Source organism: Lycium barbarum, chromosome 9 (genome assembly GCF_019175385.1).
Source record: "Lycium barbarum isolate Lr01 chromosome 9, ASM1917538v2, whole genome shotgun sequence".
Taxonomy (NCBI): Eukaryota; Viridiplantae; Streptophyta; class Magnoliopsida; order Solanales; family Solanaceae; genus Lycium; species Lycium barbarum.
Genome location: NC_083345.1, coordinates 74698049 through 74770137, shown reverse-complemented (window position 1 = coordinate 74770137; position 72089 = coordinate 74698049). Strand labels below are relative to the sequence as shown.

General features: G+C 39.6%; 3 protein-coding genes and 1 long non-coding RNA gene across 4 annotated transcripts; 2 read left to right on the top strand and 2 right to left on the bottom strand.

Moving 5' to 3' along the window:
- The first annotated feature begins 17441 nt into the window (after positions 1-17441).
- LOC132611972 (uncharacterized) lies at positions 17442-19654 on the top strand. The gene has a single exon (XM_060326325.1). It carries the CDS (start codon positions 18397-18399, stop codon positions 19570-19572), a length of 1176 nt encoding a protein of 391 aa, XP_060182308.1. The 5' UTR covers positions 17442-18396; the 3' UTR covers positions 19573-19654.
- A 453-nt stretch (positions 19655-20107) lies between these two features.
- On the bottom strand, positions 20108-25093 carry LOC132608965 (uncharacterized). Its single transcript, XR_009570629.1, has 2 exons — positions 23091-25093; positions 20108-23002 (listed from the first exon to the last, which is right to left on the bottom strand). It is a non-coding gene; the product is annotated as an uncharacterized LOC132608965 (long non-coding RNA).
- An 11388-nt stretch (positions 25094-36481) lies between these two features.
- Positions 36482-47491, bottom strand: LOC132608962 (DEAD-box ATP-dependent RNA helicase 3, chloroplastic). The gene is made up of 10 exons (XM_060322784.1): positions 47013-47491; positions 46462-46598; positions 45969-46380; positions 45492-45590; positions 45153-45377; positions 44079-44456; positions 43166-43309; positions 42932-43027; positions 42548-42816; positions 36482-37129 (listed from the first exon to the last, which is right to left on the bottom strand). The coding sequence occupies exons 1-10, from the start codon at positions 47397-47399 to the stop codon at positions 37051-37053; spliced, it is 2226 nt and encodes a 741-aa protein (XP_060178767.1). The 5' UTR covers positions 47400-47491; the 3' UTR covers positions 36482-37050.
- A 4274-nt stretch (positions 47492-51765) lies between these two features.
- LOC132611971 (uncharacterized) lies at positions 51766-52938 on the top strand. The gene has a single exon (XM_060326324.1). It carries the CDS (start codon positions 51766-51768, stop codon positions 52936-52938), a length of 1173 nt encoding a protein of 390 aa, XP_060182307.1.
- Positions 52939-72089: the final 19151 nt, after the last annotated feature.

Sequence of the window (72089 nt, the reverse complement as noted above, 5' to 3'; positions counted from 1 at the left end):
TTTAACCGGAACCGGTTTAACCGGAACCGGACCGGTTAAACCGATTAAAAAAAAAAAAAAAAAATAGTAACGAGCCGTTGGGCCTCGCGGACCGTTGGCAACGGTCCATTTGCAAAAATGGCCGTTGCCAAACGGTCATTTTCTTAATTTTTGGCCCCCAATTTTTTTTTTTTTTTAACACTTTAACCCCTCCCCCACCCCTATATAAACCCTTCTTCATTTTCATTTCAATTCACTCTTCTTCATCTTTCTCTCAAATCTCAATCTCTCAATTATAGTTACTTTGCAATAATTAGCCACAAAGTCTTATTATAGTTTCAACTTTCAATTATTAATTTTGCAATTATAATATTGTTGGTGGAGTTGGTGATTTTGCAACAATCCGAAGTAGCTTTGGTGGATTTGCAATTCTAGCCGTCTTCGCTTTGTTGGAAATTAATCCGGCAATTTGGTACCTTCGTTCCAACTCTGTCTTTAATTTTTGCAATTTAATTCTAGCAATTTATTTTTCGAAATTTAATTTACGCAATTTAATTCTAGCAATTTATTTTTTGAAATTTAATTTACGCAATTTAATTCTAGCAATTTAATTTGTTGTAATTTATTTTCTTGTGATTTATTTGATTGTGATTTAAATTATTTCTATTTAATAATGTCAAAGAGATTAAGACGTGGTGCCGGTAGTAGTAGTCGTACTGTTAGGGGTGCGCTTAATGAGGAAACATTTGTGGAAGAAACACCTAATTTAGGTATTGATGTTGGTGGAAATAATCCACTTTTAGGTCATGAGGCAATGCAACAACATTTTACCGACACTTTTAATGAAGACTTAGATGATGATGATGATGATGAAACACAACCCCCCGAAAATCCCATAGGAGATACAGGTCCTGCACAATCACATACACAAGACAAACCGCCTAGAACTCGTAGGCCAACAGCTAAAGTTTGGAAATTTATGACTAAGGATATGGAAAATCAATCAGTTACATGTACCCTATGTGGACAAGTATTTAGTTTTAAGCAAGGAACTGGTAAGGATGGTGGAATGGGTACACTAAATGCTCATATGAGAACCAAACATATGGATGTTTGGGGAGAGCAAACGGGTTCAAATGTGGGGGGGATTCAAATGACGATAGACCCACGAACCGGTAGAAATTTTAAGTATGACAAGAAAAAAGAACGCGTAGAAATAGCTAAAATGGTAGCTTATGATTGTTTACCATTTTCCTTTCCCTCGGGTTTAGGGTTTGTTACTTACATTCAACGTTGTTATAACCCGTTATTTGAGGGTATTCCTAGAAGTACTTGTAGAGCCGATGTTATAGATTTGTTTAAAAAATATAGATTTTATTTGCGCCATGTATTTAATTCTTTAAATTGTAATGTTTGTCTTACCGCTGATTTGGGTCTTAGTATTAACCATTTAGATTTCTTTGCTATTACATGTCATTGGGTTGATGACAACTGGGTTATGCAAAAAAGAATTATAGCTTTTTTATACGACGAAGGAAAAGGTCGTCACGATGGAAAATTTTTAGCCGATTCAATGTCTACTATAATGAGATTTTTTAACATTTATAGAAAAACACTTTGTATTGCTTTAGATAATGCTTCTAATAATACAAAGGCAATTGGTCTTTTAAAAAGAGAAATAAACCCTCCTCTAAGAAATATTTTTCATGTAAGATGTAGTTGTCACATTTTAAATTTAATTGTTAAAGATGGTCTTATGCATTTTGATGATTCTGTTCAAAAAGTTAGAAATGTTGTTCCGTTTCTTTTTTGTAATGCTAATAGGGGAAGAATTAGAGATTTTAAGAATGCTTGTGTGGAAAATAACCTTAGACCTAGGAAAATTCAAGTAGAAATTGAGACTAGGTGGAACTACACTTACATTATGCTACAACAAGCATATGAGTATAGGATTCCCATACAACAAGTTCACAACAAATATAATATTGATAGTGAGGATTGGTTAACTTATAGGCATTGGGAAGATGTTAAAGAATGTATTGAACTCTTAGAAAATTTTTATAATGCAACTCTTGCTTTTTCTAGACAATTCTATCCCACGGTAACCGGAATTTTAGCCTACTTAGCGGAAATAGCTAGAGTTTTACAATAGTATAAATATAAACCCGATTATCAAGTGGCTATTTTTGAAATGATAATCAAATTTAAAAAGTATTTTTTTCCCATTCCAACTTTATTTATATTGGGCTCCCTTTTAAATCCTTGTTTAAAAGTGTCTTATACTAAAAATTTGGTTAGTCAAATTTATACATTTTTAGAAATTGAAGAGGGAGTTCAACCATCTTTAGCTGAAGCCGATCTCGCTATTGATGATGAGTTTAGAAAAGTTTTTACTCATTATTCTAGTTTGGAAGAACGTGCTACACCAATTGCTCCACGCCCTACTACTTCTCATAGTAGCAAAAAGGGCTTATCGGGTTTAAAAGTTTTACATTCACAGCCTACTTCTTCTTCTACTGCAAACTTTGATGAATTTAACTTTTATTTGATGCAGTCAAATGTGGATATCAGCCAACTGGATGAGGTGGACGTCTTAGCATGGTGGAAGAAGTACAAGGCAAGCTATCCGATACTTTCAAGAATGGCTCGAGATATCCTTACGGTTCAAGTATCAACCGTGGCTTCGGAGAGCGCATTTAGCCAAGGAAGACAGCAAATTGGAGACCATAGACATTCATTATCCGGCTTTAGCTTGCAAGTACTAGTGTGCATTCGAGATTGGATTAGATCGGAGCGACGCAACCAAAACTCAGAAGCGGAGCAAGGCGAAGAGGAAGAAATTGAAGATTTGATAGCTAGTGGACCGGACCAAATGGAAGACTTTGAAGATATTTCCATGACCGAATATGATGTGGGGGAAATTAACGAAATGGTTCAAAATTGGTGATTTTATTATTCTACTATTTTTGTATAACTCATGTATTATTTGCAAGTTAAAAAAAAATACAACTTGCAAATAAATGTTATCCAAGAATGAATAAAATATATGGCTCATTGAGCTTTCTTCTATTTACTTGTGTTCATATTTTTACTTTTATTAAGTTAGGAATATACCTAAAATATACTAAGAATATACTTATAAATATATTAAGTTATATAGTATACTTAAACATATATAAGTATATATAGTATATATAGAAAAAATAGTATATATAGTATATAAGTATATATAGTATATATAGAAAAAATAGTATATAAGTATATATAGTATATTCTTAGTATATTTTAAGTATATATAGAAAAAATAGTATATATAGTATATATAGTATATTCTTAGTATATTTTAAGTATATATAGAAAAAATAGTATATATAGTCTATAAGTATATATAGTAAGTATATATAGTATATATAGTATATAGAGTATATAAGTATATATAGTATATATAGTTAGTATATATAGTATATAGAGTATATAGAGTATATAGTACATATATACAAGTATATAATAAGTAAGTATATATAGTATATATACTATATATATTAAGTTATACACATATATAAGTATATATAGTATATAAGTATATATATTATATAAATATATATAGTATATATATTAAGTATATATTGTATATATAGTATATATGTATATATAGTATATATATTAAGTTATACCTATATATATATTAAGCTATCCTATATATAGTATATAGTACATATATATAGTATATATATTAAGTTATACATATATTTAGTATATATATTAAGTTATACATATATATAAGTATATATAGTATATATATTAAGTTATACATATATATAAGTATATAGAGTATATAGTACATATATATAAGTACATATAGTATATAAGTATATATATTATATAAATATATATAGTATATATATTAAGTATATATTGTATATATAGTATATATGTATATATAGTATATATATTAAGTTATACCTATATATATATTAAGCTATCCTATATATAGTATATAGTACATATATATAGTATATATATTAAGTTATACATATATTTAGTATATATATTAAGTTATACATATATATAAGTATATATAGTATATATATTAAGTTATACATATATATAAGTATATAGAGTATATAGTACATATATATAAGTACATATATTTAGTATATATATTAAGTTATACATATATATAAGTATATATAGTATATATATTAAGTTATACATATATATAAGTATATAGAGTATATAGTACATATATATAAGTACATATAGTATATATATTAAGTTACATATATATAAGTATATGTAAGTTATACATATATATGTGTACGAAAAGCACTATTATGTATTGCTGACTTGCTGTTAGGCTGTTAGTCAGTAAATATTTAAACTTTAATTATAAAATTGTATAACATATGTAAATATACCTACAATATACAAATAAATACTATAATATATATATATAATACAAAAAAAAAAAAAAATTAACGAATCCAAACCGGACCGGTTCCGGTTTGGATCTTAAAACCGGTTAACCGGAACCGGTTAGGCGGTTCCGGTTTTGGAACCGGAACCGGCCGGTTTCCTAACCGGTTTCCGGTCCGGTTCCGGTTGGAACCGGTTGACAGGTATAGTTACTAATAACTCCTGTTCCTAAATGAACAAATGGATCAATGTGCCCTAATGCATTAGGAGTTACTGGTTTCAACTTTACAATATTATTTAGTTGAACCATAATAATTATAAAGTTACGATCTTTCTCTTTAAGTAAATTATCAAAGGACTTTTTTCTGAAATAACCTAAAGCAAGTTCAACTCTCTTTCATTCTCTTTTTGAGTTAGAGTAAAACGTTTTGCACCTTAGATGCAATTTAATGGTCAATAAGGTAGGAATGTCCATTGAAGACCATCATTCAATTTTTAAACAAAGACAAAAAAGACTAGGTGCTTTTTCTATCTATTTTAACGTTGGTGAATAGAGTAAGTATATACATATGCTAGTGAGTAGTGACAAGTACTCGATAGCAAGTACCAAACGAATTAGTCAAGGTGTACAAGTCATCATCATTATACAACAACAATAGGCATGTCTCGATCCCAAACAAGTGGGTTCTGCGTTGGGTCCAGCTTTATATTCATGGAGTTGCCTTTGGATTTCGCAAAGCGGAGTGGACAGACAAAAGTCTTTTTCTCACGTCTTTTTCTTTGAGCTTTCCTTTAGTTTCATTTTCTCTCTTATTTGTATTTCCAATTTTTTCCTCATGTGATGTTTTGTGAAAATTATTTTATTGTTTTGTAAGAAAATAACTAGAGATTAAAGTGCAATTTATAAAGAAAATACGAAAAGGTGTACATCATATATAAATGAGAACATACATTGAGGGTGCAAAATGCAAGGATGTTTGACTCTTCAAATTCTAATAACGTCATATAAAATGTGACAGATTGAATAATAGAGTTTTAGTACTGTAACTATTCTGCAGAGGTATCATTGGCCAGTCATCCCTTATCATATTTAGAATTGCAGTGGAAGAAACTATGCTTGTTTAATTTTCTTTTTTGATAACATTTAAGTATATTATGATAAATAATATTTGGTTCCGTTTTGTGGTATTATTTCCTCAGAACTAATGCCATATATTTTTATTTTAAAAATAATTTAACTTATAATTTTTTTTTTCTTACCTTGAATCACATATTTTTGTAATCTCACAAATCCCTAGGCTTTTAAGACCACAGATTCTAGATGTATTTTCATTCATAAATTTGGCAACACCGCATAAATTGATAAGTATGTTATTTCCTCGTTCTCAATTTATGTGACCCTCTTTTTTTTTTAATCAGTCAAAAAAAGAATGACATCTTTTAGTAACGATTCCACTTTAGATTTACCTTTTAAACCTTAATGAAATGATTTCTCACCACACAAATTTTATGTTTTGTTTTAAATCACAGGTTTTAAAAATTCTTTTTATTTTTATTTTTTAAACTTTGTGCCTAGTCGAACACCCTCATATAAAATAGGACGGGACGGAGGAAGTAGAATTTTAGAGCCAAAGAATCAACAAGGAAGCCAACGAAATTGAAGAAAAAAAAAAGAGAGAAAAAGAGAGATAATGCGGATGATTATGACCTATATCTATATATAAAGAGTAAATATTGTTTACCTCGAATTTGGATAATCAATTGACTTTATGAGTGAGGTATAGGATATGTGGTTGTGCCTTAATCTATTTGATAGAGGAAAGAAATATATGAATATGCTATGAAGAAGCAACTGATAATCAGTGGTTTACTATAGATTTTGTATCTAGCAATATATGAATATTGTTTGATCAAGCAGATTTAAAAGATGAACACGATGATCCGGGCCAAAATCAAATGTTAGAGAGAGAAATTTTATATATCTTGCTATTATAAAAATGTTCTTGGTATGAGGAAGCCAACCCTTTAAAAGTGGGGCAATGACCCCTATTTATAGTATTGCCCCATGGGCTTCATACAACAAGTGTTTCTAAAAAATAAAGAAAAACTCTGAAATGGATTGGGTTGGATTAGGTTAATCGTACGGTCTAACACCCGTACGATTGGCAGTTAACCATGGCAGGACGTTATCGACGCGTGAAAATCGCGTAACGGATCTCCCGGACCAATGGCCACGATTAAACGGACTAACGGCCATGATCAACTCGGCTATGGGAAAATCGAACCAAACGATGTTCTTCCCCTTCCTCGGTTCGAGCACTCCCCCGATCCAGAAAGTAAGTCTTCATACCCGTGTTGATTTCTTTCTTCCCTCGGCCACCGGTCTTACCGGCCTAACATATATCCGACTTTTACCGTATACAGATAGTCCCCACACTTTCCGGACCGAAGTTTTATCGGAGTAACGGGAAGTGGATGAATCAAGAAACCGGTGACTCCATTTGTCCGTTGTTATCTTTTTATTTTGGCGGGAACAGTTGCGTCACGTCCCTCTGCCATCGGCTACGTGTCTTATCCCGGATGGTCCGCTCTGACAATCGCCGCAACGCACGTCGCTTCAAGTCATTCCTCATTAATTGTGGGACACGTGGCGCCCCCCGGTTGGCCGGAAACCGTAACCGCCTGGATCCCCACGTCTATAAAACGTCTTCCAACACTTCATTTTTTCATTTTACGATCCCCTCAATCTCTATCTCCAATCCTTCACTTCTTATACCTTCAATTCTCCACTTCATTTCTTACTGCTTCAGTTCGTCATTTCTTCTTCATTTCATTTTTCATTCCATATTTCTCGTTGATTCATTATTGACATTACGCGAACGGAAATAGCTTTGCCAACTCCTTCATTTAACCATTTTTTGTTGAGTGTGCGGTTGCTTCTTCCTCTTGTTCTTGACCATTTTTGAATTCTGACTGTTCCCTTCACCTTTTAACTTCCTTTTCGAATCACCCAATCTCTCTTTTACATACTTTCAAATGTATGCCAACACCGAAACCACTTCCCATGATATTCCCTCAGTTTCTTCTCAAGGAACTAAGCCAACTTCACCACCTAAGGCAAAAATCACCTCCGAGCCCACTGCCTCGGACATTATACCGGCCAAACCTAATTTCAACAAAGATTTTGAGGTTGAAAAACCTTCTCCGGTATCCGACAGAGGGTTTGATGTGCGAAGATATCCCTCATCCATTACCGAGGGAAAACTCAACTTAGTCGGGGCTGATTGCGGGTGGGACACCCGTTCAGTTCAAGTTTTTTCCCCCGGGCCAAGCGAGTTAGTCACTGACCATCGGGAAGGTTTCTTATACGTTTATACTTACCCTTTCACTCTCAAGCTCGACCCCCCGGTCGATCCGGTCATCTTAGACATGTGCCGGACCTATGACGTAACCTTGGCACAGATTGGTACGATTATTTGGAGGGTCGTGGCCTGCCTCCGGCTGTTGGCCAATAATACCGGGAAGGAGTTCACGCTGGCCCACTTGATACGCTTATACTCCCCGAGGTTGTTCCGGGGTGGCGTAATAAAACTCGCAAAGCGTAGCCGGAATCCATTTTTCTCAAAAATGGACGAAGATAGAGACAGGGGCTGGTTGGAGCGATATGTCCGGGTGCAGACCTTGGACATCATCCCGGACAACTACATGCCTTTTCCGGAAAGATGGAATAATAATCGTAAGTCTGAATTTTTTCAATAATTGCTTGTGTGTTTTGTCGAACTTTAGTTCATCCACCTTCTCACTACTATTCTTATTTATGTTAGCCGTGGGCTGGATTTCTCCGGTCGTCCGGGATCTCAACGAATGGGTTACTGCTCTCCTCAGCCAACATGTCCACGACGATCGGACGTGGGGACACCTGTCACGTGGCCGATGGGTTGCCCAGAACCACGGTACTAATCGGCTTATATCCGTATTCATTGCATATTTTACCCTTCTGTAACATCTTCGATTTTCAGGTTTACCTAAGGGCTCGGTGGATCCAAGGCTAGAGTCAGCAGCAGAACCAGCAACGTCGGCACCCAAGTTCGATTCAGCGAGTGCCTCCTGTATCCTTGCTGCCGCCGCCAAGAGAAAAAGGCCCTCGAACAAAAGGCAGAAACCGAAGAAAAGGGCGAAGAGTGTCGTTAGGACTTTAAGGGACGAAGCAGAGCCCGAGCTCCTCGTTCGGAGGATCAGCGAAGCCCCTTTCGTGGCTCCCATTCCAGAGGAGGATATCACCGTGTCACCACTTCCTTCAGCCGGGGAAGGATCTTCGGCTCTGGCATTACGCACAGGTGGGGAAGAAATTCATTACCCAGCTCCTTTAAGGTCGATTGAATTCATTGATATTTCAGGTGATGCTTCTTCCGAAGAAACCCCTATGCAAAGGACAAGAAGATCCGGGGAGGCACCTGTTGCCGGAGCCGGTCAAAGGATTGAGCCGGTCCCCGAGAACGAAGCCCCCACGGATGTTGATCTGCTGCCCCACTATGAGACTGCCGCAACTTCGGAGATACCTGCCTTTGCCGAAGCTGCTGAAGTCCCTCCGAGTTCTCCAACTCCGGCCTCAAGACCGGATGATTTTGATGACATGTTCTCGGACACTCCTCCCGCTACCGGCGAAGCTGCTGGATTCGGACATCTCCCGATCCCTCGGGCCACGAGGGCGGCTAGTCGGACCACCGAGTCTGGGGCCAGGGACAGCTTGGTACGCACCTTTCCGACCCCAGGTGTGGAACCGAGGAGGACAAGATCGGCTATGATCACTGTTCCCGAGGATTACAGCTTTCTTTCTCGCCCGGTGGGTGTGGCAAGCTATCTGAGGCCCCTTATCTCGGACTCGGACAAAAGAAAGATGAACGGGGTCCCTTGGCAGTGCCTCATTAACGAGGGTATGCACAGGCAACCGGGTAAGTTTATCAGCTATCGTTGTATAATTTCACTGAGAATTTTAGCCTCGTTTGTTTAAGTTTTTGACTTCATTTGCAGAGTGTGGTGCTTGTCAATGAAGCCTTTGTCCGTGCTCAGCAAGAGGTGGATGATCTTAAGGGCCAACTGGCTGCCCAAGGCCGAGAGACGGAGAAATTTCAGCACCTTCTGCGGGTGAAGGAGGACGAGCTGAACCGAGCAGTTACTCTTTCCAACCTCCAACCCGAGCTCGATGCAACAAAGGCTGAAAACCGTCGATTAAAGGGTGAGCTGGCCGAGATGGTCGAATATAACCGACGTCTCGAAGCGGACAAGATCGTCCTTAGCCGAGATAACACTCGTCTTTCTTCAAAGCTTGGTGAGCTCGAAACCACCATCTCTCAACTCCGGGAGGAGTTGGGCTCTGTCAAGTCCGAGGCTACGAGCATGGCCGAGAGGCATCGGCTGCTCGAATCTGAAAGTGCCCGGTATAAAGAGTGTATGAGGGTGTTTGAGGAGAAAGTGGAGAAGAGGGCCCAGGTATGTGCTGATCTAAAAACCGAGCTCGAAGAGACGGTTGATGCTAATGACACTCTCAAGGCTGAGCTCGAGTCGGCTACCAAATTGCAAAATGTCCTCGGAGAGGCTCGGGATGTTCTGGCGGCAAAGTTAGCCCAGGCTGAGGCCTATTTGGAAGAAGCTCTAAAGAGCGTGGAGGCCGCCGAGGCTCATGCTACTATTGCTGCTGAGTATGAAAAGTGGAAGTCTCGGAGGATCACTCTTGAGCTAGCCGAGCATGGCTTTGCAGATCTTCCGGCCCTAATATTCAAGGCTAAAAGAGTTGAGGAAGAGGCTAAGGGTGCCCTTCTGGGCTGACTCCGACGACTCCGAGCGGACAGTGTCCGAAACCTCCGGATCCAGCCATACCGGATAGATTAGGGGCTTTACTTAGCCTTTTATTTTTTGCCTTTGTAGGAGTCTCCGATGTAAAATCCTTTGTATAAATAGAACATGTATTTTCCTTGATTCTTTACTTTGTTTGAATGTTTGTTATGACTTCCGCCCGAATTGTCGGTCCGTTTTAAGGAGTCATTATTTCTGACTGTGCCTGAATATCGGCTTTTCTCTTCATCCGGTACATTTTATCCGGGAATTTTATAGAGTTTTTGCCCATGGGACTTATCTTATGCTTTGTGAATTTGGACGTCTCCGAATCACGACGGGCATTTCTAGGGCCGGTATTTTTCGAATATTTTTTAGGGCCGGTATTTTTCGGACAACTGAGTCTCAGCCTTAGCTAAATTTGATGTAAAAGTCCCCGTTTGTGGGGTTAACGATTTTGGATCGGTTCGCTATGACCTTGTTGCCTTTGTCGAATTTCGACCGTAGTGCCCGGTATAGAGTATATGAATGAAGTAGTGCCGAAATATGGCGGTTATCATCGGGGTAAAGTGTTTTAACAGGAAGGCATCTGAGATATCGTTATCCAAACTTTCGATAATTTTTGCATTGCAAGTATTTATATACATGAGAATGAATTTTTTTCCTTCTGCCTTTGCCGTAGCAAATACTAAATGGACACGATTCATTCTGATCGTTTGGTCCTTACATCGAAAGCTAATATTAAAGGTTCGGTTTTATTTTGTTGAGGGAGGCCTCCGGTTTCCGCTAACCGGGGTAAACTTCGAAGTGGGTATGATAGTCCCCTAGCGCTTATCCGAGCTGCAAGATCAGGTGAGTGCTATTAAGTCCCCACTCGTAGGGTGTGACCCCGAGTTTCCGGGCGTTTGTCTTCGTCTTCGTCGAGTAACACGTTGTACTTGTTGCCTCATTAAAAACCTTGTCGGAAAACCCATTTTGGGACAAAACCGTACTAAGGAAAAGAGTGCAACACGTGTTTTCAGGCCTAGATTCTGACTTTATCCGGTATTCGGCTTCCTGCAAAAACTAAAGGTTAAATAGAAAAACACGGGGAGTCCATACCTTAGCAGTAGTATCTTTTCAGATGAGCCACATTCCAGTTATTGCGCAACCGTTGCCCGTCCATGGACTCCAACTGGTACGATCCTTTGCCCGTTATCTCGGTTATCTTGTATGGTCCTTCCCAGTTCGGACCCAGTTTTCCTTCGCTGGGATTCTTGGTGTTTAAGGTGACTTTTCGAAGCACCAAGTCCCCAGCTTGGAAATGCCGAAAATTGGCTCTCCGATTGTAGTACCTTTCCATTCTCTATTTCTGGGCTACAATACGGACCAACGCGTTTTCGCGAAGTTCATCCGTGAGGTCGAGTTTTACGGCCATAGCCTCCTCGTTTGACTCCTCAGTGGTATAGCTGAACCGGAGAGTCGGTTCACCAACTTCTACGGGAATAAGGGCTTCGGCCCCGTAGACCAACGAGAAAGGAGTTTCCCCCGTTCTAGATTTCGATGTGGTTTTGTAAGCCCACAATACCTCCGGTAATATTTCCCTCCAGTGATGCTTTGATGCTTCGAGTCTTTTCCTCAGATTTTAGATTATTGTATTATTCGTGGATTCGGTCTGTCCGTTCGCACACGGGTGGTATAGGATTGATACAATTTTCTTGATCTTCAACCCTTCGAGAAAATCACTGACTTTGCCGCCCACGAACTGAGGTCCATTACCACAAGTTATTTCGGCCGGGATGCCGAAACGACAGATGATGTGATCCCATATAAAGTCAATGGCTTCCTTCTCTCTGATTTTTTCAAAGGTCTGCGCTTCAACCCATTTGGAGAAATAATCAGTCATAAACAAAATAAAAACGGGCTTTACCTGGTGCCCATGGTAATGGACCGACAATTTCCATTCCCCACTTCATGAAAGGCCAAGGTGACACCACCGAATGTAGCAATTCCCCGGGCTGATGAATCATCGGAGCATGTCTCTGACACCCGTCACATTTCCGGACAAAAATTTTCGAATCCTCCTCCATCCGGTTCCAGTAGTAACCGGCTCTTATAATTTTTCGGACCAAGGCTTCTGAACCGAAGTGGTTGCCGCAAGTCCCCTCGTGGACTTCTCTTAAAACATACTCCGTTTCTCCGGGACCCAAACACTTGGCCAGGGGTCCGAAGAAAGATCGTCGATATAATTAGCCATCTACCAAGCAGAAACGCGCAGCTTTTGTCCTTAGCGACCGGGATTCTTTTGGGTCACTCGGGATCTTTCCATCTCTTAAGTAATCGACGTACTTGTTGCGCCAATCCCAAGTTAAACCAGTTGTGTTTATTTCGGCATACCCGTTCTCTATCGCCGTATTCATCAAGCGCACCGTAGTACCGGGGTTAATTTCTCCCCCTTCGAGCGGGGATCCCAAATTGGCCAATGCATCGGCTTCGCTGTTCTGCTCCCTCGGTATATGCTGCATGGTCCATTCTTTAAACCGGTGTAGTATCACTTGGGTCTTCTCCAAATACCTTAGCATTCGTTCATCTTTGACCTCGAAGACACCATTCACATGGTTAACGACTAAAAGTGAGTCGCACTTTGCTTCAATTATTTCGGCCCCCATACTCTGGGCTAATTCCAAACCTGCAATCATAGCCTCATACTCGGCTTCATTGTTAGTCAATTTAACAGTTCTAATGGATTGTCGAACGACATCCCCGGCCAGGGTTCTAAGGACGATTCCTAGCCCGGAACCTTTGAGGTTTGAGGCTCCGTCCGTGTGTAGTGACCAAACACCCGAGGCTTCCCCCGAGGTTAGCAGAAGTTCTTTCTCAACCTTGGGGACTATAACCGGGGTGAAATCCGCCACAAAATCGGCTAAGATCTGGGACTTGATGGTCGTTCTGAGTTTGTATTCGATATCATATCCGCTAATTTCTACGGCCCATTTAGTTAGTCTACCCGATAATTCCGGTTTATGCATAATGTTTTTTAGGGGGTAAGTAGTCACTACACATATTGGATGACATTGAAAGTAGGGCTTGAGTTTTCTAGAAGCACTTACCAATGCCAATGCCAATTTTTCCAAGTGGGATAATGGGTCTCCGCATCCCCTAAAGTTCTACTTACATAATAAATAGGGAATTGCGTACCTGATTCCTCTCGGACCAAAACGCCACTTACCGCTACCTCGGAGACAGCAAGGTAGAGAAAAAGCTGCTCGTCCGCTTTTGGTGTGTGTAACAGCGGTGGGCTGGACAAGTGTCGCTTTAATTCTTGTAATGCTCTTTGACACTCCGGTGTCCAGACGAAATTGTTCTTCTTCCTCAGTAAGGAGAAGAAATGATGACTCTTATTCGAGGACCTCGATATGAAGCGACTCAACGCCGCTATCCTTCCGGTGAGCCTCTGCACTCCTTTGACGTTATTCACTACCTCGATGTCCTCGATGGCCTTAATCTTGTCCGGGTTGATTTCAATCCCCCGGTTTGACACCATGAAACCCAAAAATTTACCGGACCAGATGCCGAAGGCACATTTTTCCGGGTTGAGCTTCATGTTATATTTGCGGAGTACATCGAAGGCTTCCTGCAAATGCTTTAAATGGTCCTCTGTTTCCAGGGACTTAACAACCATGTCGTCAATACAAACTTCTATGGTTTTCCCTATTTGTTCTTCGAACATTCCATTAACTAGGCGTTGGTAAGTTGCACTGGCATTTTTCAGTCCAAAAGGCATGACATTATAACAGCAAGTCCCATATTGGATAATAAAGGATGTTTTCTCTTGATCCTCCGGGTGCATCCGAATTTGGTTATACCCGGAGTAGGCATCGAGAAAACTTAACATCTCATGCCCGGCTGTCGCATCGATCATTCCATCGATGTGAGGTAACGAAAATGAATCCTTCGGGCATGCTTTGTTTAGATCCTTGTAATCAACACACATTCGAAATTTATTGCCTTTTTTCGGCACCACTACTACGTTAGCTAGCCAGTCCGGGTACTTTACCTCCCCGATAGAGCATATGTTCAAAAGCTTTGTTACCTCATCTTTTACGAAAGCGTGTTTTGCTTCTGCCATGGGCCTTCTCTTCTACTTTACCGGGGGAAACCTCCCGTCCAAACTGAGTTTGTGAGTTGTTACTTCCAGTGGTATACCTGTCATATCTATGTGGGACCATGCAAAGCAATCGGCATTAGCTCGAAGAAATTCAATTAACTTGTTCATGAGCTCCGAGGTTAACGCCATGCCCAGGTATACCTTTCTGTCCGGTAAATATTCGAACAAGATGGTCTGCTCCAGCTCCTCTACTGTTGACTTGGTTGCATCCGAGTCATCCGGCATGACGAATGATCTGGGTACACCAAAATCATCTTCTTCATACCCCGAATCTGACCCCGACTGCTTTGATTGCTATTTGGTGCCCTTTTCCCCGGTTGAAGCTTCTTCCTTTTGATCCAATTTTTTGGGCTGAGGTGTCGCTTCCTCGACCGCAAACATCTCCCTTGCAGCGGGTTGTTCACCTCGGATGGTTTTTATACCCTCCGGAGTCGGGAATTTTAGCAGCTGATGCAATGTCGATGGCACGGCCCTCATGCTATGTATCCAGGGTCTACCCAGTAATGCATTATACTTCATATCTCCTTCGATTACATAGAACACCGTTTGCTGGATAGTGCCATCGATGTTTACCGGCAATGAGATCTCCCCCTTTGTGGTTTCGCTGGCCATGTTGAACCCGCTGAGTACCCGGGCTACCGGTACAATCTGATCGAGTAGCCTTAGTTGTTCGACCACTCTCCACCGGATGATGTTGGCCGAGCTACCTAGGTCAATCAAAATACGTTTAATTTGAGTTTTAAAGATAAGAATAGAGATTACCAATGCATCATTGTGCGGTTGAATGATGCCTTCTGCGTCCTCGCTGCTGAAAGAGATGAAACCCTCGGGTATATAATCCCGGCCGCGCTTTTCACGCATAGCAGAGACCTTGGTTCGTTTCATCACCGGCCCTCGTGGGGTATCGGTGCCCCCAATTATCATGTTGATTATATGCTGGGGTTCCACTGGCTCGGCCCTCTTATGGGTCTCCCTTTCCTTGTAGTGACCTTTGGCTCTTTCACTCAGCAATTCTCAGAGATGGCCATTCTTCAGTAACCGGGCTACCTCCTCTCTTAACTGGCGACAATCCTCAGTTCTGTGTCCATGGGTTCCATGATATTCACACATCATGTTCGGGTCCCGCTGGCCCGGATCCGACCTTAGAGGTCTCGGCCATCTTACATCCGGAATACGGCCAATGGCCGATACGAGGTCTGAGGTACTGACGTTGAAGTTGTACTCCGATATCCTCGGCGAATCTTTGTTGCCGGCAGAGCTTCCGGCATCACTCCTGAATGAGAGACCTCGACTATTCAACGGGCGCTCGACCCGTTTATCACCCCGACCGGAGAAATGGCTTGGGCCAACCCTGGATTTCTCCGACCTGAAGCTTGGTTTCTCCGAATGGGAATATGACCGATACCTTTCCCTCGATGGCCTGGCCTCCGGTTCGTAATTTTTCCTTGGTCTCTCAAAACTTTTGTTCATGTTTACTGGCCCCGGGGGAAGCTTGAGTTGGTCATCCTCCACCCGAATCTTTGACTCGTATCGATTATGGACATCTGCCCATGTCACTGCCTCGTATTCCAACAAGCTTTCCTTTAATTTGAACGAAGTCGTCGAGCTCCGAACATTGAGCCCCTTTGTCAAAGCTTGTGCAGCCCATTCCTCCGGAACCGGGGGGAGCTCCATTCGTTCCCTTTGGAACCGGTTGACAAATTCACGCAGTAACTCATCGTCTCTTTAGGCTATATGGAAAATATCCGCCTTCCGAGCCTGCACCTTTTTGGCTCCGGCGTGCGCTTTTACGAACGCATCGGCGAGCATTTCGAAAGAATTGATTGGATGCTCGGGCAGATGGTCGTACCAAGTCAATGCTCCTTTTGACAGAGTTTCCCCGAACTTTTTCAGCAACACGGATTTGATTTCATCTTCCTCCATATCATTGCCTTTTACAGCGCAGGCGTATGAGGGCACGTGTTCGTGAGGGTCCGTTGTGCCGTCATATTTTTGGATATCCGACATTTTGAACCTCTTCGGGATCAATTTCGGAGCCGCACTCGGAGGAAAGGGCCTTTAGATATACCTCTTTGAATTCGGCCCTTTCAAAATACGCGGAGCCCCCGGGATATGATCTACCCGAGAGTTGTATGTTTCCACCCTTTTTTCTGTCGAGTCTACCCGCTTCGCCAACGTTTCGAGCATTCTCAGAACCTCGGTGGATGAACCAGCTCCGGACCCATTGCTTTCAACCATCCGTGCCTCATCTCTTTCGGGTTCAGCAACACCCTTCGCCTTCTCCGGGGTCGTTTTATCTCTTCCGTTTTGCAACTGGGCTATTGTGATTCCCTGTTCGACAATCGCCGCTCTCTGTTCCTGCAACATTTCAAAAATTAAACGTAAGTCAATATTATCATTCAGGGTATCCGGTTCTTTCCGGCCCTGTGTTCGAGACAAAGTAATTGAATTGTGAGTATTTAAAGGGTCAGTGGCCGGCCGGGCGGCATTCTCCTGGTCCACGATGTTTCGATGGTTGAGGCCCTCCCTCGAATTAAAGGGGTTAGGGTCAGCGGGGTTCGGTAATCCTCGTGGCCCGCTGCCTTCATTTTCGGCTACGATCTCGTTGTTGTTGACATGACCAGATTTCCCACTGTTAGCCATTTGGTCCGTTTTTTCAGAGACGAACAGAAGATGTTTTTTATTTTGACGGGTAAGATAGAGACCAAGATCAGAGACCACTATTATCCTAGCCCCACGGTGGGCGCCAAACTGTTTACCCTGAATTTGGATAATCAATTGAATTTATGAGTGAGGTATAGGATATGTGGTTGTGCCTTAATCTATTTGATAGAGGAAAGAAATATATTAATATGCTATGAAGAAGCAACTGATAATCAGTGGTTTACTATAGATTTTGTATCTAGCAATATATGAATATTGTTTGATCAAGCAGATTTAAAAGATGAACCCGATGATCCGGGCCAAAATCAGATGTTAGAGAGAGAAATTTTATATATCTTGCTATTACAAAAATGTTCTTGGTATGAGGAAGTCAACCCTTTAAAAGTGGGGCAATGACCCCTATTTATAGTATTGCCCCATGGGCTTCATACAACAAGTGTTTCTAAAAAATAAAGAAAAACTCTGAAATGGATTAGGTTGGATTAGGTTGATCGTACGGTCTGACACCCGTACGATTGGCAGGACGTTATCGACGCGTGGCAATCGCGTAACGGATCTCCCGGACCAACGGCCACGATCAAACGGACTAACGACCATGATCAACTCGGCTATGGGAAAATCGGACCAAACGATGTTCTTCCCCTTCCTCGGTTCGAGCACTCCCCCGATCCAGAAAGTAAGTCTTCATACCCGTGTTGATTTCTTTCTTCCCTCGGCCACCGGTCTTACCGGCCTAACATATATCCGACTTTTACCGTATACAAATATAAGTTTTGAGTTTTCCTTCACTGAACTATATAAGACGGCATGATTCAGCTCTGAGGCTTTATTCTATTGTGCATCTCTTCCTTCCACCCAATAAAACTCTATAATACTTCTATGAATTTTTTAAAGTTTGGGTTGTCCGATTGAGGATTGTCCATATTAAGGCCCCCATATGGCATTATTTAACCCTTGGCAACCACAATGACTACTCAAGGCACGCCTCGTAGAACTAGGACAAACTTCATAAGAATTTGACTTCAAAAAGAAAAATCATTTTAAATATTCACATTATTAGTCTCTATGTTACCCAATCAAGAAAATATTAAATACTCCTAGGACACTAATCTCGACCATTCTACCACTATGACGACAATTCCACATAGGATGCCCCCTAACCTTCATTTGTCCTCTCCACTAAGATGTCGACTAATCATTATATTTTACAAAACAAATGAATAAATTACATGATTAATTAAATTCACGGAGTCGAAGAGATTGTCACCATATAAACAAAGCCATTGATTTCAACAATTAAAGATATAGTGGCTAGGTACAAAGAAAACATACAGCTTATTCTTGTACATGTAACGTTGATGGAAAGTCATAGGGATTTGCCCACAAAAGCCATCAGTTTTTGTTTACTTCCATCAGAGCTCATCCAATATATAATCCTTCAGCTTGCCTTGCCAGAAATTATCCGATTGAAATCTGTCAATAAGTCCATTTTCTCTATTATTTCTGATCGTGATTTCATTCGCGACTACAATCATCAATCAAGCTCTGCCACGTGGCTATTCCTCTACAAGAAAAGGTGGCGTCGCGAAGCCGTACTTTACGGCTTCGCAGATAGTTCCAACAGGTGGTTCAACATATTGATTGCTGATTTGTTGAAACAAGTGGTTCCACCAGGTGAAGATGTCTACTTTTTGACTGCAGCTGGTAATATATTCCTTTTTGCTTTGAATAACAGACAGGAAGTTATTTCAGTTGATATTATGACTAGGATGGTCAAAAAGATCCCTCCAAGTCCATTAGGTCCACGTGGTACATCTTCGTGGCGAAGATCCGGTATGAAATTACTGTCTAATAATTCCGAGCATTTTCGATTTTTTTTTGCTGAATTACATGAAAGTCATCCAACTTTATTCGAGTATGATTCAAGAGTTGAGAGATGGAAATTTACCCAGGCAATAGAGATTACCCAAGGCCAAGACATGCGAGGTGATTTTATTTTCCTTAGTGCATCTAATGGACGAAATGGAAGTGTTATCATAGGCGTGCGACCTCAATGCAACAGCAGTACTCCAGTTGTTATCCGACCAACATTCATCCCACGAGGGAACGACGAAGACAGATTAGCCGTTGGATTTAGTTGGGGGAATGCCATCGATCTATTACACGTGTACGGTGATGGAAATATGATGACTATTAGATCGGACAAAGTGAATAAAACAATTAGAAAGATTAAGGGAATAGAGTTATGGGGGTTGAGCACAAATGGGAGGTATTGGGAATTCGTATCAATGGTGCCAAATGAGTTAATTGATAAAATAAGCAAGCCATATGGTGCTATGATGGGGTGTATGCAAAAAACTCAATGCATAACAAGGGCAATTTTGATGACCAATCTTGAGGGTACATGGGAAACAATTTGGTTAAGCTATGACAAAAAGGACTACCAGTGGGCGTGGCTTCCATTACCTGATTGCAACATGAAGGGCTCAAACTTGGCTGGAGTCACATTCTCCTCTGGTTTAACCTTGTCCTAGGATTATCATATTCTAACTGCATTTTAAATGTCTGGTTCAACCATACTGGAACAGTGAAACAACACCAACCCCCCCCCCCCCCCCCCCCAAGATTTTTGTCCTCTCTAGTTTTGGTTACGCGATGCACGTGTGCCTTGTATCAATGAACATAAACTTTTTAAACACCATATAAATAATATTAAAAAAATATTCTTGAGTTATAAAATAAAACTTCAAAAAATAAATCATAAGTCCCTAAAAATGATAAATGTGAAACTATTGATCGGGCTTAGCTAACTCACTAAATGAAGAAATCATATTTTATAAAGTTATCCAACTGTTTTAAATATTACTGGAAATGTGAAAAAAGAAACAAACTAAATATTCATTGGCATGTCAACCAAGGTCACCTAAGCTACCCTTGATTTAATCACACGCATAGTGAACTCTACCAAGATGTTGGCACTTACTTAGGTCTCCCACCACCTCCTTATAGTTGTCACACCCCACCTAGGTGAGGTGGATAGGCACCTAGTGGCTTGCATATGCGAGTGACTCATTCTGTACAACTGACAACTACTGCATTCGAAGTATCTACAACCAGAAAATCCCAAGCATATATGTATACATGGCCTATAAGGCCTCAACATGTACGAACTCTCTGCTGACATAATATAACTGACCACAGGTGTGCATACGTCTACAAAAGTCTGTAAGAGTGACTGACATCATAATATGGTCGGGACAGGACCCCGGCCTACCCATGAAGTCTACAAACTTAATCTGATACCCTGACAACTAGACTCGGCTGCACTCCGGATGAAATGGAGTGTTACCGATCCTTCGCTGAATATCGACCCTGTCTACTGCGAGGGCTCGTCAAACTGGTTACCTAAACCTGCAGGCATGAAATGCAGCGCCCCAACAATGGGACGTCGGTACAAAGAATTGTACCAAGTATGTAAGACGGATAATAACTGAATAATTGAACTGATATACATGATATACTGAATATAAACTAAGGAGTCAATGATAATCTGGAAACATATCTACCAGTCTCTGTCTCATACCATGAATGCAATATTGAAATAAACTATTCGGCCTCATGTGGGGTTCAGTGTATAAGTGCATAACCCCGAAGGCAGTGCATAGCCCTAAAGGAAAATGTAAATAGCCCGACGACAAACTGTATCTTTGTATAGCCCTGAATGCAATGCGCATATTTGTATAGCCCTAAAGGAAAATGTAAGCAATGATGCTGTAAATGATATATATACCTAACTCTGGAGCTCATGAATATAAATAATGTATAAGTAAAACTTTACTGAAAGGATATGAATTAACATACTGGAATACTTCATCTTACCGTATCACGAAACATCTGACCTCACCTGGATACACTATCTATACTGTGGAACTGTTATGTTGTAGGATTCTTATCTGTAATACTATTCTGACTATCATATAATGTATCTGATTACTTACCTCTGCTAGATCATATGCCCTAAGGCTAAACTGAAAAATAAGAGTGGCACTTATGTGTTGCAGCGCAGACTGTCCGTAAGGCTCACTTGCAAACATGAATAACTAGTGGCTCGTACCCGTTGCATAATAGACCGTCCGTACGACTCACTTACAATCATGAATAACTAGTGGCTCATACGCATTACATAATAGACCGTCCATACAGCTCACGATACTCGGGCTGGACTGTGCGTGCAACTGAGACCGTCCACATCCACCCTTATTATACACCTATGCTTTCGTAGACCGTCCAGAGGGCTAACCTTTTATTGTATGCCTACGCGTTCATAGACCGTCTGTAGGGCTCGTATCTTATGCATATTCAACTTCATAACAATCATACAAGCATCAATCACTAATAATAAGTAAGCTTTTGTCTGTAAGCTCGTAAATAACTCGCTATGATTAACAACTTATAATCTTAGTAAGCAACTTGCTGCTTTACTTACTCGTAGTATACTCCTCTTATCATTAAGTAGGTTTATAATTACTTCAGGAAACGTATCACTATCTTTACTTGAGCTTTATGATCTGTTTCGAGAAATTATACGATTCTATCTTTTACAAATTACTATGCGATACTTCTAACTCGTTAGACTGATCATATGAAACCATCAATCAATAAGTAATAAGCTACGGGCTCATATTCTATCGACTGACAACCTCGTTATGGGACTTGCTGTGATCTGTAACTGACAACTCGTAACTCATATTCTCATTTGGCTGCATATTCTGCCTCTTAACTCTTTCTTAACTCGCATATTGTTTTACTTAACTTAGGAGTAGTATATCAATTTTATAACCACATAATTATCTTGAAATCATATAGTTGTAACTATTGAACGTCATGATACTTGTTAAATCGTATGCTTCTATTATTCTGCAAACTACTATCTTTAGCTCATTAACTTATTCATGTGACTATCAACTAAGTGTTCACTTCTCAATATATACAAGGCACTAGATTTTCTGAAGGCTCTACTTACTTCTAAGGAATGCTGAGGAAGTTGCAAACATTGCTACTCATTTCATAGTAAATAACTACTCGTAGGGACATAACCTGTACTAAGCTGTCTGAAGGATTTAACTACTCATAAGAGTACTTTGAGGGAATTACATCTAGATACACCTTTTATACTCGCATATAACTATCTGCAAACTCACGACGGATCTCAAGCGTCGGAAGGAAACATATATGATAACTCGTCTCCTTGAACTTCTTATAAGGGCGAAGTGACTTACGAAATCATGTCGAAAGAAAGGAAGGACTTAGTACCTTTAAGTCGATCCTTCGACGAAGATGGTGGGACAGTCTCCTCTTCAACATAATCTACACCAATGAAAACAACACTACTAGCAACAAGAGTAACACATCAACTAGCTATCGAGTGACAAGCTCATTCTAGGGCAAATCGGGCAGCATCTCCCACGTTTCTTTCACCTCCCTCAAGGTCACAACATCAACAATAATATGCCACCATTAATCCATCTATCCATCACCTTAACAACACAAGAATAGCCCAACAATGCAATATAACAACAACAATAGGGCCAACGTCAAGCTAAGGAATAGCTAGCATACGATACATCGAGCAGCAAGCTCAGTCCTTAACTAGCAACACAACACTTCTATACTTCTTCTTCTCTTCAAACTACATATTAACAACATACATATATATATATATATATATATATATATGCATCATAAAAATACCTCAAAATAGTCCATGGTATCACAACTTCTATACGACTTTTGACCGTCGACTCGTAAGTTCTAGCTTCAAACAACTTAGCCAGTATCTAGATATACCCTAACACATGAAAGAGGTGGAAGATATTACCTTAAAACAGTAGGGACAACACCAATTCCAAGCTTTGTTCACCTTGAAACAAACTTCAAATCAACCAAAACAAGAGAACTTGTGATCTACAAGGACCATGGGCTTCCCGGCGTAAGATTCACATAATCTATCCTTGGATTTACTCAAATACTTATGAGAGATGAGAAATCTTACCCCAACCAGCAAGAATGACCTCTGATCTGAGATTACTTCACATCAAGGAAACCTCCAACTCAACAATAAAGAAGAAGAACTTGATCTAACTAGCATCACGAGATTCCCGACATTGGATTTGGGTGTTTTACTTTGGTTTTCACTCTTGAATCATGGAGAACACTTTGAGAGTGTTCGGAGTGTATAGGGTCTAGATAGGTCGAACAATGAGCTCAAATGAACCTTGCACCACTTTAAAATAGGTGGATAAACATCCACCGCCTATGTGGGTCCCAAAGGGGGCTACCTGCGCAGTCTCGCAAAAATGTAAATATCTCTCTATCCTGACGTTGTATCGATGAACGGTGATGCGTTTGAAACTAGACTCGTAGACCTTCAATTTGGTTGGTGGATCATCCCATAACTCCAAGTATATTAAAAGAAAAGCTCAGTGACATTAGACCCAAATTTCAGTAAACTTATGAACGTAACTTGCGATAACTTTTGCCGACTTCTAACGAAACTTCTTTTCTTCGACTCGATTAACCTCTAATCTATATGATACTTACTAAACACGGTTTTAATCACTTATAAACTTAAGAATGGCCTTACTCTCCGAACTTATGACACACTTTAACGTATAAAAGTGTGGGATGTAACATACAGCCTCGCAGCCAAGATCATCAATATATCCTTGATCGCATGAACATATCTATTCCAAGATTGGAAAATCAAATTTCTCAGTCTTGCTGGACATAGAACCCTCATTACATCTGTTCTTGCCTCTATCCTTACTTATGCCATGCATAATAACGTTCCTCCGCCCAAAATTACTACCGACGTTGTAAAATTCAACGCAATTTCCTATTGATCACTACTCCTACCAAAACAAAGATCCATCTTGTTTATTAGGACAAGGCCATATTATCTCACCGGCCCAGAGGTATAGGAATTTAGAAAACAAAGGGAAAATACTTAGGCCTTTTGGCTAGCCTGGCTTGGCGATTTCATTGCTATCCCCACGCCCTTTGGGCTAATGTTCTAGACCCATCCCTTACCCAATACCCTCACAGTGAAACCCACTGCCTCTTATATGTGGAAGAGTCTAGCTTGAGGTGACCATTTAGTTCGCATGGGAACTAAATGGCACATTGCTACTGGCAACCATATTAATGTCTGGCATGACATTCAGCTCCCTAACAACACTTCCATTCCGGAGCCTTATTCATGGTCTCCTTTATTAGTTTGAATCCGATTAATACTCAATCAGCTTCTTCACAATAATATTTGTGATACCTCCCACCTCTCCTTTGACTTCTCTTCCTCCCTTTGAACCTTATTTCCCATACTAGTCTGAGGGAAACGTTGGATCGAATAAAATAATGAAAGACTGTAACGTAAAAAATTTATAACGAACCATTTTGCCAGTTTAATTTGAAGAGAAAGAGGGCAGAAATCCTTACAATCTCAAAATCAAGGAGAGAAGGTGGCGAAGAATCTGGATTTCAATCAAGGATCTTTCTCATGAGACACATGTAAATGATAAAAAATAAAAATAAAAATAAAAAAGTGTACCAAACAACTCCTTAAGCTTGTTGATGTAGATGCTTCCCTTACCTCTACGGAGTCTAATTGTACTGCTTCCAAAGGTAGTCCACCAAGATTCTTTGGATATCTCTTACACCACTATGGGAGAAGACTATGGCTAAGCAGAGATCGTATCTTATATCTCATGATGAGAAGTTCTAGTTGTAACAACCCCAATTTTAATGAGAGGTTAATTTATAATTTATCAAAAGAGAATTACGTATTATTAAAAAGAAAAAGAAAGAATTGGGCCAAGCCCAAAAAAAGAGGGTGTGGGTGGCGGGGGGGGGGGGGGAATTTAAAGTCTGATGGTCTAAGCGTGAGAAATAAAAATCAGAAAACAGAGATAGAACGCAAAAAGGGAAACGCAGTGCAAGAAAAGAAAAGAAGAGAAGGAAGAGAGAGGAAAAGAAGGGATAAAAATAAGGATTTTCAACCCAAATAATCAAGGTAATGCCTCTGATCTTTTATTTGAGTTTATTATGTAATTATGGGTGAATTTTTATGGTGAAAACATGAGGATATTTTGAGGAATTGAGAAAGTTTAGCTCTAAGGTTCTTCAACCTAAATTATTGATTTGAAGGGGCAAACAACGTCAGATTTTAGACTTCTATATATCATTGGAATCGTCTTGTTTCTTCCCGAAAACATATGTCTTATCGGGTTTTGAACCCATTGATCAGAGGGCATTTTCGTCCTTTAAAATTTGACTTCGACCATTTAAGCCTCTAAAAATATAGAAGTGGTTTACCCTAAGAGTTTTGACCATTCTAAATCTGTTTTTGTGTAGTTTGAGGTGATCCGGAGACACGAGGATGCAGTTTTGATTTATTAGAAAGTGCACTTGAATTCTAAATTTGAGATAAGCGAGACTTTAAGCTTTGGGCACTTGCTTTTCAAACCTGTTTTTTAAAGTATGTTTTATCTGTCTGGTTCATGTGTTGGGACGAGCGTGTGCTTGGCAGAATTGGTGGTCCTTGAGGCCAGCCGCACATATTTTATTTTCAAATACATTAAAACTCTTATTATAAATTATTTTGTGATGTGATACGACTGTGAGCCATGACTCATTGGGGCATTGTGTATGCTTCTTGACTTCGTTGGGGCATTGTGTACGCTTCCCTAGGCATTGTGTATGCTTCTTGATTTTATTGGGGCATTGTGTATGCTTCTTAACATATTTGGCACATTGTGTATGCTGCCGTGGACTCGTGGTGTTGAGTAATTTCTCTAACGTCCTTAGTGTAAGTTGTGTTGAGATACATAGTATACTTGATAAACAATGGTTTGAACCTTGGTTGGATATTTTATAATGATATATTCATGTGCATAATATTTGTGCTTGTTGTGTGTTTGTATTTTCTAACACTTGTTCCAGGGGTATTTAAAGTGGTGGGTCGAGGATCTTACTGGGTTATATTTACATATAGCTCACTCCTTGCCTGCATGTCCATGCAGCTACTATGGCTGACGACGAAGCTAGTAGCTGACAAGTTTGCTAGAGTTGATCTATTGGTTGAGGTGAGCCGCCGCTTTGTTTGTGGAGGCTGCCAAAAGTGTCCTTATCATTTATTCATTAATGTCTTTTCTTTTGGGGTTCTCAAACCCGAGTGTTTTGTAATTCTCTTAGATGCTCCATGGTCTAGTGTGGGATTTGGGCAAGAGTAATTGATTAATATTATGAGACACTAGTTATCCGTAATTAATTATCATAGTATTTGGGTACTTATTTAAATTATTAAATGTTGTGAAATTATGGTTAAGATATGAAAATTTGGTTCGCCTGGCTGGTAGTGTGTGCTGGGTGCCAGTCACGTCTTAGGGGTATTTTGGGACGTGACAAAGTTGGTATCAGATCCCGGGCTTTAAGTCCCGGGTCATGGAGCAGTGTTTGGTAGAGTCTTGTTCATGGGTATGTAGGCGCCCATACTTATGAATTTGAGGCTACTAAACATCTTGGATGGTTTCCCTTCCTTCATTCCTTATTCGTGCGTTGAGTTGAATCTAGTATAAATGTTGTAATACTTATTCTGCAGACAGCTAGGACATGCATATCCTCCTCTGCTACATGTCATGGTTGATTCGAAAGTTTTTTTTTAACGTTATATGTGCAACTGAAGAGTGATACTGAGTATATGAAATGTTGTGTGCGTTGATTGTCGTTGAGATTGGACCGAGTGTACACTTTGGGATAGTTTTATTTACAAAGAAAATTCTGCCAAATATATTTTAAAGTTCGGGAGTTAGTGAATATTTTGAACGTTAAGAAATCGTTGAATGGAAAGATAGCGGTTGCGGGCTCCCTAGTCATAAAAAAAAAAAAAAAAAAAAAAAAAAAAAAAAAAAAGTGGTCAAATGATATAATTTTTTTTTTTTGTGTAAGAGCGACTATTCAAATCAGGGGTTGTTGGTATAACTCTATATTATGAGTCTTATCGGTAAAGAGAAAGAGTGTAGCGGGAAAGTAAGAAGTTTAATGGCATACCCATGCCTAGGCTGTTGGCCTTTGTGGTGAAAGATATTTTGAGCAAAGTGTTTGTATGGTTCTAAGATTAATGTCTCTTAAATTGATTTTCTAGTATTGGTAATATCGTAATGGTGATGTCATAAGTGGATTGTGGTGTAAGAATGCATAATTTAAGTGTATTAAGTATGAGCATGATAATGGCGCTACGAGATGCACAACTTGTTCATTGAGTAAGTCCCTGGATGAATTCCAAGTTGTGAGCGAGAATAAGACTTTATAAGAATTTATGAAACAACATAGTAAGATGTTTAGCATGAAACTCAATGTGTAGTGACTTGATTAGTTGTCGAAGGGCAAGACGTGGAATATTAAGACTATCATGCAACAGGAAAATAAATGAACCATAAAAGAAGCTTGAGTAACGAAAAATGTCATGACCATCACTGAGAAAAGTAATCAACTTACACAGTTTTGTTAACATGCGTTGTTTTCGATAAAGCACAAGCTTGAGGAATATGAGAAACACGTTAATGAGGTGATAGTGTAAATGAGGATACTGAGAGAACTTGAGTATTTATGAACCATTTGTCATTCGATCTAAATGGGGGAGTTTAATATTATTGGCCGGTCTATCGAACATGTGTGGGCACAGTTCAGAGTCATAATACGCTTACGTACTGTATAAAAAATATAACTTGGCGTAATTGACCTTGAGATTATCTTTGGTTTTGATTGAATGACTTTATCTTGCCTTACGCTTGATTGCCATAAAAAGACTGTTGGATTTTCCATTTCGGTGGAGCCTAGCATTGGGTTTGTATTGAGTTTAAAGGACTCATTTAGTATGTCTACATACAAGCAACCTCGTCGATAAAGTTTTTTTTTTATAATAAGTGGAGGATATAGGTCGTATCTAACTATAACTCGGGGCACTAGAATTTAATAACTAACTATTGGGTTAGTGCGAGTAGCTAATAAGTTTTTGAATGTGCTTTTAGAGAACCTACTAATTGTACCACATGGTGGGAAACTCGACTAAGACTTGGGTATTGATATGGCGTCAAAAATCTATTTTTTTTAATTATTATGTATTATAGCATGACTTTTCAAAGTCAAAGAAACTAAAAGAGCATGTTATAAAATTTTGTGATTAAGAGGTCATCATACCAAGTATAGAGCCGTTAGGTGCTAAATTTTTGTCTGTCGAGAAGAATGGTGAATCAAAGGCAAATGTTAATCCATAATATTCAAATGACTTAGAGTGCCATGAAGGTTAAGTCTCTTTTTCCACACTTAATTTTTTGTACCTGGAGTCATAAAGTGTTACCTTTTATTCTAGGATTGACTCGTGATCTGAACGCCATAAGTGAAATGTAAAAGAGTTAGATATTCCGAAGACATGTTCCTAGATTTATTATGGTTAGTGTAAATTTATGATGATAAATTTTTTTTTAATAACGAAGGCGTTAATGATTGTCATGCACTAGAGGATTCGAGTACTAAAAAATATTTCTTAGTACTCTTGCTATTATGTTTATTAATGAAATATAGGAATATCTTCATAGTCGATAGAAGCATATGCAGTGGTAGAAGAGCATTCCATGGACGTCCGGATAATTTTGATTAAATGCTAGAGGTTATAAGTGTGAATTTGTATTTTGATATAGTGATGTTCTAAGACTCGTGTTGTCTAGTAAAGAGGTGATAGATTGATGGCAATATGTATGCCAAGACAATGGCATGTGTGACGTTACAATTGTCTTTGTTTGATCAGGCAAAAAAAAAATTTGATTAGTACTAGAGTCTTGACCTTATTGATGTTAGTGATTTCCTTAAGAGGTAAAGCCTACTAGATAATGGATAAAGAGGGAGTATTATGACTAAGAGTCGAATGTGCACATACCTATAGTGGGTGACTTGAGGAGATTTGCACTCAACGAATGCAATGTTTACAAAATTTAGTACCTTCGAGGTCATAAATATGTATTGGCCAAAAAAAAGGAAAAAAAAAGAGTTAAAGAGGGCAGAGGGTGATACGAGATATCAAAAATATTTATCTTTTGCATCTAAACTGTTCATATGTTAAATATGAATGTTAGAGACTCAAAATTTCTAATACATGATTGTCTTCAATAGAAATTTAAAAATATATATATATATCACTGTAGACTTTGTAGCTGGTCTATATGTCTATGTAGAAAATTGTGATCGTAGCTTGGGTGATATTGACTGGCTTAGTAAGATTGAGTACCTGATTCAAGCTAAACTTTTTTTTTCATACATCATACTAGCCTATGTTGCATTACGTGTCAGAGATATTGAAATGGCATGAGGTGTTTTTATTATTACGTGTGACAATAGTAATAACATATAGAACGTTAATGTAGGAGTGCATGGATGTGTTCCAACACCACCGTACATTTGAGCGATATTTAGAAGCGTAAGGATGTGTTCTCACATTGTTGTACGTGAGAGCATTATGTAGGAATGTTTGGATGTGTTTCAGCACTATTGTATATAAGATTGGTGGATGTGTTCCACTATAGGATTGTTGGTTATGGCGCCTAGATGTGTTCTTGCGCAGGACATAGATAGTATGGGTATCTAGTAGTAACACTAGTCGGATGGATATTACCTGTTAAGTGGTTCATGATCAGTGCTTTTGACTGGGTTCGCGTATGATAGTAGTTTACTAATTCAGCATGCAGATCTTGTCATTTTAGATTTTATGTGGATGTTGGAGTCTTACTCTTATCAGGTTGGTTGAACACTATAAGTCAGAGTTGTTAGATCTAGACTTAGATTAGCAAGCCTTGAAGAAAATTGCATTAAATGCAGGAACAATTTCGGAAAGCATAGAGTAGACGAAAGTCTTATAGTGATAAACGGGATTGTGATTTGAAGCTTATGAAGGGAGCCTTTTGAACGTTTTCAACATGAAATGAGTCATGCGATTCAATTGTAAGGGTAAGCAAAGTCCTAGGTAAATATTAATTCTTGTTGGCTTTTAGATCGAATCAGGTTGGTGGCATATGGACTTGTGTTAGCTCTGTGATTGTCTGTTGTTCATATCTTGTGTTTCACGTGTCCATGTTTAGATGAAATGTTCATAATGATTTCCATGATTCTGTCCGAAAACAAAAGTGGAGCCAGATGAAAATTTGACTTGCAAGGAAGGTTCAATATCTATTGCTAATAGACAAGTGTGACAATTGAGCTTGAAGAAGGTTTCTTAAGTGGAAGTATAGTGTGCAAATCATGTCTTTTGAGCCTTTATAAGAATATCGATGTCGTCCTCTAGTTGAGTGGTTTGAACTCGAGAAGGCAAAGCTAATGTACAAAAAAAATAGTGTGATAGGCCTTAGATAAGGCCGATTTGAAGCAAAACACTTTAAATACAACTCAAAGCAGTTAAAGGCTTTTTCATTTAGTGATCGTGTGTTTATGGAAGTTTCTTTTGACACTAATGGTATATGTGATATAATGAAAGAAGGATAAGTTGTGGGGTGCAAGCATATCGCTGATAAGATTTTGGGCAACAAGTTGTGGTCGTAGCTAAGAGACTTGTTATGCTACAAGAGGTGCATGTTATATTATGCGTGTTGACACCCAATTTTGTCCCTCCTTTATTTAGTTTTTATTCACTCGGGCGTCTAAATTTACTGACGAGCTAAATACTTTATTTTCACTACTATTATTTTCGCTACTTTTATTTTCAACATTACGAACATTACTTTATCACAAATTTTAAATGTTCGTCATCGTTTCATTTTCGGGTGGACTCGTTAAATTAATTACAAGACAACACTTTGTTAAATCCTTATTTTTCTACATATTAATTATTAACTGTCTTCACATAGTATATATTGTACTAGTTATTAAATTAGAAGCCCAAAATTATTTAAATGAAGGAGGAAGGATCAACAATTTTCAGCCAAATTAATGGCCCAAAATACAAATACAATAATCAGCCCACATTTTAATACCCAGTCCACATTTTTCAGCCCACTATTCATTCAACATCAGCAACCCATTACTCATTCCTACCCGGTCCAGCCCACACCACAATACCCGACCCGGTCCAGCTATTCTTTTAACAAAATGAAACCCTAGGGTTTCATTTCTTTCTCCTCTCACCAGCCGCCTATCTCCCTTTCTCTTTCTCACCACCGCCGCTCACCCACTTCTTCCTCGTCCTCTCTCCTACGCTCTCTCCCACTCACCTCTGTCCCCTCACGCCTCTGCCATCTCCACTTTCCCTTGCCCCCCACGCTCTGTCCCCCACTCCTTCTCTCATACGCTCTTCTCTCTCTTTTCTTAAAACCGAATCGAAACCCTATAAATGGGACTGCCTTGAGACGTTTCAGGGGAGAGGGAACATCGTTTGAGAACGAGGGGATTTTTGGGGAATATATGGGTATTTTCTAAAATCTGGAGTTTCTTTCGTTTTCAAAAAACATGGTCTTAAACATTTTCAAATCAGAAAATACTTTTTGTTATGGGATTTTTATTGAAAAGTTAAATTTTCATAATTCGATCAACTTTCGTCGCTGTTCGGCAAAAGAACTTTAATTAGAATAGAAGTACTTTAATTTTGATTTGAGTGTCGAATCTGTCAATACGAGAGTAGATTCGAGGCTTTGACGTCCCACTTCACTGCACCAACAGAAGGTAAACAATCGTTCTTTAACCGTTCAATTTCAGTTTTTTTTTTTAAATTTAGTAAGTGTTTTCGTTGTTTACACACGTCTGTCATTTCAATCAGCTCAGTTCGTTTATATGTGTTCTGTTGTTAGATAATCTAGTCTTAGTTAGTAGCTTGATAGAATTCGTGTATGTTGTGTGTTAGCTGATTACGTAGTTTCCCTTTCGTCGTATTGTTGTTAATGTTTGGATGCTGTTAGGATAGGATGTCGATTTCTAAAATGAATTTGAAAGATGTACATCGTAGTTAGGATGCTTAGACCGAATTTGCAGGACTTAGAATTTATTTAAAAGTCGAACATACATAGGATATACAGGGGATATCGAAGTAAGCAAAAGATATACGTTAGGCATACACCCGATATACACACCCGGATATGTATATTTAGATATACCATATATATGTTTAAAACAGTTCGACACTGACCCTCTTTTACTCTATTTGTTCAAATAAGATATCCCGTCATGAATGTAATCTGTTTGGGTAGATATGATGAACTGATAGTATGACATGTCAATGTTGGTTGCTGAATTCTGTTTGGCCCCTGTTCTGTTTCGTCATTTTCCAATTCTGTTGTTAGTGTATGTGTTTAGTTCAGTTGTCGCAGTTTAACAGTGGATAGCATCTATATGTTATCGTCTCATTTTAATTTAGTTTAATCTCATTTTGTTAGTATTTAGATGTTCGTATGAGTTCATGTTTGGATGATTAAGCCGAGATGATTTGGTGTTCAATATCAGTTGATGTCCCTCAAATGCTTGTTCTTTCTATGAACCTGCCAGTTTAAAATCTGTTTAGTGATTCTGTTACAAACAAAAATAAAATATGCTGCTTTAGGTCCATCAAATATAAACTGAACATTAGTTTAAATCCTTGATCATCCAAGTTCTTTCGTTTGTTATTTAAAATCCCGAACTTTCATTTCTTTACTGTTTTCTGTTGTTGTTGGTTTGTAACGAAATGTTTCTGTTTAGATAAGATCATGCTGATGCTCGTATGAACATGTTTTACCTCTGATATGCTGATGAATCATGAAAACAGACATTAAACATTCTTTTTTTTTTTTGTCTATTCTCGTCGTTTGGGATTTAACCCATTGTTCACTGATACCACCTATTCCTTTCGTCATTCCAACTAGAATGTCATGGGTTGCGTGGTCTGTTTAAATTCGGTACGAGTTTAAGGCTTGGCAAATTCAGTTTAAATCGGGTTTGAGTTCCTGCAATTATGGTTTGCCTTCTTTGTGTCTAGAAAATGTGATGGCTGTCTACTGCCCATTTTATCTTTGTTTTACCTATCATCAGTTCAGTTAGCTTCTGTTTTGGACCGAATACAATTCCTTTTCATTTTCACTACAAGTGTTCAGAATTCTACGTGCCTGCTTTATGCTACATACTCCATAGTTGCTTCTTTTCTTGTTGTTTGTTTAGAAGACATTAATATACTAATCATAGGCAGCCCTCCCCTGTTTTAGTTGAAGGCTATTGGCCCATCTTGAATTTGCATTACATATGTCCAATTTTGGTTATTGGGTTATATACTAATCCTTTTCCTTTTGTTTTTACGCATGACCATCGCATACGAGTCCGAGAGACCCGTTCTTCCTCCGCACTTGGTGTTGGGCTAAAGCCCAACAAACCTCCTCTCGAGTCAGCCCGCAGCACAAATAGAACATAGAATCTGGGCCAAAGCCCAATAGCAAAATAGACCGCAGCAGCAGTCCGGGAAAATGGGCCTAACCCATTCACTCTCTACTCTCTCCCTTATTCTATTGTTGTGTATTTTATTTGCCTTGTATGATTAACACTTATTTTTGCCTCTTAGCTTAGACAAATTATAGGAGAATTAACATAGATAGTGTTAGAGATAACAGATGGTTAATTTAAAAGAAAACTAATAATTAAAGCCACAAATTTCATTCTCATCTATTTTTGTTTAAACTATTCATAATATTTATACTATTTTTTTTATTAGAATAATTGATCTTTAAAATAGCATGACTACATATTTTGAGAATCAGGATTTACTCTTACTATCTTAGAAATTTAAAACATTACTAATTTTACACTAATGTTAACTTAATTTTTTGAGAAATAAAAAGGCAAACTAGCTCCCATGGATGATACTTCCCAACACTTGAAATACATATTTGTTTAAAATAACCTTCGCACAATAAACATTACACGTCTTGCTTCTTTAGTTTATTTCAACTAAACTTTTCTTTGCAACTACTATTTTCTACAAGTTTTACTTTAAATAAATTTAGCAATATCTACAAGATTTTTTTCTTAAATATTCAAATATTTACACCTATATTTCAGCCTTAATTAAATAACATAAGTCCGGTCGGTTAACCATTGTTAATGGGTCTTAAAGGATGCCTAATACCTTCTCTTTAGACTAATTGAACCCTTACCTAGAATCTTAAGTTTCGCAGACCTTAAACAGAGTTAACTTTAAACATAACTTTAATAAACTTTAGGTGTCCTAATTCACCATAAATAATTAGGTGGCGACTCCTTAAAATAAACATAAACAGGAATCACCAATATGTTGTACTCTACTTTAACCCGGTTAAAATGGGGTATGACAATGCGAATACGTTTTGAGAGTACATTAATGATCTGATCCATGTTATTGAGACTGAAATAGTGCCAGTAAATGAGAATCGCGTTTTTTTTTTTAAAGTTGTTATTCTATATTTGAACATATGACTTTGTTTGCTATGGATAAAGAAGTATTTTGCGGCCAAAGTATTATAATAGAACTATCTACAAGAAAAGACTCCTTGAAAGTACAAGCAGGACATGCGTAGTGAATATTCATATCCTGACACTTCTAAAAGGGTGTTGGACACGTTCGAGGACGAACGTTAATTTAAGTGGGAGAGAATGTAACAACCCCAATGAGGGGTTAATTTATAATTTATCTAAAGAGAATTAAGTATTATTAAAAAGGAAAAGAAAGAAATGGGCCAAGCCCAAAAAGGGGGGAAAAAAAGAGTTTAAATTCTGATGGTCTAAGCGTGAGAAATAAAAATTAGAAAACAGAGATAGAATGCAAAAAGGGAAACGCAGTGCAAGAAAAGAAAAGAAGGGAAGAAAAAGAGAAGAAAAGAGGGGAGAAAAATAAGAATTTTCAACCCAAATCATCAAGGTAATGCCTCTGATCTTTTATTTGAGTTTATTATGTAATTATGGGTGAATTTTTATGGTGAAAACATGAGGATATTTTGAGGAATTGAGAAAGTTTAGCTCTAAGGTTCTTCAACCTAAATTATTGATTTGAAAGGGCAAACAACGTCAGATTTTAGACTTCTATATATCATTGGAATCTTCTTGTTGAAATCTTCCCGAAAACATGTGTTATCGGGTTTTGAACCCATTGATCAGAGGGCGTTTTCGTCCTTTAAATTTTGACTTCGACCATTTAAGCCTCTAAAAATATAAAAGTGGTTTACCCTAAGGGTTTTGACCATTCTAAATTCGTTTTTGTGTAGTTTGAGGTGATCTGGAGACACGAGGATGCAGTTTTGAGTTATTAGAAAGTGCGCTTGAATTGTGAATTTGAGGTAAGTGAGGCTTTAAGCTTTGGGTGCTTGCTTTTCAAACCTGTTTTTAGTATATTTTGTCTGTCTGGTCCATGTGTTGAGACGAGAGTGTGCTTGGAAGAATGGTGGTCCTTGAGGCCAGCCGCACATATTTTATTTTCAAATACATTAAAACTCTTATTATAAATTGTTTTGTGATGTGATATGATTGTGAGCCATGACTTCATTGGGGCATTGTGTATGCTTCTTGACTTCATTGGGACATTGTGTATGCTTCCCTGAGCATTGTGTATACTTCTTGATTTTTATTGGGGCATTGTGTATGCTTCTTGACATATTTGACACATTGTGTATGATGCCGTGGACTCGTGGTGTTGAGTAATTTCTCTAACATCCTTAGTGTAAATTGTGTTGAGGTACATAGTATACTTGATAAACAATAGTTTGAACCTTGGTTGGATATTTTATAATGATATATTCATGTGCATAATATTTATGCTGGTTGTGTGTTTGTATTTTCTAACACTTGTTCCAGGGGTATTTAAAGTGGTGGGTTGAAGATCTTACTGCGTTATATTTACATATAGCTCACTCCTTACCTGCATGTCCGTGCAGATACTATGGGTGACGATGAAGCTAGTAGCTAACGAGTTTGCTAGAGTTGATCTATTAGTTGAGGTGAGTCGCCGCTTTGTTCATGGAAGCTGCCAAAAGTGTCCTTATCATTTATTTATTAATGTCTTTTCTTTTGGGGTTTTCAAACCCGAGTGTTTTGTAATTCTCTTAAATGCTCATGGTCTAGTGTAGAACTTGGGTAAGAGTAATTGATTAATATTCTGAGATACTAGTTATCCATAATTAATTATCATATTGTTTGGGTACTTATTTAAATTATTAAATGCTGTGAAATTAAGGTTAAGATATGAAAATTTGATTCGCCTGGCTGATGGTGTGTGCTGGATGCCAGTCACGTCTAAGGGGTATTTTGGGACGCGACACTAGTAAAGACTCGTGTAGCATTTTTCGGCCAACTACAAAGGGTCTCTTAAATAAGGTACTCCGACGCAGTTAACTATTTGTCACTTCCATATTGTTAACCGGATAAAGCCAAATGCATCAACATATTTGTGCAGTTCTGAATGCTGGTGAAAACATTGAGAGTGCAGAATTTACTGGTGACAAGTATTCACTACCACAAGTATTACTCCTACTAAACTGCACCTTGCTTACAATAATAGAGTACACTCATAAAGCCCGCTCCTACGGATGCTTTGACCGAAAGCTGCATCAGTTTCTTAAAGATATAAATTGGGGAGACTTGGCAGTCCAACACATTTCTACTGGAGGGGTATATAACTTACCTCACTTCACCTACAACAACAATAACTCATTAACTACTAGGACTCGGAGAAAATAACTAGAACTGATTACAAAAAATACATGTTTGAGAAACAGAAAATCAATCCACGTGACAAAATTAACCATCAGTAGGCCATATGAAGCTTTGAGGAGATGGTGCTGGAGGGAACAGTCTAGGATCTTGCTGTTACTCATATGAAATGCTGCATCACTTACACTCTTTATCTTCAGAGCTGGCTTTGTCAGGAAATAGTGCAAAATTGTCACCCAGGTACAATTACTGCAGGAAGGACAGTGAGGGAACCTACACACCTAGTAGTCCCTTTTGGTCGGGCATTCAGATGCTCGGTGACCACTGCGCCCACAATTGAAACATGCACCACCAAAGGATCTGAAATAGAAACAAATAACTTATATGTTACAAACGATGAATGCAAGAGAAAAAAACGTAAATAGCCCCTGGAGTATAGGGGTAGAGTTTTTTTTTTTTTTTTTAAACTCGTACTATTGGTATAGGGGTAGAGTTATTTTGGTCCTTTACATATAACATTGGACATAAATAGTCCTTTATCTTCAGAAAAAGTGAACACTTTTGGTCCAAGGTTCTTATTTTAAATAAAATAAACTAAAAAGCATTTACGGGCGGAAAATCCAACTAGTATCGTCAAAAACTAACGGCAGTAATGGAACTAACGAAAAGGGGCTAACAGTGATTTCTTGCCTAGAACAAGACCTTTGCAAGTATCAACTCAAGAAGATTTGCTTTCCAGCTGACAGATAAATGACTAGCAATTAATTACGTTCCTCTTTTCTACTCTAAGCAAATGGTTCGTTCTGTCAAGTATTCTAGGACTCAAATCCATTACCATTGTTCGAGTACCAAATTAGACTGTCTTTTCTTTCCTTTTAAACTATGTACTGGGTAGATGTGGATTAGAAACAGTGCTTGCTTCTAGCTCTTTACACTGGCCCAACATCAACGCCATCATTCACTTGCGTCAAACTTTTAAAATTATGGCTTCCATTTTCAGAGCATCTTTCGCAATGCCTATCAGAAGGGTGATTGTGATAGCAACAGAGACTCAGAAAACACTAAGCTGTCCTTCTCAATATGTTGTCAAGAGGCTGAAAAAGAAATCAACATAGCTTTGCGTAAATAAAGATAGATGCCCCTGACTCGAGGATTAGCCCTTCCTCGTCTCTTCCCTATCTTCTTGGGTCAGCAGTCTCATTTTCATGTTCCAATCTAACACCGTCCATTTTTTATTATTCTCAAAAGATAAAATTATTCTCTTTACCAAACATATGCGGATCCAATCACGATCTTATATAAGAACAACAGATCTTTCTTGATGCTCTTGCGGAAGACCAGCCAGTTATCCCTGAAGTAACTTTTATCCGTTCAGCGACGGCCCTTCCAAGTGTCAAAGTTGGAAATTAGACTTGAGTCTATGTGAAGCTAAATCCTTTGCGACGTAATCTTGTTGGGAAGAAAGCTTATTCCCTCTTCATAAGTAGTTTTGTACTTGGTATTTTTTCTGAAAATTTCTTTGACGTCTAAGAATGGAGAGTAGGAGATGAGCAAGAGGACTAAGAGGGAAGAAAAAGATTTGGAGGCTCCTCAAGAATAGTCAGATTTGATATTAGATGATGAAGACAACAAGACCAGACATTTGTAAACAGAATTTTGAACTCTTCAATGGTCTTGAGATGCAACGATTCTGTAACTCTTTATGTTACCCTACTCCGCTAGTTTTAACATTGGTTGTCAGCTTTTCCGTTAGTGAATGGCTTTCTCTCTGACCTTGGACCAAAAGTGTCCACTTCATGCCGAGATAGTGCCAAAGATAAAGGACTATTTATGTCCAATGTTATATATAAAGTACCAAAATAAGTCTAACCCAGATTAAAGAGTGAGCTATTTATGTCATTTAGTAGCAAAACATATAATAATATAAGTGAAGAGGGATTGGGTTGTAGCTCCAATTGGAAAGAATAGGGCAATTAAAATGCTTGCCAAGCTTCAGTAGAAGCAATAGGGGAAAAAAGAAAGAGAAAAGAGATACGGAATCCAACCCCTATCACCCAAGTGACAAAGGTATGATCCTTAATACTATTTGGACTATTATGCATTGATTTCTACAAGATATAGTCTTCAAAACATGATATTTGACTTAGAAATTAATGGGTTTAGGCTAAAATCCCAAATTGACAATGTGATGGTTTGAACAATGGTGAGACCTCAGTGCAATTTTCGAAAGTGGTTCAGTCTTCACTCTTCAGTCAGTGCTCCTTTCGCTCGACAGGGACTATAGCAGTCGCAACATCAGATACGTGGCGGGTCATTCCAATTTGGACAACCATCAACATGTGTTGATTGTGGCAAAAGCTAATTTGGTCAGTGTGAGAGGAGCTCAGGAGTTTGTTATTCTTTTGGAGCAGGGTCACTGTAAATTACATCCGAGGCGTTCCGGTATTGGTGAGACTACGTCATAGCCTCAGGATTCGACCACAGATACTCAGACACCAGCTCAGCCAGCTAGAGTTGCTCTTAAAGCCATGTGATGTAATGATCGTCAGGGTACACATGGTGCGAGGGGACCACCCCATTTCTATGATATGGCTAGGCAAAATGTTGAGGCATCCAATGTTGTGGTGACATGTATCCTTAATGTTTGCTCTTTTAAGGCATTTGCGCTTATAGATCCTGGATCTAGATAGTCGTATGTGTCTCTGTACTTTGCATCTTGTTTAGAGAGGGGCCTTGAAGTCTTAGATGAGTCGTTTGTAGTCTTCACTCTAGTAGGGGAGTCTATTGTTGTAGATCGAGTTTACTAGGATTGTGAAGTCTCAGTGCAGGTCAGGGACACAGTCCATTTGACTGTGTTACAAATGATTGATTTTGATGATATTATGGGTATGAATTGGCTGGCATCATGCCATGCTACACTTAACTATCAAATCAAAGTTGTGATGATTGGAATTCCAATGAAACCGTATCTTGAATACGAAGGTAAGACAGCTGCAACTTAGAGCAAGATTATATCTTTCATGAAGGAGTATGATTAGAAAGGGTTGCTTGGGCTTCATTGTTGTAGTTCTCGACACCTGAGTGGAGGGTACTGCGGTCAATCGTGTTCTAGTCGTACGTGAGTATTCCGGGTCCGGGGTTACCTCCCATGTGGGAGATTGAGTTCTGTATTGACATTTACCAGGGATAAAGGTCTATTTATATTCCCCGTATCCCATGGCATCAACAAAGTTGAAAGAGCTAAGGGAACACGTATAATATTTGCTTCATAAGGAATTCATCAGGCCTAATTTTTCACTTTAGGGCTAAGTTGCTCGGACTCGGGTGTGGGTGTCCAATACGGGTGCGGATCCAGAGGTCGGATCCTTCAACAACAACAACAACAACACGCCCAGTAGAATCCCACCATGTGGGGTCTGGGGAGGGTAGAGTGTACGCAGACCTAACCCCCACCTTGAAAGGTAGGGCGGCTGATTCCGAAAGACCCTCGGCTCGAGAGGAAAACAAGACAAAAGGTCAGATAGGGCCAAGCATATCAAAAACAATATGAAAACGAGGAATAACAAAAGCGAGAAAGTCATGGTAGAAAGGAGCATTAACTACCATAGATAAATAAGATAATCAAAGTACAAAGGCCCAACAAATATAAGCAGAAATCAAATGCAGAAATCAAATGGCAATAAACGAATGAGCAAAACTACAACTACTATGGTGGAAGGATAAGCAACCTAGCCTTCTATCCTAATTTGAGGTCCTCCACAACCTCCTATCTAAGGTCATGTCCTCGGTAAGCTGAAACTGTGTCATATTCTATCTAATCACCTCTCTCCAATACTTCTTTGGCCTCCCTCTACCTCTCCTGAAACCATCCATAGCCAACCTCTCACACCTCCGCAATGGAGCCTCTGTGCCTCTCCTCTTCACATGCCCAAACCATCTCAGTCTCGCTTCCCGCATCTTGTCCTCCACCGATGCCACTCCCACCTTGTCCCGGATATCTTCATTCCTAATTCTATCCCTCCTAGTGTGCCCACACATCCATCGCAGCATTCGCATTTCCGCGACTTTCATCTTCTGAACATGAAAGTTCTAAATTTTAAGATTCGGGAGTACAGATCCAAGTAGAGATACGGCTGCGAGGATTCAGCTAAATATAATTCAAATATCTAAAAATAGAGTTAAATGTCTAAATCATGACTATGTAGAAAGCATACAAGGTATTCCGAGGAGAAAACTGATCAAGTGGAGAATCCCAGAAGGAGATAAGAGGAAGAGGCCTGACATAAAAATGTATTTATACAAGGTATTCCATTTTCTTCAATTTCACCTTATTTTTTGTTTTGATTACAGAAATTATTGTATCCGTCCCGAACTTCTCAGTCAGCTTTGGTCAAAGTATCCAAATCAGTTGACCAAATCCGGTACAGATCCCACACCACACCACATCCACACCCATGTCATGTCGACACAGGTGCAGCACCGAAAGTGAAGAGTCTGAGCAACATAGCTTTGGGGTGCACATGTTTTGTACGTGAAGAAGAAGGATGATCAAATGCGTATGTCATGTCCTCGGTAAGCTGAAACTGTGCCATATTCTGTCTAATCACCTCTCCCCAATACTTCTTTGGCCTCCCTCTACCTCTCCTGAAACCATCCATAGCCAACCTCTCACACCTCCGCACTGGAGCCTCTGTGCCTCTCCTCTTCACATGCCCAAACCATCTCAGCCTCGCTTCTCGCATCTTGTCCTCCACCGATGCCACTCCCACCTTGTCCCGGATATCTTCATTCCTAATTCTATCCCTCCTACTTCATTCCTAATTCTATCCCTCCTAGTGTGCCCACACATCCATCGCAGCATTCGCATTTCCGCGACTTTCATCTTCTGAACATGAAAGTTCTAAATTTTAAGATTCGGGAGTACAGATCCAAGTAGAGATACGGGTGCGAGGATTCAACTAAATATAATTCAAATATCTAAAAATAGAGTTAAATGTCTAAATCATGACTATGTAGAAAGCTTACAAGGTATTCCGAGGAGAAAACTGATCAAGTGGAGAATCCCAGAAGGAGATAAAAGGAAGAGGCCTGACATAAAAATGTATTTATACAAGGTATTCCATTTTCTTCAATTTCACCTTATTTTTTGTTTTGATTACAGAAATTACTGTATCCGTCCCGAACTTCTCAGTCAGCTTTGGTCAAAAGTATCCAAATCAGTTGACCAAATCCGCTACAGATCCCACACCACATCCACACCCATGTCATGTCGACACGGGTGCAGCACCGAAAGTGAAGAGTCTGAGCAACATAGCTTTGGGGTGCACATGTTTTATACGTGAAGAAGAAGGATGATCAAATGTGTATGTGTTGATTATTGACAGTTAAACAAGATGACAGTCAACAATATGTATATGTTGCCGCATTGATTATTTGTTTGACTAGTTACAAGGTGCGACCTATTTCGCTAAAGTCTGATTAGATATCGGGTTATCATCAATTGAGAATAAGGACGACGGATATCTTCAGGCCAACTAATGACCACGTTAGCAATTGACAATATAATGCTGATAATCCGTCCCATCATACAAATAATTCCAGCAGTAACTGAGTTTTTTTTCTTTCTTTTAATAAGGTAGCAGTAACTAGATTAAAGTCCCAGGACTATGCTGACGATGCAATTTAAACGAGGGTAAGTTGATTAGGAAGAAAGAAGAGAATATAATAATAATCGAAGAATCAAATTAAATTGTGTGCACATAGAGAAGAGAAACAAACCTGTCTCTGCTTCCTCCGGATAAAGACCTGCTAGAGCGCCTATCACCACTGATGAGCCAATCACTTCCGCCCCCTCTTGTGCGGCCACCTCGCGGCCGAAAGTCATTCCCCCAATTATCAGCATCATTATCAGAGAAACGACCACCAGACGAACCCCGGGAATTTCTGCCTCTACGGTCTCTAAAACCTCCTCGTGTCCCCCTAGTATCCCTGCTTGAAAACTTCCCATAGAAATCACTAGCTGGCCCATCATCTTGTAAAGCAGGTAACTGCAAGACACAGGATTACAACGATTACATCTATCCTGTCTCAGATTTAAGAGTTAACAACAGAATAAACTGTGCAGGCTAAGTCACAGAATCTAATAGTAAGAAGCAGATTAACCTTGCTAATCTTGGAAATAGTATTTCCAGGTGGTAACTCTTGATTTAGTAGATCTGCTGCAATCTCCTCAGGAAGATCAAATATGGCCCCCTGAACCTGAGCTCAAATACGTGAAATGGTTCTGATTAGAGCAGAGACACAGAGAAGAGGACCAGAAGACAAGACACCACATCTCCCTAGGGGTGACAGCAACGTGGAACATAAAGCAAAATCATTAGCATATTGGTTACAAACCCTTTCATCTGCAATTAGGTGAATTTTGCCAATTTCATCGGCAGCTGGTGAATAAACATCAGAGAGGAAACCAGTAACAGATCTTGCTGACAGGAATCCTCGGGAATTTACAGAATCACGTGTCAGCTGCAATGTAGTCCATCCCTGCAGTGGAAACATGCTGATCACAAAATACGAAATGGGCATATATTTTATAACTGGAGGCATAAAAAGAAAGTGGAAAGGAATAGATCAAAATCTCAAGTCATGGTTACTTAGACTAGCATTTTTGAGACCTCAGTGACAGCATCCGGTGATTATTAACATCAAGTGAGGAAAGACCCAAATTGGAGGTTGATAAAAAAAAAAAAAAAAAAAGCGGAGAAGCATATATGATCCAGTTGAGGGAGCTATCAGGGACAAACTAGGTAAGACTTTTAGGTAGTTGGATAGGTCAAGTACATGGCCCATTTGCAGGCCAAGGAACTTACCCAACTAACAAAGTCTGCCGAGTGGGCTTGCAGCAGTTCAAATGCACATATGACTTGATGATACTAGATTTTGGCACCACAATGAGTATATTAGTGTCAATTACTATGACAGCCCATGAGGGGGTTATAGGACAACGAAACACTGCCAAAGCAGCTGATGAAAAGAGATCGGACCAATATATATGACGGAGGGGAGTATCATCACTTCAGCACCTCACTTGGCCATTGAATTAGCCATTATAAATTACATGCAGAAGAAGCCTATCAGTCGGCAGCACAATGGGTGAAGAAAGGAAGGAAAAAGGAAGTACAACAGAAATTTCTTAAGTGCTGTTAACCCAAACATAACCATTAAGATTTATCAATACACGCAAGTACCTCAAAAACGGAGGCAACCAATAAGATTTATCAATCAACATATGTACCTCAATAACTATTCATACCTGTTCATGAGTTATTAGAGATCGAGAAGATGGAGGTTTGGAAAACCCACCCAAAAGAGCAAGCGCAGCAGCAAGGGCATTTACTCCTTGTTGCTCCATCAACTGTTGTGCAGTTGGAGTGAAGTACTCAACTGATTCGGGATGAACTCCATTAAGTGTAGCCACCACATGCTCAGCTGATGACTCCAAAACCTCTTTGACAGATGGAGGACTAACGAACTCAAATTTGCACCCAACATCACGTTCAAGAGATCTGACAGTTCGCCTTTGGTTACCTGTGTACATCAGAATAGCAGTGCCTTCTTTTCCAGCACGGCCTGTTCGACCAGAGCGATGAACGAAAGTCTCTGGATCATTGGGTAGTTCATAATGGATTACCTAAATAAAAAGGGTGGATGGATCCAAAGGGTTATTACTGTTAATTGATGCCCAAATACAGAGCATAGAATCACAGAAAAAACAATGTCCAAGTGAATGCGCTAAGCAGCATTTTCAAGCAGAAGAGACTGAATGATTTTATGATTCTATTCACAATCATTACAACATAGTTGGAAGAGTATCGTCTCAATGTGACATAGTTCTAAGCAGAAAGTATACATCAATACATATATTTTATAACACTTAGCTTTCTCCGAGATCTACTTCAGAAAACTTGAAATTTTCGAAAGAGGGAGGGGGTGGAGAGAGAATGTGGAGGAGGAGGACGAAAGAAAGAGAATAACAAAGTTGACTACATCATATTTATGAAATACAATAACATTAGTGTTTTGATTGATCAAACCCATTTTTCGTCCACATTGTCACTAGTATATACAGCTTTAGGCTATTATGCAAATAGTCAAAATATGCACCTATTTGTGAAAAATGCATGCTTTCTAACAAAGACAACAGATTCTGTTATTCAAATTAGACTCCCAGCTATAGAATGTCGTAAGCATTCGTTTCACCTAGATAAACGCCCAAAATCCTGATTTTCTGACCACATATACCGCATCATAAATAACAGAAACTAAAAGTAAAGCAGTCCAGCTGTTAAGGTGGTATATATATATATATATAGCCGTATGAACTTACTAAGTCAACATTCGGTATATCAAGACCACGAGATGCAACGTCAGTCGCAACTAGCACAGTGAATTTTCCTTGCCTAAATCCATTTAGTGTTCTTTCTCTCTGATGTTGAGAAATGTCGCCATGCAGTGCCTCAGAAGAAATGCTGTTTGATAATGCCATCGAGACCTCATCAGCATCTCGTTTTGTCTGTGTGAAAACAATTGTCTTTCCACCCTTTGCATAAACCTGAAAAATTGTTTAAAGCAAAACTCTAAAGCTCTGAATGCTTGAGTATTATTGACGATTGTGAACTCTGCATCAGTTGAAAAAAAGCTAAGGAAGTAGGCTGTTAATTCATACTGTAACAAGATCACTGAGTATGGATCGTTTAGATGTTGTTGTAGTTGATAGAGCATAAAGTTTGATCCCCTCTGCCAGCTTTTCCTCTTGATCACCAACCTAAATGAGTATTTGAAAAGAAGGGAATAAGACAACAATCAGGGAGAAAAGATATATATATATATATATATATATATATATATATATATATATATATATATATATATATATATATATATGTATATATATATTTGTAAATCTCTATTAGCACAACTACAACCAATTATCCATAACTTCTTTGGAGAAGTAAAGAAATATACTGAAGATTTACGCTTCTAATCCAAGAAGTAAGGAAATATACTGAAGATTCGCACTTCTAATCAGAAAACAACGGCATTTGCTATTAAGAAGAGCAACTGGAGATCATTCAAGGGAAAATTGCACTACTGCATATATCAAGAAGGACGATGATACGTATCGCTTAGTGCGAAAACTTACCAAGTCAATTGTCAAAGGATTGTTCAAATGCTTCCTAGACAGTTTCTTTACCCAGCCAGGCATGGTGGCTGAGAAAAGCATGCTCTGCCTCTGTGGTGGAAGTGTTTCCAAAATAACTTCCACATCTTCCTCAAATCCAACTGCGAGCATTTGATCAGCCTCGTCGAGGACCAAATATTCCACCTCCCCCAGTTTCAAGCTGCTATTGTTTATCAGGTCAATAAGTCTACCTGGAGTTCCAACAACAACATCAACCCCACGGGAAAGTGCATTTTGCTGTGTAGCATAAGAAACGCCTCCGTATATGCAAACAGTGTTCAAGTATGGTGCCGACTCCCTCATTTCCTTCTCTACTTGATTGGCTAACTCTCGAGTAGGTGCAAGTACCAAAACTTTGGGAAGCCGTCCGCGTCTATAAATTAAAAGAGAAATTTAGCATAATCGTCAATAATTAGACTAACAAAAAATCTAACCATCATGATAAGACCCATACCTCTGATTATTTCTCATTTCCTCATCTCCACTAAGCTTTTTTAATACTGGAATACCAAAGGCAAGTGTCTTCCCTGTCCCTGTCTTTGCACGAGCAATTATATCCCGACCCTCCAGTGCCGGCACTAGAACAGCTCTCTGCATAGTAAGGACACATGATTTAGGATAATCTATCTATATTTGCAGTGAAAAAGGCTTACTTGCATTCAAAATCACCTTTCATTCCAATAAAATACATAAACCGCGGGAATACATCACAGAAGATGGTCCACCGAATCAAACATGTACACAAAATGAAGAAGCGATAAAGTCAATATAGATTTCGCAAGTGTGATGACTTTATGATAATTTCTATGCATGCCAGCCTTCCCCTTGCATTTCTACCTAGAACCCGTGAACAAATGAGCAACTATACCAGAGCTAGAGCTAGCCCTCCCAGCCACTAAATCCATCTATTAAATGCAAGTTCAAAATTGTTGGCCTGCTAGATGGTATAAGTAGAGTCACAAATCTGAATAGGTATACAGAGAAAGAAGAAAACAAAACCCAAACCTGAATAGGAAAAAGCTGAGTAATTCCACGTTTTTGAAGAGCGTCAACAAGTCTATTGGGTAAACCAAGTTTAGAAACAGCAAGTTCATCTTCATTCGACTCATCATCCTCAACCTCAGACTCATCATCATCATATTCACTTTCACTAACATTCAAAGAATCCTTCCCGAAACCCCCAATTCCTTTAAACGCTTCTTCACTAAGCACTGATGAATTTGCAGTTACAACAGCAGAAGAGACAACATGTCTCAGACGAACATGAAAATGGGATTTTTTTAATTCATTGGACAAAGGAAGAAGAGATAAAGGTGGTCTTCGAGAAAGTTCGAGTGAAGGGTTAGTTTGGTATATGGAGGAAACTCCTATAATGGAAGATGAACAAGCCATTGCAGACAAGGAGAAAGGAAGGATAAGGGAGAAATGATAAGGGTGGAGAGGTTTATATGAATGGTACTGCAGTGTTCCACCGAGGACTTACCCATATTTTATCCCTTGGGTTTTATAGGTTTAGCCATACTGAAACGACATAGGGGTATTTACTTAACGACATTAGGGTATCTATTACTCCGGAGGTACACTTAAGCCATTTCCACGCCCCAGTAACAAAATATTAATTTCTAGACAAAAATAAGTAGTTTGATTAAAGAGAAAAAGGGTCAAATTTAAGTTTAGGATCAAATTTGTCCTCACCATTAGGATACTTGATAAATTTGCTCTTATATGGATAAAAGTTTGACTTGGACTCCACAGCACAAAAAAATTAATCACGTCAGATCCACGTAAGCACCCAGCCCCAATTATTTTAACCCGTAACCTGTAACCCATTTTCCCATCCAATAAAATCATACAACCCTAGTTCATTTTTGTATACGGGTAAAACCGAGGATACGGGCACGCCGCTCGGTTTCCCGTTGTCATGGTTATGCTCGGTCGCGATACGACCGTCTTACCGGGAACGCATCTTCGAGTTCGGGCCGGGATGAGACGATAAAGGAAGGGCAGTTGACTGTCATAAGGAGAAGACCGAAATATCCGCCCTCAACCGGATTATTCGGCGTCGATCTCGGTAAAACAGCTGCCACCAGATTTATTTTCTTTATTTAGAATTGTACTAGGGTTGAAACTCTTCTACTATATAAAGAGGAGGTTCTCATCCATTAAGGAGGTTGGCAACGGTAAGGACAGAAAGAGTTCACATCAACAATCATAAGAATCTTTTTAAAACCATTCACATCTGTTCTTAAGTTCATTTTCATTATACTTCGTGTAAGTTCTTAACAGAAGGTATCGACCTCGGTTTCTATACCCGAGGCCAGACGTACTTAATAGTTGGTCAGATCTGCTTCTCTGTTCATTTATTGGCTTATCTCGCAATTTAATCTTGAATTGAATTTAGCCACATATCTTTGGCGTCACGCATAAATTTAATTGTTCTCCGTTTTAAGGTTAAACAGTTTGGCGCCCACCGTGGGGCCTTAGATAGTAGTGGCGGTTCAATACAACATTCTGGTTACGCTCGATATTTTACACTTGTTTTTTAAGGTTTGATTTCAGGTATACCGGAAATGTCGGATTCCCATTCTGTCAACTTCCAAGTGGAACCAAGCCATCACGAGCATGACGACGGGGACGTACCAAACAACAACGCGCCCTCCGTTAATCCTGTTCAAGTCCGATCATCGGTGGGCAACGTACCGGCCAGCGAGAATAACGGGGTCATGCTGCAACAGCTCCAAAACTAGTTAGACATGGCTATGGCTCAGTTGCAGGCCCAGCAAGAGATCATAGCACAATTGCAAAATCGGGGTCAGGCACCCGATATTGCCCCATCAGAACAGACCCAAGATACAGAGGAAAGACACATCCCACGGGGTAACTGTCACGACCCAACCCCGTGGGCCGCGACTAGTGCCCAAGCTGGACACCCATACACACTCACTTACCAAATCGACATATCAATGACTTATCCATATTCAGCATACGTTATTTATACAGGTACGAAGAGCAAATGTCGTCTTAAGCGGTCACATATAACAAATGTATCACACAGAAGCCGGCAAGGCTGTCGTAAAACATATCGCCCAAATATATACATACATACGGGCCGTTTCGTCCATCACAACAAATGGGACCGCTAAGACGCAAATCACACAGACATAACTGAACAATAACGACCCATGACCCACATATATGTCTACAGGCCTCTACGAATAATAACAGAAACATATGACGGGACAGTGTGCAACAAAAGATCTGTACCAAAAGTATGGGCTCCGGATCAAAGGAGCACTCCAAAGTAGCAGAATAGGTATCCTAGGCTGGCGGATTACCACAATGAGCGTTTGTACCTGCGGGCATGAAACGCAGCCCCCGAAGAAAGGGGGTCAGTACGAAATATGTACTGAGTATGTAAAGCATGAAATACAATAATCAAGATCATAACGGAAATAAGAAGTATGGAAAATAAGTATAAAAATCAGTATATCAAGAAGCTCGTTTGAAACACAAATGATGCATATATGAAAATCATGCATAGGGCTCAGGAACGTGGTCGCCACTCCGACACTGGCGCCACAACACATCATACTCCAGAAGATTTCAAATCTCTGTACAACTCCGAAACACATCATCACATCATAACACATCATATGCCATAACACATCATAACGCCGTATATAGGCGGTACCCGGCCCTGTAGCGAGGGACTCGGGAAACCGTAACACATCATACTGCCGAATATAACATAGTGCGCACGAAGATAAACCGGCTCGGGACTCGGCGAAAGATGCAAATACAGTATGCACGAGCAGAGTAGTGAGAAACTATATGCAATTTAAAACACTATTATTTTAGACTCAACAAATAAGTAAACTAACCGACGCTCGAGGGTCAAGACAATAATCATGTGAAATCCTTTCAAACGTCGTTAGAGTTATACAAAGGTAAGTCTCGGGGACCACGGATGAGTAGCAACCCAATTCGAGTCCGCCTACGAAAGTTACAACCATAATACGCTTTAGAATTCCCTAAGAATGTTTTGGAGCGATCCGAGCTCGTCTAAGGAAGTTAGAGACATAATTCGACATAAGACTTTTAAGACTATAAATTCTTTACACACATTTATTATCCAATCATACCAAGGGCACAAAAACCATAGCTCGACTATATTAGGAATACTAACATCAAGAAGTGAATAAAAATCATCGGCATGCTCGGATCTTAAGAATGGAGTTACCCCGAGTCTCGTATCATAGCTTACTTACAACTAGGACATGCCAAAAGAAAGAAAGGTTAGGCTTTACATACCTTGATCGCTCCCTAGGCTAATCCCAACTCAAGTCTCGGGCTCCCCAAGATCTACAATAACGTCATTAAATACCAAACGTTAACTACAAGTACTTAGGAATTCAATCCTAAGCTAGCACTTGTCTACAGAAATTTCGGCAGCATCTCCCCTGTAAATACAACCACCCTGAGAATTCAACTCGGCCAAATTTATCAACAACCATACCAACAATTATTCCAACAATACCAACAATCAATTTGAAACATATTCTAACATTAGTAACCCGCTTTAACATAATTCAACGGCATTCCGTTTACATTCACTTCAACTACATACTATCAAACTAACGTCAATGCTCGCATGCTCAAATACTAGTCCAAAGTCATTTAAACAAGATTCAAGAACATTTCAAACAATCCGCACAATATTCAAAACAATCCAACCAAAACTCCATTCCACCCGAAACCTTTTAAATGCAACAAAAACAACAACAATACATTTCCTTCTTTCAAATTCATGAACCTCACCAACAATTCACATGCTAGCAACATTATTTCCATAAATACAAGAAATGATATTATAGTCACACTGGCTTCTAAAACCACTCTCCAACACTTACAACTTCAACTAGAATCATCAAACTTTCGTTATCAACATAGAATCCACAACAACAACAATCAAAACACTAGATAAAATAATTGAGTCATTATTTCTCTACACACACATATGTACACGGCCACCATACATACATCCATATTTTCATGAATTTTACCCATTTCTACATACTACAACATACACAACCATCCATAACATATAAAAGAAGATTAATTCTTACCTTTTTCCCTTAATTTCCCACTTGGCTAGAGTTATGGTCTTGCAACAAAGAGGGTTCTACTTGCTCCAACAATTATACCACGTTAAAGAGGACCTTCAAATTAGTAGGAATGCTAGGAGAAAATATTTTTTTGGATCAAAATTGAAGGCTTCAATTTTCTCTTGGCTTGGCCGAATGGCCTTTGTGTTGTTTCTCTTTCTCCAAGTATCTTCTAAGTTCTAAATGAAGAATGAAACATGTGCTATATTTATCATCCATTATTCATTAATATTGGGCTCCCATGTGGGCCTTGGCCCACTTCATTTGGCCGGCCACATGGTCCATTTTCTCAAGCCCAATCTTTTTTTTTTTTTTTGTTTTGCACTTCATGAAAATTTATTTTCCAAATTCCAAATTTGCCCTTAGCCTTCCTCCATATTTTCATGAGTCATCTTGTGAATTTCCCTTTTTACCCCTAGCCATTCTTAATATTTCCACATCAAAATTTTTCATAAACAACTTATGTATTAAACAAGATCAAAATATAGCCTTGTCCTTAACTTGTCGCAATTACCTTAAAATATCTGAATGTGCAAAATACGGGATATAACAGTAACGAGAACCATCCCGGGCAAAGCAGCGAATTGATAAGAATGCTTGAAGAATTGACCAAACGGGTCGAGTCCAGTGAAAAGAAGATAGAGGCGAACGACAAGAAGGTGGAGAACTACAACTCGAGGGTCGATCAGATTCCGGGGGCTCCACCAGTGTTGAAGGGACTGGATTCGAAAAAGTTTGTTCAAATGCCATTTCCGCCGAGTGCGGCACCGATGAAAATCCCCAAGAGATTTCGCATGCCCGATATCCCAAAGTACAATGGGACAACGGACCCAAATGAGCATGTGACTGCGTATACGTGCGCTATTAAGGGCAATGATCTCGTCGATGACGAAAGGGAATCAGTACTACTTAAGAAATTTGGGGAGACTCTGTCAAAAGGGGCTATGATTTGGTATCATAACTTGCCCGAGCACTCGATTGATTCATTTGGCATGCTCGTTGATGCTTTCGTTAAGGCCCATACCGAGGCCATCAAGGTCGAAACTCGAAAATCGGACTTGTTCAACGTTAAGCAACGAGATGACGAGACCCTTCGCGAGTTTGTGGCTCGATTTCAAATAGAGCGCATGGACTTACCTCCAGTTACTGACGATTGGGTCGTTCAGGCTTTCACCCAAGGGCTCAACTCGAGGAGCTCGATCACATATATGGAGCTAAAACAAAACCTGATAGAATACCCGGCGATCGCCTGGGCTAATGTACACAACAGGTATCAGTCGAAGATCACGGTCGAAGATAATAAGATTTTGAGGGCTGCTTCAGTATCATGGCATTCCGATAAAGGGAGTGATCATTCAAGGAGAGTGATAGATCGGGATTCCAGATCGTCATATGATAGGTACCAGCCTTACCCGCTCGATCGAAGGGGGAACGGGCGTAACATCGAATCAGGCAAGAATGATAGGAGAAACGATCGAGGCAAAAATAGTCGTAGTTTGGTAAACAGAAATGCTGTCGATAGAGCTCCGGGAAATAGAGAAATTCCAAGGTTATCCGAGTACAACTTTTGCGTCGATGTAGCAACCATAGCGGCGGCCGTTATCCGAAACAAAGAAACGAGACATCTGAGGCCAATCCAATCTGACCCGGAGAAGAAGGATAAAAGTCTTATTTGTAAGTATCATCATACTCACGACCATCAAACCGAGGATTGTCGACAGCTGAGAGAGGAGGTCGCCCGTCTGTTCAATTTGGGGCATCTTTGAGAATTCCTAAGTGAACGAGCAAAAACCCATTTTAAAAACCTGGACTCCAACAAGCAGGATAGGCCGGAAGAGCCTCAGCAGGTGATACACATGATCATGGGAGGAACTGACGTTCCCATTGGGCCGGTTATAAAGCGCACAAAAATTTCCATAACGAGGGAAAAACATATCCGGAACGATGACCCCGATGGCCCCATCACATTCAATGACGTGGACATGGAAGGCATCGCCCAGCCGCATAATGACACACTGGTAATATCTGTCCTTGTCGATAAGTTTAGAATTAAACGTGTGTTGATTGATCCAGGTAGCTCAGCTAATATCATCCGATGGAGAGTCATCGAACTGCTGGGACTACTAGATCAGATCGTGACGGCAATACGGGTCCTCAACGGATTCAACATGGCATGCGAAACAACGAAGGGTGAGACCACTTTACCGATCAGTATGGTAGGAACTACGCAGCAGACCAAATTTTATGTGATAGAGGGAGATATGGGATACAATGCATTGCTGGGCAAACCGTGGATTCACCTCATAAGAGCGGCTCCCTCAACTATGCATCAGGTATTGAAATTCCCAACTCCAGAAGGTATCAAAACCGTGCGTGGTGAACAGCAGGCCGCAAAAGAAATGTTCGCGGTTGAAGAATCTGTTAAAACTATAAAGGTGCCAGATCAGAGCGAAGGGAAGACTGCCAAATAGCAATCACAGATCCCGATCTCGATCCCGGAATCTTCGGAAGATCGGAACGGAGACACACTAGACGAAAAGTTAAAATTCGGAGTACCGAGAACCTTTGTGGTGCCCGATGATTCTGATGCCACTAAGTCCACAGTTGAAGAACTCGAGCAAGTCATATTGTTCGTCCATCTACCAGAAAAGAAGGTATACCTGGGCACGGGATTAACCCCCGAGCTCAGGAAAGAATTTATTGAGTTTCTTAAAGTTAACTCAGATTGTTTTGCTTGGTCCCATTTAGACATGACAGGTATTCCACCGGACGTGACGACACACAAGTTGAGCTTGGATCCAAGTTTTCCCTCGGTCAAACAAAAGCGGAGGCCACAACCCGAGGTAAAACATGCATTCGTTAAGGACGAGGTAACCAAGCTCCTTAATATAGGATCCATTCGAGAGGTAAAATACCCAGATTGGTTAGCTAACGTTGTAGTAGTGCCTAAAAAGGGGAATAAGTTTAGAATGTGCGTAGATTATAAAGATTTAAACAAAGCCTGCCCGAAGGATTCATTTCCTTTGCCCAGCATCGATCGCATGATCGATGCTACCGTGGGTCACGACACGTTGAGTTTCCTCAATGCTTATTCCGGGTACAACCAAATACAAATGGACCCGGAGGATCGAGAAAAAAACCTCATTTATAACTAGGTTTAGCACATATTGTTATAATGTAATGCCCATCGGCTTAAAAAATGCCGGTGCCACCTATCAGCGTTTAGTCAACCGAATGTTTGAACACCAAATAGGGAGATCCATGGAAGTTTATATAGATGACATGGTCGTTAAGTCCCTGCGAGCAGAGGACCATTTGAAATTTTTGCAGGAAACTTTCAACATATTAAGAAAGTACAACATGAAGCTGAACCCGAAAAAATGTGCCTTCGGAGTCGGATCGGGCAAGTTTCTCGGATTCATGGTAACAAATCGGGGAATCGAAATCAACCCGGATAAGATAAAGGCAATCGAAGATATCACTGTGATAAACGACATCAAAGGGTACAAAGATTAATGGGACGGATAGCTGCTCTAAGCCGATTCATCTCCAGATCCTCGGACAAGAGTCACCATTTATTCTCATTACTCAAGAAAAAGACTGACTTTTCATGGACCCACGAATGTCAGATGGCCTTGGCAGAACTCAAAAGGTACTTATCAAGCCCACCTCTACTCCACACGCCAAAAGCGAACGAGCAGTTGTATCTATACTTGGCGGTGTCCGAGATAGCGGTGAGCGGTGTCCTGGTTCGAGAAGAGAAAGGTACGCAATACCTGGTTTACTATGTAAGTAGAACCTTCGGTGACGCCGAAACCAGGTACCCACATTTGGAAAAACTCTCTTTGGCTTTATTAAGTGCATCTAGAAAATTAAAACTTACTTTCAGTGTCATCCCATATGCGTCGTAACGTCTTACCGCCTAAGGAATGTCATGCATAAACCCGAACTCTCAGGCCGACTAGCAAAGTGGGTTGTGGAGATTAGCGGGTATGATATCGAATACAAACCCTGAGCTGCAATCAAATCCCAAATACTGGCGGATTTCATGGCCAATTTTGCACCGACCATGATCCCCGAGGTCGACAAGGAGATGCTTCTTGCCTCGGGGACTAGCACGGGAGTCTGGACCCTTTACACGGATGGTGCGTCTAATGTAAAAGGGTCTGGGTTAGGGATCGTTCTCAAACCTCCCTCATGTAACATAATAAGACAATCTATTAGATCGGCTGATTTAACTAACAACGAAGCTGAATATGAGGCTATGATTGCAGGTTTAGAACTGGCTAAAAGCTTGGGAGTTGAGATCGTAGAGGCCAAGTGCGATTCTCTCCTGGTGGTCAACCAAACGAACGGAACCTTTGAAATCAAGGATGATAGAATGCGGAGATATCAGGATAAATTGCAGGTTGTCCTTCGCCGGTTCAAGGAGTGGACGTTGGAACACGTACCCCAGGATCAAAATAATGAGGCGGATGCCCTGGCAAATCTAGGATCCTCGGTCGAATCAAAAGGGTTTGCCTCCGGAGCTGTGGTGCAGTTGATAAAATCAGTCATAGAGACCGGGCACGCCGAGATAAACTCGACCAACCTCACTTGGGATTGGAGGAACAAATATATAGACTATCTCCAAACAGGAAAGCTACCATCCGATGCCAAGGAATCAAGGGCCCTCCGAACCAAAGCAGCTAGATTTTGTTTGGTCGATGGCCAGTTGTACCGAAGGTCATTCCACGGCCCCTTGGCGAGATGCCTAGGACCAGGGTAAATCGACTATTTTCTGAGGGAAGTTCACGAGGGGACGTGGAAACCATTCGGGAGCCGATTCATTGGTCCGCAAGCTGATCAGAGCAGGGTACTGCTGGAACGAGATGGAAGAAGATGCCAAAACCTTCGTTCGAAAATGTAACGAATGCCAAAGGCATGCCCCGTCAATACATCAACCCGGGGAAGAGCTCCATCCGGTCCTTTCCCTATGGCCATTCATGAAATGGGGAATGGATATAGTGGGACCTTTGCCATGGGCCCCAGGTAAGACGCAATTTATTTTACTTATGACTGATTATTTCTCTAAATGGGTTGAAGCACAGGCACTCGAGAAAGTCAGGGAAAAAGAGGTCACTGATTTCATTTACGACCATATAATCTGTCGATTCGGGGTACCAGCGGAGATCGCGTGTGATAACGGGAAGCAGAAGAATACAAAATCAAGAAAATATTATCAACCTCGTATCATCCGAGCGCGAATGGCCAGGCCGAGTCTACCAATAAAACAATACTGCATAATTTAAAGAAAAGACTGGCCGGCTCTAAGCACCGATGGAAGGAGGTTCTGCCCGAGGTTTTGTGGGCCTACCGCACAACGGTAAGATCAAGCACCGGGGAGACTCCATTTTCCTTTGTATACGGAGCCGAGGCCCTGATACCCGTCGAGGTTGGTGAGCCAAGCTTAAGATTCCGTTATGCCACTGAGGACTCGAACCATGAAGCAATGTCTGTCAATCTGAATCTCGTGGACGAAAGGAGGGAAGTTGCTCATATCCGAATAGCCGCACAAAAACAGAGGATGCTTAGGTATTATAACCGAAGGAGCAACCTCTGGCATTTTCAGATTGGGGACTTGGTACTGAGGAAGGTCACACTCCATACGAAGAACCCTCACGAAGGGAAATTAGCCCCGAATTGGGAGGGACCGTACCGAGTCACTGGAATAACCGGGAACAGTTCTTATCAGCTCGAGAACGAAGACGGACAACAGCTGAAAAACAACTAGAATGTAGCACACCTAAAACGATATTACTGTTAAAGGTACGAATAACTTTTCTTTTTCTTTCTTCTCTCTCGATCTAACCACGCAGGGATACAGTCCGAGGGACAACGAAACAGCACAGCGGACACTCGGAAGTTATAGACTTAGGACTGCAAGCACGTGCTACACTCTTTTTCCCTTTGACCATTTTGTCCCGAAGTGGGTTTTCGGCAAGGTTTTTAATGAGGCAGCGTGCTACACATATAGAGCATACCGATCAAAGACCGGAGATCGGGGACTGCACATACCGGGCTAATAGTACCCGAGCCCTCGTACTTCAGACTCGAATACTAGGGGACTATTATACCATGAGTTAAGTGATAACTATTTAAAAGCCAAAGCCTGAACGATAGGATCAGATGTAAGGACCAAACGATCGATTGAATCATGTCCACTTAGTTTTTTGTTCTTGCCACGGCAACAATTGCGAATGCATCTCTGGCCGGTTTTTCAATAAAAAACTCACTTCGATCAAAAGGATCCAATGTTGCCAAATACCGAAAAACTATGGCATAAACAGTTAAAGACTACGGTCTAAACTATGGCGTAAACAGTTAAAGACTACGGTCTAAACCATGGCGTAAACAGTTAAAGACTACGATGCAAGCTCGAAAGCTGCGACCTAAAACGGTTAAAGACCACGGTCTAAAAACGCAAAAATGTCGTGATCGGGTCTGCCTTGCAAATTATAAATAAAGCAATGATTAAAGTCAACACGGACTAAAACCCAACCACGAGCCGTTACCATTTGAATTTTATCCTGGCCGAAACAATATGGCAAATTATAATGATGGCATAAACCGAACAAACATTGAACCGAGGAGTACTTTGCAATTATCAAATACAAATTTTGATTTTCATTCATACATACGTAAAGTAAATTTACAAAGGCTCGGACTAGTGGCCTCAAAACAAAAGGTGTAAAAACAAAAGAAGGGATGCAAGACCCCGAACCTAATCTTCACCCGACCCCTCGGCCTCTTCATCGGCTGACTCGAGGTCGATATCCGAATCCTCAGGGTCGAACGCAGCCTTTGCTTCCGCTTCAAGCTTCTTGGCTTTCTCGATCAGACCTGATAAGTCTACACCAGTGGCTTGAACTTCTTCAACGATTTTTCTTCGGATAAGCACCGTTAGTACTCAGCTCGAAGATTACTGGCCTTTTCGACAGCAGTCACATCGGCCTTGTACTGCTCTAGCATATCGTCATAACACGAGATCTGGTTAAGAGCCTTTCCATGCTCAGCTTGCAGATCGATGATGACCCGGTTCAATTGATCTTATTCAACTTCGGCCGCAGCAAGTGATGAGCTAAGGCCATTCATTTGTTCCACCGACGCCCGAAGCTGCTCCCTGAGAACATCACGTTCGGCCACAGCACCGATGGTCGCTTCGTGGAGAACATTAAACTCGGGCTTGATCCCATCCAGCTCTGCCCGAAGTTGATCAATCTGGCTAACATAAGCCCGGGCCTGAGAAGGAAGGGCGTTAGCATCGACCGTTAAAGATTTATTGAAAACTTCGAAAGCCCTTACCTTCTCTGCCAGCTGATCGCTTAGGAGATACCTTCAGCCTTCTTCTTAACACAACTTCAGCTTCCAGCTCAACCCAAAACATTTCCTTCACTATTTCTCCTCACCTAGCTCCTACATATATACCGCCAAGATACTCTATTAAACAAGAAGCTTAGCAAGTCACGTTAATGCCTAATGTCCAACAGCCCGCACTCGCAGCACCCTTGTATGAACTACGTTCGACCTGATTCCTATTAGTTGCGGGATACGTAGGCGCCCATGTTGGGTTCGGTCTTAATATAGTGAAAATTCCATTTTCCCCACAAAGCAACACTAGGGCAGCTTTGCAAATGACCTATCATTATTCGACAAAAGCATGAATCGAAATCCCGAGCAATATATTAGCGTCACCAGATTGTTGCAATGCCATCACCACGAGAAATGCAGATTCAACGCCAAAGCTTCAGCGTTCAATGCAAGGCAACCATTTTATTTTACACTAACAAATTTTGTTTAAGTAACGCAGGGGCATATTTTAGCTATTCTTGAAGGATATCGCACAGTATCAAGTCGGCAATTGCAAGATTCAGATAAAGTAAAGGGCAAAGCCAACTTAATACTGATTAAATTTGAAACTCACAAATTTCTTTGAGTGCAGGAACTTTTTAGATATAAATTTTGGTAGGGTAAAAGATCCCCAAATCATTCGCACTGCATCATGAATATTTGCTGCTGCAAGTTACGCACTGCGTCAAGCGTCTCTCCGCATATGAATGTTTGCTACTACAAATCAAGCATTGCATCAAGCTCTTCGCTCCGCACCAATTTTAGTAATCATGAATCAAGCACCACTTTAGGCTCGTCCGCCTTTAATAGGACATTTTAGACTCATCCGTTTTTAATTGGACATTGAAGGCTCGTTCGCCTTTAATAATAGGATCAAACTAGGCAATGCACAAGCTCTCCTCACTGCATCATGGATATTCACTACTGCAAATCAAGCATCGCATCAAACTCTTCACTCCGCACCAGTTTTTTTTTATAGATCAAGCACCGCATATAGGCTTATCCGCCTTTAATTGGACATTTTAGGCTTGTCCGCCTTCAATTGGACATTTAGGCTGGTTCGCCTTTAATTGAACATCTTAGGTCTGTCCGCCTTTAATAGGACTTGATTATTTGGGTTTGTCCACCTTAAAATAGGACTTGATTATTTGGGTTTGTCCACCTTAAAATAGGACTTGATTATTTGGGTTTGTCCACCTTAAAATAGGACTTCATTATTTATTTAGGTTTGTACACCTTATAATAGGACTTCATTATTTATTTAGGTTTGTCCACCTTATAATAGGACTTCATTATCTATTTAGGTTTGTCCACCTTATAATAGGACTTCATTATTTATTTGGATTTCCCCCCCCCCCCCCCCTTAAAATGGGACGCGATGTTATTAGGTTTGTCCACCTTATAATAGGATTTAATTATTTTATCTGGTTCGACGCAATATTATTAGGTTTGTCCGCCTTACAATAGGACTTAATCATTTTATTTGGGTTCGTCCGCCTTATAATAGGACTTGATTAATTTATTTGGGACATGTCCGCCTTAAAATTGGACATATTAAGTTTTACAAAAGCGCACTGATGTTGCACTTGCATTCGCACTACTTTTACCTTGAATAATTTTCGTACTGATCGCACTTGCACAACTTTTACCTCAAATATTTTGTACTAATCTCGCACTAGTACTACTTTTATCCCAAATATTTTGAACTAATCTCGCATTTGCACATTTTTTTAGCTCAAATATTTTGTACACATCTCGCACATGCACTATTGCTTTCAAATGCCCTGCATAAATGCATTCAAACGCACTGCACATGCATTGCACTATTACTTTCAAATACCTTGCGAATGCTCGCAAACGCACCGCACATGCATTGCTTTATTACTTTCAAATGCCCTACGAATGCTCGCAGACGCACCGCACATGCATTGCATTATTACTTTGAGATGCCCTGTGAATGCTCGCAAACGCACCGCACATGCATTGCATTATTACTTTCAAATGCCCTGCGAATGCTCGCAGACACACCGCACATGCATTGCATTATTACTTTCAAATGCTCTGCGAATGCTCGCAGACGCACCGCACATGCATTGCATTATTACTTTCAAATGCCCTGCGAATGCTCGCAGACGCACCGCACATACATTGCATTATTACTTTCAAATGCTCTGCGAATGCTCGCAGACGCACCGCACATGCATTGCATTATTACTTTCAAATGCCTTGTGAATGCTCGCAAACGCACCGCACATGCATTGCATTATTACTTTCAAATACCTTGCGAATGCTCGCAAACGCACCGCACATGCATTGCATTATTACTTTCAAACGCCCTGCGAATGCTCGCAAACGCACCACACATGTATTGCATTATTACTTTCAAATGCTCTGAGAATGCTCGCAAACGCACCGCACATGCATTGCATTATCACTTTCAAATGCCTTGCGAATGCTCGTAAACGCACCGCACATGCATTGCATTATTACTTTCAAATGCCTTGCGAATGCTCGCAAACGCACCGCACATGCATTGCTTTATTTCTTTCAAATGCCCTGCGAGTGCTCGCAAATGCACCGCACATGCTCGCAAATGCACCGCACATGCATTGCATTATTACTTTCAAATGCCCTGCGTATGCTCGCAAATGCACCGCACATACATTGCATTCAAATGCCCCGCAAAGGCACTGCATCAATGCTCGCAAACGCACCGCACATGCATTGCATTATTACTTTCAGATGCCCTGCAAGCGCATTGCATCAATGCTCGCAAATGCACTGCACATATATTGCATTATTACTTTCAAATGCCCTGTAAACGCATCGCATCATGCCGGCTTAGAAATCCTCATTTCTCATAAATCATTCTGCTTAAATAGCCCATATTCATATCCGGTTTGAGGCCTCATTTTCATCTCCAAAAGGCATCATTCTCATGAATCATTGGCCTAGAACCTCATTCGCATTAGCCTCAGCAAAAGCTATCATTTAGTTAAATCATTGCAGCTTTTATGGGCTTATTTTACATCGCTTTACTTTCGATATTTATTTTTACTGACTATTTTATCTGGTTTAAGTTTCGCAAGAGCTTTAGCGCAACGTGGAACTATTTCTTCGGCAGCGAACTGGGGCAATTTGTTGGGAAGGATAATTAGACTTCCCGACAAGGGTCAAGGATCTACCTCGAACACTCGTCTCCAACCCCAAATATTCCGTTTGCATTCCAGCACATTCATTTTCAGAATTCTCGAGTTCTGTCGTAATACCCAGTGTCATCATAATTCGACACTGAGACAATATGTTGCAAAGATTTGCACCAATCGGGGATTCGTTATTCATAGGTGTCATAGTTATCCCAGAACTACACACGACCTGATTCTCGTGCAGCCCGAGATATGTAGGCAACTCGGAGACCAGAGTTCGGCCATAATCCTCTCAAATTTTATTCACCTTTAGTCCTCCAAAATCCTTTAGCCGGGAAAAAATAGGCTACTGAGTCAACGTCTTAGCCCGAAAATTCTTTCATCATTACCGGACAAAGAGGGACAAGTTGTTGACACCCAATTTTGTCCCACCTTTCCTCCGAAATATCTATTTACGCTTCTAATATTTTTGGCAACTTTAAAAAATAATTATTCATATATTACTATAATTATTAGCTTTTATTAATACCGGCGATTCATTATTCTATTGCAGTCACTAGCTGTTATTATTTTGTTACTTATCCTTATCCTTATTATTATTATTACTATTATTATTGTTATTATTATTATTACCAGTATTATCATAATTTGCATTATAATCATTTCAGCATTTTTACCACCTTATGCACATGCATCGCATTTATTTTTGCGCAGTTAAATAATAGCGTTTATTTACTGTTGAACTTTTAAAATATTATCGCACGACTATTACGACGTCATATAATTTTATTTTTATCTGAGCACTAATAAATACATATCTTATATTAGGTAATATTTTTAGCACACGTTAGTATATAGTTAATTAAAATAGGTCTTGTATTTAAATTTAGCAGCCCAAATTATTTCTTTCATCAGCTAAATTTTTAGCCCAAACCCGAGTCGAATCAACCCAGATGTTTTTCGGACCAGTCCATTGGCACCCAAATAATGAGCAACCCAAAATATTAATTCAGTCCATATTTAAGTCCTAAAACCATTTGGGCTAAGAGCCCAATTCGTTGAAAACCAGCCCAATTCGTTGAAAACCAGCCCAATTCAATACCAGGCCTAAACACTACCCGAACCGGCCCATATTCATTTTAACATTTCCTTCATATTCATTTTAACATTTCCTTCAACCTAAAACCTAACAGCGCCACACACACTCTTCTTTTCCCCTCTTCTCTCTCTCTTCCCCTTCGTCTCTCTCTCTAAGGCGAACGAAAAATTTGCAGTGAACTTTCGCGATCCAGGCCTTGCATGGCCATTTTGGGGAAAGGCATTTAATGCTCGTCCTTTCCCCGTCAGTATTCAACCAGGGTAAATCGTCTTCTTCTTCGTTGTCTGTTGAAACGTTTTAATTGATTTTGTTCGTTTGTGAAATTGAAAGCATTTTCTTGTTAATTCTTTTTCATTTTCGGGTACAAATTTTTATGGTTTTTGTTATAGCCCGTATTTTGTACGTTCGGACAATTGCGAGAAGTTAAGGGCAAGACCATTTTCCAAAATTATTTTAATGTACAAGTTGTTATGAATATTATTTATGAATATTATTAGTATGGAAATATTGAGAAAAGCTAAGGGTAAAAAGGAAAATTCACAATGTGGTTCATGGTAATATTGAGGAAGGCCGAGGGCAAATTTGGAATTTGAAAAATAATTTCTAATGAATTGCAAGACAACAAAAAAAAACAAAAAAAAAAAAGTGGGCTTGAAACCAAAAAGGGCCAAAGTGGCTGTCCACCACAAATGGGCCAAGGCCCATATGGAGACTTAATACTAGTTTATAAAAGGATGATCCATTTATTATTTTCATCTTCAACATTAGAAGATTCAAGAAATGTTGAGAAGAGAAAAAAAATAAAGGGCCATTCGGCCATGTAGGGGTGAGCAAGAACCTTGGAGGAAAATTGTTCAAAAATTATGTTCTACAAATTGGAAGGTCTCTAGCAAAGTGAAGTAATTATTGGAGCAAGAAAACCATTTATTCTTGCAAGGAGCAATTTTAGCCAAGAAGGAAGCTAGGTGGAAAAGGTAAGAATTTAATCTTCTTTTATATGTTATGTATGGTTGTGTATGTTGTAGTATGTAGAAAGGAATGAAAATCATGAAAATATGAATATATAGTTGTGGCCGTGTACATATAGTTGTGGCCGTATGGTTATGGTATGGTATAGAAGAGAGTGAATTAATCTTATCTAGTATTTTGGTTATAGTTGTAATTCTATGTTGAGAATGAAAATTTAATGATTCTAGTTGAAGTTGTAGTGGTTGGAGACTTGTTTTAGAAGTTAATGAGAATTGAAAATAGTGTTCTTGTATTTATGGAAGGTAATGTTATTAGTGTGTAAATTGTTGGTGTAGTGCATGAAAGTGAAAGAAGAAAATGTGTTACTAATGTTCTTGTTGAACTTGGAAGTTTCGGGTAAAGGGGCATGTTGGTTGGATTGTTTAGAATGTTGTGCGGATTGTTTAAAGTGTCCTTGAATATGGTTTGAAAGGTTCCGGATTAGTACTTGAATATGTGAGCAAATATGAATTGAATATAAGCGAAACGCCGTTGAAGTTTGTGGAAAGAAGTTGCTAATGTTAATATGCGTTTTGAACCGATTGTGGATATTGTAGAATAATTGTTGGTATTGTTGTTGATATTTTGGCCGAGTTAAATTCTCGGAGATGGTATATTTACAGGGGAAATGCTGCCGAAATTTCGGTAGAAAATAAATGAATTCATTTGAAAGACTAAGACAAGCGTATGTCGACGAGTCTAATGATTATGTCAATTCTCTTGAATGTAGACTAGCGAGTTTGGATGAATAAGCACAGCTAATTGGACGTGGGACAGGTATGTAAGGCTTACCCTTTCTTTCTTTTGGCATGATCAGTATGAAATGAGCAAATGACTTATATGTATGACTTCAAAGAAATTCTTACTCTTAGAGCCACTAGGATGGCAACGTTCTTGATTTCCATATGTAGTTTCATATGGTTTGATGCGTATTTATGAATTCCGAAGTTCTATTTGATATGTTCCCGAGTCTGTCTACGATTCTCACGTACTTCTGGGTATGAGTATGCTTAATATGTTCGAGCCTACTATATGATTGAACAATGAGATGTGCATAAAGAGTTTGGTTCCTAAAAGAGTTCTGTAAGTTCCAATGAATCTTTGACCTGTTCTGATACGTACATATGGTTCCAAAAGATATATTTGATTTGACCCATACGATACCCGAAAGGTACTTGATATGATTGTTGCTTCGGTTTTCCAAAAAGGGCTCCTGAAATAACGATCATAACTTTCTCATACTAACTCGGATCGACCCGAAACTTGTTTCTGAGCCTCTAGGGGTCGGTGAGCATACTTGTCCACCAAGTCTTAGAATTGATTTATACACATATGGTTCTCGATGCTCCGCTCGTGCGTGCTACTATTATATATTATATTTATGGATCGGGCTGAACGTTCCTCGGCAGTATATGTTATATGTATATGGATCGGGCCGAACGTTCCTCGGCAGTATATGTTATATGTATATATATATATGGATCGGAACGAACGTTCCTCGACAGTATATGTTATATGTATATATATATGGATCGGGCCGTACGTTCCTCGGCACTTATATGTTATATGTATATATATATGGATCAGGCCGTACGTTCCTCGGCACTTATATGTTATACATGGACGTATGATCTGTGTTTGGAAAGTAAGTATTCTGACACTCTGGACGATTTACTCATTTTCTGTACTCCTTCTGACATGTGACATCGGTATACATGAGTTGCGTTTGGAAAATAAGCTCCTTGGTTTTTCTGGCTAATGTACTTACTTTTGTTCCGTTGTTCCGATTACGATTCTGTTTTCTATATTTCATGCCTTACATACTCAGTACATATTCCGTACTGACCCCCCTCTTCTTCGGGGGCTGCGTTTCATACCACGCAGGTACATATAGATGAGTAGAATATTTGTCAGAAGATGTTTCAGCAGGATTGGCGAGCTCCATTTACTCCTGGAGTGTTGCCGAGTCAGAATTTATGTGTTATGATGTTTTGTTCGAAGTTAGAGACTTTGCAGACAGAGTCGTGGGTATAGTAAGTCAGCTTTGTAAGCGGCTCCATCGGCCGATATGTCATTCTGTATTATGTGATAAACTCTATATGATTACAGATTTTGCCTGATTTGAAAACATCGATAGAAGAAAGAGTTTGAAAGCTTACTATGTATTTCACTTTTATTTGTTTTCAGAATCCAAAGAAATTATGTGTGTAATAAGAGTCTGTGGGTTCGCTCGGCTCTGGATATGGGGCCGGGTGCCCATCACACCCTAGGGATATTAGGGTGTGACAAAGTGGTATCAGAGCAGGTTTGTCCTAGGGGTTGTCTGCAAAGTCGTGTCCAGTAGAGTCCTGTTTATGGTGTGAAGCGCGCCACATTTATAAACAGGAGGCTACGGGGCATCTAGGGATTGTTGACCTTCTTTCTGTCATAGATCGTGCGATAGAGCCAAGTCACAGGAAATGAAATTCCTTATGTAAGACTTACATACGACGGAAGGAGGTAAGTGATGATATGGAAAGTTACAGGGGTAAGTTCTGATATATTTGATCTGTTACTTGAAAGTGGCAGTTCCAGGTGGCTAGAATGTGATATATAGTCGTATGCCCAGTGAGAAATTGTTGATATTTGCTGTGTACAGATTTTGAAAAGAAAGAATGGTATAAGAGGGACAGGTCTGATAGAGGATTCAGAGAGTCGACAACTAGTTTTGCTGTAGATTATTATGAAAGGATGGTGAGTGGAAATCTGAGCATACTGATACCGGAGTACTTATAGGAAATGGCGACAAAGGGTAGTTGTACACATAAGTGAAAGGTGAACACTAGGAATTAAAAAGGGCAAAACTGTAATTGTAAGGGAAAGGACGGGTTACGAAGATGCCTCGGAATCTGTAAGGCTTCAATTTGCTCTAGATTATGTGATGAGGTCATGTGAGGAAGCGGACGCGATTATATCAGCATTAAGGCACCGGATCCCACCAAAGTTTCGAGGTTAAGCGTGCTAAGGTGGGGGAAATCTTAAGATGGGTGACCCCCTGGGAAGTGTGCAACAAATCCTAAAGATTTAGACGTAAGAGACAAATGAAAAGCTAGAGTAACCTAAAGGGAAGTTAGAGTATATGGGATGGTTGGAAGCCACGAGAGGTCGCATAGGACGAGATAGACTAGATCGGTGAAGAGAAAGAAAGTGCATTACAGTTCTGGAATTTGGATAGGCTTGAATAGCGTTTCGAAGTATTTTGTGGGCTAGTCGATAGTAACTATATATATATATATACATATATATATATATATATATATATATATGAATGCGTATGATATCTCATATGTGATTGTATCGGTGGACATGCGAGTTCCAGCAGCCGGCGCTACGGAAAGGAAGGCACTAATTAAGTAAGGATACCACAGTTCAAGTGACAACAAAAATAAATGGTACCAGTGTTATAAGGTAAGTTGCTACTATTTTCACTACAGGTTAAGACAGGAAAGTTCTAATACAACGATGTTTGGAAAAGGAAGAAAGTGAGTACAGGGAAGCTAAGGAGATCAAATGTCAGAAAAAGGAGAAAGATAAGAAACCTGAGTAAGTGAAAAACCCGAGAGAGTGTAAACTGTAAGAATTCTATGCTAAGAGCAAAAGTAGTGGGACGATCGAAAAATATGGATACACAGCTGCAATACAAGCGCGTAGTTAAGAAGACTTTCGAGTAAGTAAGCTAAACGAGTGAAAGGATTAATAGTGGATGGAAGGATATGGAAATATTGATAAGAATGATGATATAGGCGCAAAACGAAAGAAAAACTTATGGTAAGAAGTTTTTGATATCTTATGCGTAGAGTTGGAAAGAAAGGCGAGGAATGAAGTATAATAAAAGACGAGAGTACTCGAAGATTGTGATGTATAGGGAACCCCTTAAAAAGGGGGGAGAACACATTATATTGAGCCTCAAGTTCAAAGGAAGGAATTTATTAGCTCGGGACCAGAGTTCGAAACATGTCGGCACAACAAAAGGATACATGGAAAAAGTAGAAACGGATTGACAATGAGGGTACCATGAGATCGACATGAAGGAGAAGGATGGAAGACACTTTAAGAGAATACTTCATGCCAACTTGGATTATGATATGTTTATGCTATGATTTGAATCCCTCATATTGGGCAAATTTGCGCCGTACCTACGTACGCAGCGATGTGTTTTAAAGAATAGTAAAAAGAATAGGAAAAGGGTTACAAGCTAAGTTTACAAAGAATAATGGAGAAAATGATAGGACTCAAAGGATATTTCGGATGACAACGGCTATTATAACGAAAGTATCAACGATTGGTAATCTGAAATTTTTTGAAAAGAAAGAAAGAACGCAGCGCCTGTGAAGGAAATAAAAGTGTTCATCGGATGCTAGTTTATGGACCATTAATTATACGGAGAGTGAGAGTATACGCTATGGAATTATATGAACCATCGACGTGAAGCGGTGCTCGATCATATTTGTAAAGAATCCACACCGGAGAGTCAACAAAGAATAACGATGGACGAAATGAGCGCCAATACAAAGAGATCGAAGACAAGTATGCTTGTGTCAATAGATGACCTGGGAAGGACAAGTATAATAAGTTGACACAATGGATTAGAAAAACCTATGACACGGAATGAGGACTCATGCAAAGACCGAGGAGTTTGATTATAAAGGAAATAGGGTAAAGGATAAGGAATGAGCATAAAGAAAAGACAACTATAAGAAGGAACCCTCCCGAGGTATTATGACACCCCATAAGATCAGTTGAACATTCGAGGACGAATGTTCTAAAGGGGGGAGGATGTTATAGCCCGTATTTTGTACGTTCGGATAATTGCGAGAAGTTAAGGGCAAGACCATTTTCCAAAATTATTTTAATGTACAAGTTGTTATGAATATTATTTATGAATATTATTAGTATGGAAATATTGAGAAAAGCTAAGGGTAAAAAGGAAAAATTCACAATGTGGTTCATGGTAATATTGAGGAAGGCCGAGGGCAAATTCGGAATTTGGAAAATAATTTCTCATGAATTGCAAGACAACAAAAAAAACAAAAAAAAAGTGGGCTTGAAACCAAAAAGGGCCAAAGTGGCCGTCCACCACAAATGGGCCAAGGCCCATATGGAGACTTAATACTAGTTTATAAAAGGATGATCCATTTATTATTTTCATCTTCAACATTAGAAGATTCAAGAAATGTTGAGAAGAGAAAAAAAATAAAGGGCCATTCGGCCATGTAGGGGTGAGCAAGAACCTTGGAGGAGAATTGTTCAAAAATTATGTTCTACTAATTGGAAGGTCTCTAGCAAAGTGAAGTAATTATTGGAGCAAGAAAAACATTTATTCTTGCAAGGAGCAATTTTAGCCAAGAAGGAAGCTAGGTGGACAAGGTAAGAATTTAATCTTCTTTTATATGTTATGTATGGTTGTGTATGTTGTAGTATGTAGAAAGGAATGAAAATCATGAAAATATGAATATATAGTTGTGGCCGTGTACATATAGTTGTGGCCGTGTACATATAGTTGTGGTCGTATGGTTATGGTATGGTATAGAAGAGAGTGAATTAATCTTATCTAGTATTTTGGTTATAGTTGTAATTCTATGTTGAGAATGAAAATTTAATGATTCTAGTTGAAGTTGTAGTGGTTGGAGACTTGTTTTAGAAGTTAATGAGAATTGAAAATAGTGTTCTTGTATTTATGGAAGGTAATGTTATTAGTGTGTAAATTGTTGGTGTAGTGCATGAAAGTGAAAGAAGAAAATGTGTTACTAATGTTCTTGTTGAACTTGGAAGTTTCGGGTAAAGGGGCATGTTGGTTGGATTGTTTAGAATGTTGTGCGGATTGTTTAAAGTGTCCTTGAATATGGTTTGAAAGGTTCCGGATTAGTACTTGAATATGTGAGCAAATATGAATTGAATATAAGCGAAACGCCGTTGAAGTTTGTGGAAAGAAGTTGCTAATGTTAATATGCGTTTTGAACCGATTGTGGATATTGTAGAATAATTGTTGGTATTGTTGTTGATATTTTGGCCGAGTTAAATTCTCGGAGATGGTATATTTACAGGGGAAATGCTGCCGAAATTTCGGTAGAAAATAAATGAATTCATTTGAAAGACTAAGACAAGCGTATGTCGACGAGTCTAATGATTATGTCAATTCTCTTGAATGTAGACTAGCGAGTTTGGATGAATAAGCACAACTAATTGGACGTGGGACAGGTATGTAAGGCTTACCCTTTCTTTCTTTTGGCATGATCTGTATGAAATGAGCAAATGACTTATATGTATGACTTCAAAGAAATTCCAACTCTTAGAGTCACTAGGATGTCAACGTTCTTGATTTCCATAAGTAGTTTCATATGGTTTGATGCGTATTTATGAATTCCGAAGTTCTATTTGATATGTTCCCGAGTCTGTCTACGATTCTCACGTACTTCTGGGTATGAGTATTCTTAATATGTTCGAGCCTACTATATGATTGAACAATGAGATGTGCATAAAGAGTTTGGTTCCTAAAAGAGTTCTGTAAGTTCCAATGAATCTTTGACCTGTTCTGATACGTACATATGGTTCCAAAAGATATATTTGATTTGACCCATACGATACCCGAAAGGTACTTGATATGATTGTTGCTTCGGTTTTCCAAAAAGGGCTCCTGAAATGTTCGTAGAACGTTCTGTACTTCAAACGATCATAACTTTCTCATACTAACTCGGATCGACCCGAAACTTGTTTCTGAGCCTCCAGGGGTCAGTGAGCATACTTGTCCACCAAGTCTTAGAATTGATTTATACACATATGGTTCTCGATGCTCCGCTCGTGCGTGCTACTATTATATCGTCCGCCGAGCCTCGGGCCGGTTGTATCATTGTGTGCGTTATGTTATACTCGCCGCTAACATATTATGATATATATGGATCGGAGCCGACGCCTCGGCAACATGATATGTTCTGTTTTCTGTATATATATATGAACAAGATATGTTTTTCAAAAGAAGTATTACTATGGATATGTATATGTTATATGTATGGATCGGGCTGCACGTTCCGCAACAATATAATATATGATATATGTATATGGATCGGGCTGCACGTTCCGCAGCAGTATATATTATATTTATGGATCGGATCGAACGTTCCTCGGCAGTATATATTATATTTATGGATCGGGCCGAACGTTCCTCGGCAGTATATATTATATTTATGGATCGGGCCGAACTTTCCTCGGCAGTATATATTATATTTATGGATCGGGCCGAACGTTCCTCGGCAGTATATGTTATATGTATATGGATCGGGCCGAACGTTCCTCGACAGTATATGTTATATGTATATATATATATGGATCTGAACGAACGTTCCTCGGCATTATATGTTATATGTATATATATATATGGATCGGGCCGTATGTTCCTCGGCACTTATATGTTATATTTATATATATATATGGATCGGGCCGTACGTTCCTCGGCACTTATATGTTATACATGGATCGGGCCGTACGTTCCTCGGCACTATCACATTACATATGGATCGGTTATATGTATATGTATATGATGACATATGAGGTCAGGACGTATGATCTGTGTTTGGAAAGTAAGTATTCTGACACTCTGGACGATTTACTCATTTTCTGTACTCCTTCTGACATGTGACATCGGTATACATGAGTTGCGTTTGGAAAATAAGCTCCTTGGTTTTTCTGGCTAATGTACTTACTTTTGTTTCGTTGTTCCGATTACGATTCTGTTTTCTATATTTCATGCCTTACATACTCAGTACATATTTCGTACTGACCCCCCTCTTCTTCGGGGGCTGCATTTCATGCCACGCACGTACATACAGATGAGTAGAAGATTTGTCAGAAGATGTTTCAGCAGGATTGGCGAGCTCCATTTACTCCTGGAGTGTTGTCGAGTCAGAGTTTATGTGTTATGATGTTTTGTTCGAAGTTAGAGACTTTGCAGACAGAGTCGTGGGTATAGTATGTCAGCTTTGTAAGCGGCTCCATCGGCCGATATGTCATTCTGTATTATGTGATAAACTCTATATGATTACAGATTTTGCCTGATTTGAAAACATCGATAAAAGAAAGATTTTGAAAGCTTACTATGTATTTCACTTTTATTTGTTTTCAGAATCCAAAGAAATTATGTGTGTAATAAGAGTCTGTGCGTTCGCTCGGCTCCGGATATGGGGCCGAGTGCCCATCACACCCTAGGGATATTAGGGTGTGACAGTTTTTGCCCAGTTCCTTT

Bases quoted from the DNA above. Each gene is read 5' to 3' on its own strand.
- LOC132611971 (XM_060326324.1), top strand. From the start codon at position 51,766: ATGCTTGAAGAATTGACCAAACGGGTCGAGTCCAGTGAAAAGAAGATA.
- LOC132611972 (XM_060326325.1), top strand. From the start codon at position 18,397: ATGGAAAGTCATAGGGATTTGCCCACAAAAGCCATCAGTTTTTGTTTA.
- LOC132608962 (XM_060322784.1), bottom strand. From the start codon at position 47,399: ATGGCTTGTTCATCTTCCATTATAGGAGTTTCCTCCATATACCAAACT. The intron at 45,591-45,968 runs GTAAGTTTTCGC...ATACTCATTTAG, and splicing joins ATCCTTTGACAATTGACTTG to GTTGGTGATCAAGAGGAAAA. The intron at 42,817-42,931 runs GTTAATCTGCTT...TGTGTCTTGCAG, and splicing joins CTATTTCCAAGATTAGCAAG to TTACCTGCTTTACAAGATGA.